The 72,089-nt window shown below is 41.4% G+C and overlaps 2 protein-coding genes across 3 annotated transcripts; both read left to right on the top strand.

Moving 5' to 3' along the window:
* The first annotated feature begins 23,303 nt into the window (after positions 1-23,303).
* On the top strand, positions 23,304-25,750 carry LOC132892126 (E3 SUMO-protein ligase ZBED1-like). Its single transcript, XM_060930523.1, has 3 exons — positions 23,304-23,485; positions 23,566-23,848; positions 24,335-25,750. Exons 1-3 carry the CDS (start codon positions 23,304-23,306, stop codon positions 25,748-25,750), a joined length of 1,881 nt encoding a protein of 626 aa, XP_060786506.1.
* A 3,989-nt stretch (positions 25,751-29,739) lies between these two features.
* On the top strand, positions 29,740-60,646 carry mmadhcb (metabolism of cobalamin associated Db). Of its 2 annotated transcripts, XM_060929216.1 has the most exons (9): positions 29,740-29,824; positions 39,265-39,394; positions 40,143-40,181; positions 40,536-40,659; positions 46,574-46,791; positions 46,929-47,037; positions 50,523-50,653; positions 53,288-53,374; positions 59,856-60,646. In XM_060929216.1, exons 2-9 carry the CDS (start codon positions 39,284-39,286, stop codon positions 60,048-60,050), a joined length of 1,014 nt encoding a protein of 337 aa, XP_060785199.1. In that variant the 5' UTR covers positions 29,740-29,824; positions 39,265-39,283; the 3' UTR covers positions 60,051-60,646. The 2 variants fall into 2 exon arrangements, with proteins under 2 accessions (XP_060785199.1, XP_060785200.1); XM_060929217.1 differs by lacking the exon at positions 39,265-39,394.
* Positions 60,647-72,089: the final 11,443 nt, after the last annotated feature.

The raw sequence follows: 72,089 nt of genomic DNA, 5'->3' as shown, positions 1-72,089 counted from the left end.
GACTGTGGGGGAAACCGGAGCACCCAGAGGAAACCCACACAGACACGGGGAGAACATGCAAACTCCGCACAGAAAGGCCCTCACCGGCCACGGGGCTTGAACCCGGACCTTCTTGCTGTGAGGCGACAGCGCTAACCACTACACCACCGTGCTGCCCGATGATAAATTTTACTTGTGATATTTAATAGTCAAATGGCACATGTCTCAGTTTCCTGAGACATTATGGGTGTTAATAAAAACTTAGTAATAAGGAGACAGAAACTGAAGTGAACTATATAAATTTAAAAAGAGCAGTGCAAAAATCAGTGATAAAGAGCTCATAACTTTGAATGTGTGTGGGTGATAATATTTCTTGGAAAGTTAGATATGACTTCACCAACCTATCTATAGCAATCTCCCTTAAAAAATACAAGCCCCAGGAAAACTTGACTGAGCCCCTGGTCTTTTCAATAGCTAGAAATGCCCTTGGAAGAGGATGATAGTGCAGATAAAGAGAATGGCAAGGAATATAATACATGTACAGTGTGATGGTTATAGGAGCTTATAATATTTTTATGTTTAATTTGTTTAACTCATTTGGTTTATGTCAATATATTTGTACTCTATTGATGAGGTAATTAGTGGGAAATAAATAAAGGTGTGTGGGTCCCAGGCCACAGGGGTGCTGGGGGCAGCAGGATCACACACTAATATTCAGTGCAACAGCACAACCTGGAGTGTGATAGTGGTTTTATACAACACTTCTATAAACAAAAAAATGAATATTGAGGAAGTGACACACTTTGGTCACAATACGGTTTCTTTTTACTCCACGAGTGGAAATAGATCCCGAAGAAGCCACACTCGCTTTATAGCCCATTGGTTAGCGGGTTAGCTCGCTCACATTGATCTGTTCATTCCTGTTAAGGGTGATTCCAGTAAAATTGGCATCTCTTCTTCCTTTTCATCTTCATGTGATGAGCTTTCATATTTGAAGTTAAAAGTTATATTCCTGAAAATGATAATTTGTCATGTACAGTGATGATGTCACGAACACTACTGGAGTGACCGTGCTGAATTAGGATGTGGAATTTTACCTGGCGAACACAGAAGAGTGGCATGATACACACAGTGAAATGTCCCAGTGCAGTTCTGTGAAATATCGACGATCTTGGAACGCCACTTAACCAATCAAGTCAAAGGACCAGAATTAACTGTTGTATAAAATGGCGGAACATATTTCTGGGGAGTCTGTGAGTCATGACTGGGGTTCATGACAACCCAAATTTATCAAAGTTATTAAAAACTTTAGGTTTTAAATATTTATATATACATTTATATGTATGGCCTTTGCAGTGTTTGTGTTTCAATCTTTGGAATTGTTTATTTAAAAAAAAAAAGTTTCAAAGCTCACGAGCTCGGGATCACGTGCGCTACTTTTACACTGCGATACACTCCATCACTACTAAGAGTTTATTCCAACACTGGATCTGGGAATTTCTTCCTGCACTGGATCTGGGAATTTCTTCCTGTAGTGCCTCTGGGAATTTCTTCCTGAACCAGATCTGGGAATTTCTTCCTGTAGTGCCTCTGGGAATTTCTTCCTGCACCAGTTCTGGGAATTTCTTCCTGCACTGGATCTGGGAATTTCTTCCTGCAGCAGATCTGGGAATTGGTTCCTGCACTGCCTCTGGGAATTTTTCCTGCAGCGGATCTGGGAATTTCTTCCTGCACCATCTAAGCTTCCAGAGAGAAGCCCCACTGCAGGCACAGGAAGAAGAGCCTCAGCCCAGATGGAGTGGACTGTCCAACCACTGGAATGGTGAGTTATCGAGTTTTCTCCTCTTCAGTTCAGCAAAAGTGCTTTAAACTCTGCAGCACAGTGAATGGACCCTCAGAAGAATAATACCCAAATTAAAACAGATAAAATGCTGACAATAACATGAAATGTGTCCGAGTTTATTAACGAGTTGCTCATCTGTCCCTTACAGAAAAACCACATGAACTTCACATGTATTTCACATGTGATCACATGTTACCACATGTGGAATACATGGTATCAGATTTTGTAACATGTGTTACCATGTAGAGCACATGTGGAAAACGTTACCACATGTGTAAAACATTCCCACATGTGATTCACATAAAATTGGGCCAAAACCACATGTTTCCCATGTGCAAATAACATGTTTCCAATGTGCAAAACCACATGTGGAATACATGGTATCAGATTTTGTAACATGTGTTACCATTTAGAGCACATGTGGAAAACGTTACCACATGTGATTCACATAAAATTGGGCCAGAACCACATGTTTCCCATGTGCAAATAACATGTTTCCCATGTGCAAAACACATTTTCCACATATTTCACGTGAGAAATCACATGTGAAGTTCATGTGGTTTTTCTGTAAGGGGTGGGCTTCAGCAAACTGCTGTACAGTGAATAGGAAAGAAAAATGTATTAAAATGGGCAGAAATGAAATGATAAACAGTGTTAGAAAAGGCCAACAGGGTCAAACATTTAGTGAAACATGTTTATAAATTTCCAGTGTGATAACAAGGTCTAAAAAGAATTGTCTTTGCATATCTTTATGTCTGTCTTACTAAAGGAAACAAAACCAGATGAAATTCTCTCATTACCTCACCTGGGATGGAGTCCACCAGGGGGCTAGGTATTGTTTTCAATCAGGTTTCTTTGTTTTTTTTGTTAATGATATTACGGGAAAATGGCTGGATCAATCTTCAAGAAACTTTCAGGATAGATGAGTATTGGTCTCAAATAGAACCTCCAACATTTTGAGGGTCATCCGGTCAAGGTCACCAAAAAGGTCAAAATCATTTTTGTTGTGGCTACTGGCTCATATAGAGGCGCTGGCCACTATGTCATCATGCTGTAAGAATGTAACAGTCGCACACTGCGCATGCGCATACACAAATTCTGATTAAAATGGCCAGTGAGTGTATACAATTTGGTTCACCATTCAAAATAAATAGACTAAACTAAAGAAATCACTTTCAGACATATTTATGCTTATTACAGAGGGAAAGCCTGTTCCACTGAGCTCTAGCGCCGGGCCATTTCCAGGAAATAAGAGTTTGGGTCATGGCGACAGCGTGTGTATGTCAGCCTCGGTTCGGAGGTTTCAGTTTTGAAAACTGTAAGAGGTAAGAGTAGAATAACATAAAGTACAAACACTTGGTATATTTTACTTCTGTGATTTTTTTAATTCTTTATTTTTGGATTATGCTTCATTTTTGTGGCTACTGCCTCATAGAGTAAATACATATGCTATATTTACTGTATGGACATGGTATCAGAAAACTATTTTATTTATAAGCAGTAGCCACATGTACCCATAAGGTAACTATTATTTTTTGCGATATCTTCCTTCATATTTATCATAATTGCTACCAGGTGAGGTTTGTTTTGCCTGGCAACACTTGTTGTTCATGATTCTTCTCTCAGGTATTTGTGAGGAGGATTTTTCAGTGCAGGTCCAGCTTGCCTGCAACCCTGTGGAACAGGATAAACGGCTACAGATAATGGATGGATGGATTTTTTAGTGCCTGTGTTTGTCAAGTTGTTGCTATAAGCTGAAAGACAGAGCGGCTGTGAGGAAAGGCAGCTGACTGAGCAAAAAATAAGGAAATAAAAAATGAATGTGAGTTGTGTGGCAGTGCGCAGCACCACTTCACCAAAAAGATCAAGTAGTTTGGTTTAGTTCTATTCAGTGATGATTTGTTCTTCATCGCCATCATGTGTAATAAAGTTAGGAGTCTGTGATTTAGGAGAAACAGGGTGTGGAAATTTTTTTGGGAGGCACAGATGGACATGGAAGGGATGACAACCTGATCGATCAAACAAACAAACAAATGAATAAAAACTTGACAGAATGTGTATTTTGGGAAAATGTCAGCAGTGAGGTAAGAGTGTAATTCTACACGATGACAAACTGCACAGCTGTGGCACTGTAACACCCCAATCTCACACCTCATCACGGAGCTGTAAATACGGAGAATGAAAGCACCGTTACAGGAAGATTACAGGAATATTACTTGTGTAAATATGTTTAGTGCAGGGCTTTTCAAAGTGTGGGGCGCGCCTCCCCTGGGGGGCGCCAGAGTTCTTCGGGGGGGCGCAACGTGAGGAAAAATAAACCAGAATAAGTTACTATTGCGGACATTTAGCAAACTTCAGCTAGCCTTTGCCAGAGACAAAATGGATCGATTTTTAGTACCTAAAGCTACAGTGAGTGAGGAGACAGAGTCTGGGCCAAGCAAAAAAAACAGACCCTCCAGGATGTTGCGATTTGCAACTTCAGCGCAAATTCAACCAATCCCCGCGAATTCAGGGCGGTGTTGCTATTATATCCAATCACCGCAACTTTCCCGCAAATTTGACCAATCGTTGGCGTCGTCTTGAGGTGACGTCGACAAACTACCTTCCGCCTTACTTCCGTGTATACGTTCAAGAGAAGCAGCATGCGCGCAGTGTTGCCAGATTGGGCGGTTTTAAGTGCATTTTGGCGGGTTTTGAACATATTTTGGACTGGAAAACGTCAGCAGTATCTGGCAACATTGCATGATGTGCGAGTCAGTGTTTATATAGGCTTAAATTATGTTACTGAAAGTGTGTTATGTTTACAGTGAAGGACTGTGTGCACTTTTTTTTTTTACTTAATACAAGAAATTAATGGATGCCAACATTTTTGCCAAAATGGTATTTTATTTTCCATTGTTTAGGCAGCTTCAGCATCATACTGTGAGATTCTATTCAAATTGTTTTTTTTCTTCTATGAAGCCTGAGCCATTTATTTTATTAGTTTATAATTATTGTTTAATTTAGTCTTCAGGAGAGACTGCCTGCACACAGTACTAGTATTAATAGTTTTTTTCTTACATGAAAGCTGAGGCATTTATATTATATTTTAAGGTAACTTCATGTTGTGCTGTGAGGTTCTGTGCACTTTAACTTTTGAACCAACAGGTGCATTTGGATAAGTAAAGCCTATTTTTCTGCATTTTTGTAGTCCTGGTAATCTTTTATATTGGTAAAGTTGTTTATAGGACCATTTCTCAGTGTCTTTGTTTTTTTAATCAATAGTTTTTCAGTAATAACTTAATATTTAACATGTCACTCAATTTTAATCACAAAAAGAGAAAATCGCAACAATTTCTCGCAACTTTCACTTCCTCCCGCAATGTAATCGCAACAGAAACCTAAAAAACACTGCAACTTTCATCACAATTTTTTTGGAAACCCCCGCAACATCAGACATTTTAGCCCGCAACAATCACAAAAAAGGCCCGCGGAATCCTGGGGGGACTGAAAAAAGAAGGAAGTATGACCACGATTATTTAAAGTTTGGATTTTCATAGACTGGATCTGAAGATGCTCCACTGCCACAGTGTGTTGTCTGCCAAGAGGTGCTAGCTAACAATGCTATGAGATGTTTAAAATGTGTAAAACAAGATGTTTTAAAAAGCACAGATGTTTAAAATGTGAAAAATAAAAAAATAAAAATGTGTACAACAACCATTTTTTAAAAATACGAATGGAACATTAAGTATAGCAACAACAAAAATTGTAAGGGGGGCGCTGTTGTTTATTTGCTCTCCGAGGGGGGGCTGACTCTCCCACACTTTGAAAACCCCTGGTTTAGTGTAAAGGATGTTTAGAGTATTCCTGCTAGACAAAACAGATGCTCTCTTAAAAAATGAAAGGTTTCTGATTCCTTTTACAAGATGTGTCTCACTGTCTGTTCATCTCTTGAGACACAGAAAGACAGAGGGAGGAAACACCATTGGACCTGTTTCCTGCCAGTGAGGTGACTTCAAGGAGTCCGTCCCCTTTGAGGAGCCCGTCCCCTTTATGGTGCCCATCCCCTTTGAGATCCCCATCCCTTTTTAGTTTCTTGGCTCCTTCTAGTTTCCCATCCCCATCTAGTTTCCCATCCCTTTCGAGGGCCCCATCTCCTTTTTCAAGCTCGTCCCCTTCAGAGATGATGTCGCTTTGGGGTTTCCCGTCCCCTTTGAGGAGCCCACCCCCTTCAGAGACAGTGTCCCTTTGGGATTTCTTGTCCCCTTCAAGGAGCCCGTCTCCTTCAGGGACCCTGTTCCTTTGGAGTTTCTCATCCCCTTCAGGAGCCCATCCCACTTGAGGAGCCCATCCCCTTTGATTATTCCTGTGTCACCTCCTCTCATAGAAGTCAATCTCAGTCACATTGACTTTGATCAGCCTTTTGTTACCATCTTTATGCTGATTCCTGTCCAGCACCAGGAGACAAGGAGGAGGAGGAGGGATGAAGAGGACACCAGTGAAGAAGCCCCTCCTCGCAGAAGGCAGTGTGTGGATCCCGATGAAGAAACTGAGGAGGAGTTTATCAGGAGGCCCATCCAAATCCCCACTGATATTATTCCCTTAGTTATGCCAGAGCAGTAACCTTTAAACCCTCATAGATATCACCTCAAATTCATCACCTCACATTCATTATAAAATGTGTGGTAAGGATCTGTGGGAAGTATTTCAGCTCTCTAATCCAGCATTGGTCCTTTATCTTTCTTTTTTTAATTTCTGGAAAGTATTTCACCCTTTTTAACCCTCAGGGCTGCTGATACTACAGCAATCCACTTATACTACAGCAATTTGCCAACGAGAACAATGTCTAATTTGTTAATGAATGACACATCACGTTTTAATTATTTATAGTTGGATTTCTGAAAGTATAACAGAGACTGAGAGCATTTATAACCGAGACTTCTTCCATAAATATTCAGTTTATGTTTGTTAAAAAAGTCACATCAGCATTTATAAGAATTACTTGTGACACAAAAATCTGTTTTTAAATTTGTTTATTTTTTGTCTCAGATTATGTCCTCAGTACAAGTCCGCGTGTATCAGCTGTTACTATGGAAACAATAGCATATTAGAGCAAGTACATTAATATGAACCTGTGGTTACAGCCGGAACTCATTGTGCTGTTCTTCTAAAATAACGCAAAATTTTTACGAACAGATTCGAGCTTTGGCTGTCGTATAAAATGTACTAATATCTTTAAAAGGTGTGTAGGTCATGATCAGTTTGGTTTATGATCGATTTATTGCAGGGTTTTGTTTTGCTTTTCAATAATCAATAAATTCTCCTTATTTTGTTCAATACTCATGTCTCAAGTATCTTTCTTATCACACACTCTGAGCATTTCTCATTGGTTTCACACAGAATTACAGTGTAGAAATACACCTTCAGGTGAAACCTTGGCGTTCAGAAGGAATTACACTGTTTTCCTCTCACAAGCAAATAGATTTCAGCCAACAGTGTGAACTGCTGAATGAGTCTCATTAATGATCTGGTGTTGTGATGCCAAATAAACTGAGAACAGGTGCAGTTTTACTATGAAGAGTTCATTCTCACAAGTGACTGCAGCATGTTGGACCATTTATTAGTTTACAAGTGAAACTTACAAATGCAGTGTGAGGAAGAAACTAACTCAGTTTAGCAGATGCTCTTATCCAGAGCAACATACAACATACCCAGAGTAGCCTGGGAAGCAGTTGGGAATTAGGTGTCTTGCTCAAGGCACTTCAGCCATTCCTGCTGGTCTAGCAACCTTTTGGTCCCAAAGCTACTTCTCTTACCATTAGGCCATGGCATCCCCTTCAGGAGGGTTTGGAGGTCAGGAGGGTTTGGGTCACCAGTTTACAGTTCCTTTCGACAATACTTCCTAATTTACCCAAACATTTTGCACATTTTAAGACTTTCTGAATGAATGTTGTAGATTATGTGCTGTAAAAAAATAAATAAAAAATAAAACCACTTCAATTTATGGTTACAAAAAGCCAGGCACCTGAAGCAAGACAAAACTCACATAAATGTAATGTAATGAAAGAAAGATGTGGATATAGATAGAGAGGATGGATGGATTAAAGTGCTTAAAGGTCGTCTCCCAAAGCAGGTAGATCATCTCCTGTCACCTGGAATTGGTCAGTGATGGATCACAGTGATGGAGAACAACAAGAAACAAAACAACAGAGAACCTAAAAAGAAAAACAATGAGTGAATAGAGACAAAGGAACAAAAAAGTGCAACAGGAAACGTGTACTTAACAAAAACAACACACTGATCTTATCCACTGTTTATTTGCTCTAAAGAGTTCTTCATTAGTATCAGTTTGTAGTGTTAAAAACTACAATGATTAATTTCAGAATTTTTTTTCATCGTAACTCCTATAAAGCAAATAGAAAGCCTGTTTAAACCACATTCAATCTGAACTGGGTTCAGTGATGACACTGAACATTTTCTCATTGCATTTGAATGGATTGCTGTAGCCTGCTGATGGCAAAAGTCAGATTGGGTTTTTCACTTGATGTCTTTACTAACTGGCAAAGCTAGAAGTGCTTATGGACATTGATGATTCCCTTGAATGTGACAAAGTTAAATGTGCCATCATCTCCAAATATGACATTAAGACCTACAGGCAAAGATTCCATTCCCTAGAAGTGAACCCTGATGAGAGATGAGAGACGAGTTGTATGCAAGGCTTAAAGAGCTCTATGGAAAGTGGATATAGCCTAAAGCAAAAACAATTCATGAAATTGGTGAAATTATCATATTTGGAGCAGTATTTGAGAATGGTGTCCCCTGAGCTTCAGGTCTGGATCCAAGAGCATGACCCAGGTTCTGCAATACAGGCTGCTAAGCTTGCTGATGTCTTTGTGGCGGTGCAGAAGAAAGGACAGCCATGGAGTTACAACCAATGGAAGACAAGAGACAGCTGTAAAACCACCCAGCAGCACTATCAGAAGCCAGAAGCTGATTGGGAGTAAGCCTCCCATATGGGAGAATCAGTCTGCTAGGAGGCCATCAAAACCCTCAGGTAGAAAGCCGATCTGCTATCTTTGTGGAGTAGAAGGCCATACAAAGCCCATATGCCCTAAAAATACAGCCAAGTTAACCCACATGTGTGCTGTGCCACGCCCTTGTGCAGAATCTGTTTGAAAGAATGACCAGGCTGTTAAGATGATTGATGTTGAAGGTAATAGAACTGCTCTCAAAGCCTTGTTTAATACTGGGAGTGATCAGACACTTGTGCACAGGAAGTTTGTACCATCCAATGTTATCAGCACCAGAAACACCATCCCTATCTGTTGTGTACATGGAGAGGAGAGGAGCTATTCAACAGCTGACATGTATATCAAAGTTAAAGATCAAACCTATCTCTTAAATATTGTGGTTGCTGATACATTGCCTTATCCTGTTGTGCTAGGATGAGCCCTCCCAGTACTCTTTGATTTGCTGGAACTCATTCTCATCCCATCTCATTATCTCTAGCCGCTTTATCCTTCTACAGGGTCGCAGGCAAGCTGGAGCCTATCCCAGCTGACTACGGGCGAAAGGCGGGGTACACCCTGGACAAGTCGCCAGGTCATCACAGGGCTGACACATAGACACAGACAACCATTCACACTCACATTCACACCTACGGTCAATTTAGAGTCACCAGTTAACCTAACCTGCATGTCTTTGGACTGTGGGGGAAACCGGAGCACCTGGAGGAAACCCACACGGACACGGGGAGAACATGCAAACTCCGCACAGAAAGGCCCTCGCCGGCCCCGGGGCTCGAACCCAGGACCTTCTTGCTGTGAGGCAACAGCGCTAACCACTACACCACCGTGCCGCCTTGCTGGAACTAGATAAAAGCTAAAAATGTTACGCTGCTGTCACTAGGGGGCAGGCTAATAAGACTAATGAGCACCTGGAGATTCTCAGTACTCTGCCATTCTACAATAAGTTGGAGGCAACACCCAGGAAGTCTCAGAAAACTCATAGGCAGAGAAGGCAGGAGAAATTCCTTCACACAGTCGGGAAACCGGGCGGTATGGTGGTGTAGTGGTTAGCGCTGTCGCCTCACAGCAAGAAGGTCCAGGTTCAAGCCCCGTGGCCGGCGAGGGCCTTTCTGTGCAGAATTTGCATGTTCTCCCTGTGTCTGCGTGGGTTTTCTCCGGGTGCTCTGGTTTCCCCCACAGTCCAAAGGCATGCAGGTTAGGCTAACTGGTGACTCTAAATTGACCGTAGGTGTGAGTGTGAATGGTTGTCTGTGTCTCTGTGTCAGCCCTGCGATGACCTGGTGACTTGTCCGGGTGTATCCCGCCTTTTGCCCGTAGTCAGCTGGGATAGGCTCCAGCTTGCCTGTGACCCTGTAGAACAGGATAAAGTGGCTAGAGATAATGAGATGAGATGAGTTGGGAAACCACCTACTAACACTGAGCCAGAGTTGCCTTTAGGATTCCAGATGCCAGCCAATATTCTTGACGTGCAGAAAACTGATCCATCTTTTGCATCTTTCTTTCAAAAAGCCAAGGAGAATGAACCAGGAGCTGAGCTGGATGGTAACAGAAAGGAGTACATACGGCACAATGACATTCTCTACTGTCAGCAGGGAACAGTGTTTCAGCTAGTGGTCCCCCAAGCAGCTAGAGACACCATACTTGTGTTGGGGCATTCTGTTCCCTGGGCTGGTCACCTAGGTAAGCACAAAACCACAGCTCTCATTAGACACCACTTTCACTGGCCTGGACTGTGCAGATATGTTGCACAATTCTGCAGAAGTTGTCCTCCATGTCAAATGACATCTGCTAGCCTTCCCTCCAGAGCTCCACTCCAACCACTCCCCATTATTGGCACTCCATTTGAATGCTTTAGAATGGACATTGTTGGTCCTGTGGAGAAGAGTAAGGCTGGGAACAGTTACATGCTGGTCATAACAAATTACACAACCAAGTATCCAGAGGTTTTTCTATTGAAGTCTATAAAGACAAAATCAGTGTTTTTCTATTGAAGTCTATAAAGACAAAATCAGTTGCTTTTTGTCTGGTGCAGTTCTTTTCTAGAGTGGGTTTCCTTCATGAAATACTGACTGATCGTGGAACTAACTTTATGGCAACTCTGTTGAAGCAGGTCTACCAGTTGCTTGGCATTAGGAGTCTGAGAACCATGCCTTACCATGCCCAAACTGGCGGGCTGACAGAATGCTTCAATAAGATGCTGAAGCAGATGCTGCAGTAGTTTGTGAACAACAGTGGTACAGACTGGGATCTCTGGCTGCCATATCTCCTGTTTGCATATAAAGACGTACCCAAAGCCTCCACAGGTTTCTTTCCCTTTCAACTCTGTTGAAGCAGGCCTACCAGTTGGGTAGACATAAAGTTCGAGGGCCTCTTTCTTTGCTGATGGAGATTTGGGAGGGAGACCAGGGGAGAGGTGATTCTGTTAATTTTGTATCCTGTGATACAAAAGACAGGTTTTGAACTTCTCCAATTTCACTATTGACATTGATGGTGTGTCTATAAGCCCTTCCCAAGTTATAAAAAACCTTGGAGTTTTCTTTGACTCTACCCTTATGTCTGAACCCCATTTTAAACTCATTACTAAGAATGCATTCTTTCACCTCCACAATATTGCATGTCTCCACCCTCTTCTCTTTGAAACTGATGCCAAAATGTTGGTCAATGCATTTATCTTTTCTCGTCTTGACTATTTCAATTCTCTCTTTTATGGCCTCCCTGCCACATTGCTCAATCGCCTGCAGTACATCCAAAACTCACCAGCTAGAGTCCTCACACTCATTAAGTGCACTGCTCACATCACTCCTGTTCTACAGCAACTGCATTGGTTGCCAGTTATCTGTCGGATTAAATACAAAATCTTGCTTCTAACTTATAAAGCTCTTCATGGTCTTGCCCTTTCCTATCTCTGTGAGCTAATTCATTTGTACTGTCCCTCCTGCTCCATCAGATCTTCTGTCTCTAGACTTTTGACTGTCCCACGTTTTAAACTGGCATCTATGGGTGGCAGATCATTCAGTGCTGCTGCTCCTAAACTTTGGGATTCATTATCACAAATGCTTCGTGACTGTTCCACTCTCTCTTCCTTCAAAGCTAACCTAAAAACTTTCCTCTTTACCTCACACTACTCTTCCTAGTGTGGGGATTTTTTTTGTTTTGTTTTGGGGTTTTTTGTGTGTGTGTAACTCCTGTGTAAAGCATCCTTGGGTTTGTGAAAGGCGCTATATAAATTGAACTTATTATTATTATTATTATTCATTCTCATCTCTCATTATCTCTAGCCGCTTTATCCTGTTCTACAGGGTCACAGGCAAGCTGGAGCCTATCCCAGCTGACTACGGGCGAAAGGCGGGGTACACCCTGGACAAGTCGCCAGGTCATCACAGGGCTGACACATAGACACAGACAACCATTCACACTCACACCTACGGTCAATTTAGAGTCACCAGTTAACCTAACCTGCATGTTTTTGGACTGTGGGGGAAACCAGAGCACCCGGAGGAAACCCACGCGGACACGGGGAGAACATGCAAACTCCACACAGAAAGGCCCTCACCGGCCATGGGGCTTGAACCCGGACCTTCTTGCTGTGAGGCGACAGCGCTAACCACTACACCACCGTGCCGCCCCATTATTATTATTATTATTATTATTATTATTAGATACAGATGAGAGATGAGGTGAGATATGAGAGACCGGTTGGAAAGAATGAGCAAGCTTGCCCAGTCACGCATGGCAGAGGCCCAGCAACAGCAGAACTCCTGGTGTGATCAGTCAGCCCGCCAAAGATCCTTCAGCCCAGGACAGAAGGTGTTGGTGCTTCTCCCCAGTAATGACAACAAGTTGTTGGTAAAGTGGTAAAGACCATTTAAGGTTCAGAAGAAACTTGGGTCTACTACATACCGGATATCAACCCCAGGTCAGTCACGCTTTGCTAGGGTACTGCATGTAAACCTCCTGAAGGAATGGGTGTAGCAACCTGAAAGGAAAACAGAAGTGATGTTTGCCATAAGTGTATTGGAAGAGAAGGAAGTGGATGAGCAATATTTATCCCCTGCTGGTGTTCCAGTGGACTTTGACCTTTGCCACCTTTTCGAAGACAGACAGGTCCAGGTGAAGTCAATCTGTAGTCTTGAAGTATTCCAGAAGAATCCTGGGAGGACTGAACTTGTTGAACATGATATTGTCCTTAACCCTCTGGGATCTGAGGGTATTTTCTGGCACTCTAATGATTTTGGCATGCTCTAATTTTGTTGTCAATTTCAACAAATCTAAGCAGTATTTTCAAAGGCATATGACTGTTTTGTATTCAGCACAAGTTCAGCTACAATAATATCCATGCAGTATGTATGTCATGATTGTACTTTTTAAAAAATAACAGATAAATGAACATGTTGTGAAAAGCAGTTTTAGAAGTGTGTTGGAATGTGTGAAAAAAAAACCAAGACCTTATCCATTCTGTTGAACTGTTTTGGTCACTAGAGGTGATTTAGCTCAAGTCTTAGGAATATTATCAAGCACAAAAACTTAAATCTGCTCCATTGATTTGGACAATTAACTGGCCATCAAAAAAATATGTCCTATTGTTTTGGGATAAATGGTTGGCAGTGGGAGGGGTATTCAATGAGAAGTTTAAAAAATTTCCATTAATTCAATGAGAAGAGTGAAAGCCCCTCCCACTGCCAACTCTTCATCCCATCAAATTAACTCTTAATCCCATCAGGTCAAGTCATAATGGGTAAGATAATGGGGTTTTTTTTTCACACATTCCAAAACAGTTCTGGAACTGCTTTTTATAACAGCTTCATTTATCTGGTATTTGACTTTATTTTGGTATTTGACTCTTTTCAGTGTGTCTTGAAATTAACTATTGTACTATTTTACTCAGTCCAGAGCCACGACCAACTCTGTTACTCTGTTACACAATTACTCTGTAATTTTGCTCTCACTCCAACTCCAAATTTTACTCTCTAAACTCAAAATAGAACAAAATTAGCTATTTTGAGGAAAAGACTTAGAACTCTGGAAAAAATTGCTCAGTTATTTTTTTCTGTGTATGCACTACAGCACATGCATATCAATTGATCTATGTATCAGAAATAGAAGAAATATTTACACTTACTTGAGTTGATCTTTGGCTGGATCAAGTCGAAGTTAAAAAAAAGGCACCATTCATCATCAGTGTCACAGTTATCAAGATTAAACCGAATTGCTGTCCTGAATCATGAACTGAATCATGAATTGATTCACTGTCCTGAAATTGAATCGCTGTCCTGAATCGTGAAATGAATAATGAATTGAATCGCTGTACTGAATCATCCGAAGCAGATAAAATCTGCATGCAATCTCACAACAAGTTTTACCTCCAAATAACCTGAACTATGGCTGACAGATTTTGTCCTGTTTATGATGGGCATTCTCACCACAAAAAAGAAACAAATTGAAACTGAAAGAGTGAAAATTATTATCATGCCATTACCATGTGAATAGTCTTTTATGAATGCACTCCGACTCTGGTGTGACTGAGGAAGGTGACAAGTTTTATGTTTCATCTAATTTAGGTAATTTAAAAACTATAATATTATTTGGCAGTGGGCACATAGGAAAGTGTAAAGTATAAAGTTTCTGTCAATATGTGATAAATGAAATGCTTGTATGGAGATGCTTGTACGATTTTTAAAAAAAAATTCATGAAGATATTTATCTCAATACATGACATACTCATTCTAAACCTGCCGAACTTCGCCGGCGAAGCTCTCGACCCCAAAGGGTTAAAGAAGGTGTTTCTGTGAGACAACTGAGTTCCAGGATCCCAGAGTGCCTGCTGACTGCACTGAAGGAGGAGGTGGATCTGATGCTGTCCCAGGGTATCATAAAGCCTTCAAAAAATGAGTGGTGTAACCCAGTAGTCCTTGTGCCGAAAAAGGATGGCAGCATAAGATCCTATATTGATGTCAGGTACCTGAATTCAGTGCCTCAGTTTGACTCCTACTGTATCCAACACCAAGGATTGATGACTTGCTTGAACAACTGGGAAAGGCAAAATTCTGATCACAACTGATCTCTGTAAAGGTTACTGGCAGGTCCCATTGACTGAGTGATCCAGAGAGCTGACGGCCTTTTGGACTCCATAGGGCCCATTCCATTTTACTGTGTTTCATGGAAGAGTCATGAAAAGCCTTGAAATTTAAAATTCTTTAAAGTGTATGAAGCCAATTAAAATGAAATGCCATATTTCGTCTTTCGGTATGAGGCTCTCGATTTGATGTGTGTTGAACAATGCATTCACTATAACTGACTTATGTGCAGAGATTTTTTTTCTGAATTTTCTGAATAGTTTGATGACATTATGGATTGTTGATGGTGAAATCCATAAATTCCTTGCAATTGAACGTTGAGAAATGTTGTTCTTAAACTGTTGGACTATTTGCCCTTACAGGTTTTTTTTCCAAAGTTGTGAACCTGACCCTGTCCTTAATTGTGAATGACTAAGCCTTTCTAATTATCAATTCGCCTGTTTACCTGTAGAATGTTCCAAATAGGTATTTTCTGAGCATTCCGCAACTTTCCCAGTCTTTTGTTGCCCCGTCCCAACGTTTTTTTGGAAGCTGCTGCAGGCATCACATTCAGAATATTCATCAATGAAGTTTGTCAGTTTGAACATTAAATATTTTGCCTTTATATTGTATTAAATTCAGTAGAGGTAGAAAAGATTTGCAGACATTGCATTCTGCTTTTATTTATGTTTTACACAGCATCCCAACTTTTTTTGGAATCAGAATTTATGATATTTGTCATAAAATACTTGTGCTTATACAGTATTACATCCGCTTGAGTCAGAAATACAGGGTTGCTTGGGGTTTTACAACAAAATGGGCGAATTCTGAAACCACAACCCAGAAATCATTGTATATCACGGCAAATCTGTTCTCCACACAAACAAGAAAAATGTGTTTCCAATTTTGTGTGTGTGTGTGTGTGTGTGTGTGTGTGTGTGTGTGTGTGTTCCACCCTTACACATCTGTTTAATGCATATTCTTCAAAAAAGGAATGGAATCCTAAAAACAGCAGGTGTCCAAAACAATGCTTTCAGTCAACAGAAAACAGGAGAAATGACTCTGGGAGTCAAAATTGAAGGCAAGCTGGAGAAAGTAAAGAAATGATAGCCAAATATCGTACATAAATAAATCAAATGTATGAATTATTACTTAAAAAACAACAGAACCCAGGATGAGCAAAAAATAGGGAGAAGAGAACAGAACTTAAAATGGAGCCTTTGGGGACAACACACCTAATGGGAGCAAAGGACAGAAAAGAATTACCAATATTGATGAAAACTATTCTATCTCTGAGACATGATGTGAGCCTGTTCATCATTGTTCCCCCAGTACCAGCCTCCAGTGAGCAGTCAGCTATTAAACACCTTTTAAAGATTGATTTCAGTGCCATCATGGGCTCCAAATCCAGACTGATACAAATACAAGGTTTTCACTCAGGAAAGACAGCAGGTGTGGTCATCTTTTCAAGAATTAAAATAAAATACATTTTGGAGATGCATTGTATACTGAGAATTGCTTTTTCGGCTTTTTGAGAATGTGTCACTATGACTGTTGGTTACTGGATAAACACACACCAGGTAATTTAATGGAGACACTTTTCTGTTCACCATGTACAAAACCCTGAAGAAGAAGACGTCACCTGTAAAGCGCTGATCTCTACGTAAAATATCTGGAGAGCTCATAGCCCATTCCTCACTGTAAAGACAAGTGAAGCCATCTGGCTGCCACATTACCACACCCATCACGTGTATTTGGTTTATGTGTTAAACCAAGGGTCTCAAACTCAACTTACCTGGGGGCCGCTGGAGGTAGAGTCAAGTCAAGTCAAGTTGATTTGTATAGCGCTTTTAACAATAAACATTGTCACAACGCAGTTTTACACAAGGCGGCACAGTGGTGTAGTGGTTAGCGCTGTCGCCTCACAGCAAGAAGGTCCTGGGTTCGAGCCCCGGGGCCGGCGAGGGCCTTTCTGTGTGGAGTTTGCATGTTCTCCCCGTTTCCTCCGGGTGCTCCGGTTTCCCCCACAGTCCAAAGACATGCAGGTTAGGTTAACTGGTGACTCTAAATTGACCGTAGGTGTGAATGGGAGTGTGAATGGTTGTCTGTGTCTATGTGTCAGCCCTGTGATGACCTGGCGACTTGTCCAGGGTGTACCCCGCCTTTCGCCCGTAGTCAGCTGGGATAGGCTCCAGCTCGCCTGCGACCCTGTAGAAGGATAAAGCGGCTAGAGATAATGAGATGAGATGAGTTTTACACAAATTGAATGACTTAAAACATGAGCTATTTTTATCCCCAATGAGCAAGCCTGTGGTGACGGTGGCAAGGAAAAACTCCCTCAGACGACATAAGGAAGAAACTTCGAGTGGAACCAGACTCAAAAGGGAACCCATCCTCATTTGGGCAACAACAGACAGCATGACTATAATATTAACAGTTTTAACAAGAAGTCAGTTTCGATGATGTTATAAACTCTTCATTGATGGAAACTTGAGTGCAAAACTGTTCATGACAACTGCAGTCCTAAAGTTAGCAAGTCAACTGTAGTCCTCAGCCATAAAAACATTACTGTAAGAGTCCAGAGCATCTTCCAGGTGTGACTTTCAACTGTCCTCATGGGGCCGTCCTTGACAGGAAGGAGCGATGCAATGAGACTCCAACCAGACACAGGGCACCAGGATGGATCAAGCAGGTCCGAGGAGCAGAAGAGGTCAACATCTCGATCCCAGGACTGACATGTAACTCAGAGGGACAGATTTGGGGGGAGGGGGGAGGGGAGAGAGAGAAAGAGAGGGAGAGAAAACACAGGTTGTTAGGTATGCCCAATGTCACCTGAATAAGTAGGAACAGTATACATATTGCACTGAGTACAAGCAGGGACTCCGGCAACTAACTATGACAGCATAACTAAAAGGGGAGAGCCAGAAGGTAACACAGGCATGAGGGAGCCCCGGGACATAAAGCAGCAGCCACTACACCGTCAACAAACTCGAGTGAGCAAGCGAGTGGGGGACTGACAGCATCCATACATCCCAGTTTACCAAAACACTCTATGTCTGAGGACCTTCCAGATCTACTCCTTTACCTCATAAACACCATTAACAAAAGGCTTGACTAAACAGATATGTTTTCAGCCTAGACTTAAATGCTGAGACTGTATCTGATTCCCGAACATTACTTGGAAGGCTGTTCCATAACTGTGGGGCTTTGTAAGAAAAGGCTCTGCCCCCTGATGTAGCCTTCACTATACGAGGTACCAGCAGATAGCCTGCACCTTTTGATCTAAGTAGGCGTGGTGGGTCATAGAGGAGCAGAAGTTCACTCAGGTACTGTGGTGCAAGACCATTCAGTGCTTTAAAGGTCAATAGTAGTACTTTATAATCAATACGAAATTTGATTGGGAGCCAATGCAGTGTGGATAAGACAGGGGTGATGTGGTCATATTTTCTAGTTCTAGTAAGGACTCTTGCTGCTGCATTTTGAACTAACTGGAGCTTGTTTATGCACTTATTGGAACATCCAGACAGTAAGGCATTACAATAATCCAACCTGAAGGTAATGAAAGCATGAACTAGTTTTTCTGCGTCATGCAGTGACATTAAATTTCTTATCTTAGCAATATTTCTGAGATGAAAGAAAGCTATCCGGGTGATGTTATCAATGTGAGTTTCGAATGAAAGACTGGGGTCAATAATCACCCTGAGGTCTTTTACTGCTGCATGTGAAGAAACAGAAAGGCCATCCAGAGTTACTGTGTAATCAGAAAACTTACTTCTAGCTGCATGTGGTCCTAGTACAAGTACTTCAGTCTTGTCAGAGTTAAGCAGAAGGAAATTAATAAGCATCCAGTGTCTAATGTCCTTCACACATTCCTCAATTCTATTAAGCTGGTGTCTCTCATCAGGTTTTGCAGAAACATACAACTGTGTGTCATCAGCATAACAGTGGAAACTAATACAATGTTTATGAATAATATCACCCAGAGGTAACATATATAAAGAAAAAAGCAGTGAACCCAAGACAGAACCTTGTGGAACACCAAACTTTACCTCAGTACATCTAGAAATATCACCATTTATATCAACATACTGATAGTGATCAGTTAAATAAGAGCTGAGCCAGGAGATGGCTGTTCCGTTAACTCACACAACATTTTCTAGTCTATCCAGAAGAATGGAATGATCAATGGTATCAAATGCTGCACTAAGGTCAAGCAACACAAGTAGCGAGACACAGCCCTGATCAGATGCCAACAGTAGGTCGTTTACTACTTTAAAGCTGTAGTGAATATTAAAATCTCCAACAACTAAAGCTTTGTCTAAGGAAATAACCAGATCTGAGAGAAAATCTGCAAATTCAGAAAGAAACTCAGAATATGGCCCCGGGGGCCTGTAAATAATAAGTAACGGAATTAACTGGGTAGACTTATTTTTCAAGGCTACATACATTATATGAGTATGAAGAACTTCAAATGTATTAAATTTATAACCAGTTTTTTTTGTTACACCTAGATAATCATTATAAATAACCGCGATGCCTCCTCCTCTGCCAGTTAGACAAGGCTGGTGTATATAACTGTATCCAGGAGGACTCGCTTCATTTAATGCTATATATTCATTTGGCTTAATCCATGTTTCAGTTAAACAAAGTACATTAAACTCCTAATCAGTAATGAGTTCATTAAACATTAGCGCTTTAGATGTAAGAGATCTAATATTTAATAGCCCCACCTTTAGATCAAAGGTGCTGGCAGCAGCTGTACTGTCAGTATGATCTAATTTTATATTGATTAGGTTACTGGAACAAACTCTCTGAATATTTCTACCTTTTTGTTGAGCTCGGGGAACAGACACAGTCTCAATGTAGTGGACCCTGAGTGACGACTCTGTGCAGCTAGCAGACAGTCGGTTTAGCCTGTTCTTCTGCTCCCTGGCCTTGGCTCTGGATTGTCAGAAATTAACTAGGCCTGTTCTGAGACTATGGCCTATGCTGCAGGAAATGAGAGCAGCACCTTCCCGAGTGGGATGGATACCGTCCCGTCCTAACAGGCCAGCAGTGCCCTCAAAATTAGCCCAATTATCTATAAAGCCCACACTGTTCTCAGAGCACCACCTGGACAGCCAGCAGTTCAGCGACCATAACCTGCTGTAAGCTATATCGCTACGCCGCATTGGGATGGGGCCAGAGCATACTACAGCATCGGACATTGTCTTCGCTAATTTAAACACCTCTACAAAGTTACTCTTAGTAACCTCAGACTGACAAAGGCATATATCATTAGCTCCTGCATAGATAACTATCTTTGAGAACCTGTGCTTGCCTAGGACCCTAAGATTACCTGCTATGTCCGGCACCTTGGCTCCCGGTATACACCTGACTAAAGCTGCTGGTGCCCCTAAAGGCTGAGTTAATTTCACATGCCGTATGATAGAGTCCCCTATAACCAGAGCTCTTTCAGGTTTCTCAGTGGGTGCATCAATAAGGAGAGCAAACCTGTTCGACACGTGACGCAGAGAGGAGTGAGGCTCCCGTGGGCAAGCCTCAGCAGTAGCTTTGGCGCTACGCTTATGCCGCCGAGCCATCACCCATTTGCCCCACTGTAAGGGCTCTAATGCCGGAGTTGGGGGATTGCTAACTCCACCTAGGGCATCCAGACTTTCCTCTACAGAAACTACACTGTTCTCATGCTCACTGACTTTCTCTAAAGCCTGGACACGCGCTTCTAGCACTATAATCTTCTCCGTCAGAGAGCTAACTAATCTGCACTTATCACAAATAAAGCTATCGCTAGCGACGGAGGAAGAATGACTAAACATCCTGCACTCAGCACACTGAACCGGCTCAAGGTTTGCCATGATGAAAAGATTCACATACCTTAATCAAAGATCTGTTGATATTAAAGCAGATCCAGTGTGGATGGCCTCTGCTTGCGGTCTTTACGTAGGAGGAGAAAAAAAAATCTTCCGGTCTCGGCGTTCTTCCAAAAAAAGAAAAAAAAATGGAAAAAGGAAAGCGAAAGTGGAAAGTACAAAAAGGAAAGCGACAGTACAATAAAAATGAAGATGATACTGGAAAATTATTTGGAGAAAAAAAATTTAAAAAGATGAGTAATTAACGCCAACACTCACGGGAAAAAAGGACTCATCTCAAACAACTCAGGGACCAGGAACTGCATAGCACAGAATGCGCATGCGCAACCCAATGATCAAGCAGTATGCTGTGCATGCAGAAAGGCTGCTACCTTTCTGCATGGAGGTAGAGTCTGGGTGAGGCTGGGCCGCATCAAATATTCCACAAAAAAAAGGGTTTCAAGTATTCCAAAAAAAGTGCAACTGATCCAATCTTCTCAATCTTTATTATTAAGAGTTCTTCAACATAAATGTTTCTTCTGAACATGAATGGGTTCTTCAGAACATGAACGGTTCTTCAGAACATAGGCTTCTCTTGCCTACTCCTTCTTGCCAGAGACCTGGCAGCGCTTCCTCTCACACAGCTGAGCCACATTTGGCTTGAGGGAGGAAGCAGTTGAGACCCTCAGTATGGCTTGAAGATGCTCATCAGTAAGTTTGGACCTGTACTTTGACTTATTGAAGTTCATGGTAGAGAAGAGCTTTTCACACAGATATGTGCTCCCAAAAAGGCACATGGTCCGCTTGAACATCCTGGAAAGCTCAGGGAAGGTGGGGGGTAATTCTCTCAAAAATTGTCCAAGCTTGTCTGTTTTTCCACTCACCTCCCTGAACTTGGCTTTGAGTTCAGAATTGCACTGCAGGTCAATGAGCTCCATTTGAAGCACAGGAGGGGCATCTTGCACATCGAAGGAGAAGGGGTCAGCAAAAATTTGAAAAGTGGCTCGTCTTGAAGTCTGCAAACCTGTGATCAAAATCCTCCTGTAGCTTCACAATGGCATCAGCATACTTCTCACCACTGAATGGTGTGCCCGCATCCATGAGTGCCTTGCATGCTGGGAAATGGCAAAGGTTTGTCTGAGAGAGCTGGGCTGGACAATTTTTAAATTTAATTGTATTATTATAAAAAGATGATTGATTATACATAATTTGTAACTATAGCAATGGATTGGTCTCAATCTGTTTGTAAATAGTTAATTTGTAATATCTACATGCAAGTCTCTGTTCCATCCATTATTTGCTTGATTAGTTTCATTTCATTTTTAATTATTTGTAATAGAATGTATTTGGGTATTTTTTTTTAATTCTGGAACAGCATGTGAGGGTTCATGTGCCTCCGGGCAACAGAAAATGACATGACTTTTGTGGACCCTGACCCACATGCTGTCTCCATCTCTGTGTAAACCAGAATTGTTCTGTAATGTTGCAATGTGCACTTTGTTTTCTTCTCTGTTATGCATGTATTGTCTATGTATTTTCTATTTGGTCGAATAAAAAAAATCCAGCCATCCGTTATCTGTAGCCGCTTATCCTGTGCAGGGTTGCAGCCAAGCTGGATCCTATCCCAGCTGACTATGGGTGAGAGGCGGGATACACCCTGGACAAGTCACCAGGTTATCACAGGGCTGACACATAGAGACAAACAACCAAGGTCATAAGATGAAGGTCATGCTGTTTTACACAGCTACTGTGCTGTCAAAAAATCTCCCCATTTTAACTTGCCAGGGTGCAGCCATTGAGCTGGTCTCGTCCTATAAGTTTTAACTTGCCAGGGTACAGCCATTGAGCTGGTCTCGTCCTATGTACCTGGGTTTCCATGTTGATGAACGTTTAACTTTCAAGTACCGTATTTCAAGTTAAGTTTCTAAATTTAGGGTAAAATTGGGCTTTTACTTTAGGAATAGCTCTTGCTTCTCTCTTGGAGCCAGGAAACGCCTTGTGTCAGCAACCTTTCTTCCACTGCTTGATTATGGTGATGTACTGTACATGCATGCACCAGTTACATGTTTACGTTCTCTGGATACTGTGTATCATTGTACTTTGAGGTTTGTCACTGGATGCAAGAATCTGACCCATCATTGCACTTTGTACAAAAAAGCTGAATGGTCATGCCTGTCTGTTAGAAGATTCACTCATTGGTTGACTTTTATTTATAAGGCTCTACTTGGTATGGTCCCATCCTATCTCGGAAATGACCTTGTTAGAAATCATGGACATTATAGCCTACAATCCACTGGCTTTTTTATTCTGACTGTAGGGCTGCCACGATTAGTCGATTAGTCACGATTATGTCAACGAACAAAATCGTCGACAACTAATTTAGTAGTGGACGCGTCGGGTTTTTTTTTTCTTTACTTTGCTTTTCTTTCGAAACTGCCGCGTCTGCCTTTCTGTCACATACACACACACATACAGTCAATGTGCGCGCGCGCACACACACACACACACACACATATGCGCAGTAGTGGTAATCGGCATCAGTCCTGACTTGAAATGATACCATAACAATAGCATGGCTTCCCGGCAACGAAGTTCCAAAGTGTGGGAGCAGTTTAAGAAAAGTGGTGAGAAAAGTGTGCAGTGCAACGTTTGCAAAGCTGAACTTGCCTTTCATGGTAGCACAACGGCTATGCATGAGCATCTGAAGAGAAAGCATGTCATTGTGGATGGTTCTGATGAGGGTCCGTCATCTAGGTAAGCAAACCAGCTAGTTAGCTGCCAATATTAGGGTAAACGGTGAGCTTTCTTGCTACTTACTTATCGTTACGTTTCAGTGCTAAAAAAGCCCGGTCTTCTTCTCTGGACGGCTTTGTGACCAAGCCGACAAGGTGCACACCACACCAAGCCAATGTCCTGACCGAGTCAATACTAAACATGCTGGTCACGGACATGAGACCAATGTCCATGGTGGACGATGAAGGATTTAGAGAGATGATAAAGCAGTTCAACCCGGAATATCACGACAACTACCTACCAGGCAGATCCCATTTCACCACATTGATGGAAAAGAAATACGATGCAACCTTTGAGAAGATAAGTCTCTCTTTCTCTCAATTGGTTTTATTGGCATTGATGTATTAAAACGATATTGCCAAAGCAACAATAACACATAGTAAAATGAATAAATGATTTAAGAAACAAGCAACATTCAAAGACAAATAAGAATTAAAAGATCACTCACTCAGTCACACACACAAAATTACGGTAATAATTTTACACATTTCATGATGAAATAATAAAGAGCTTGCTGACTGAGCAACCATTAAATTAATCTTGGTTAAAGCATGCAATGTAAAGTTTTTTTTATTATTATTTATGTTGAATGTTTATTATTTAACCTATTTAACATGCATAACTGAACTATTAAACTGGTAAATTAATTTAAAACTTTATGCATAAACTGACCAATAATGTTAATAATGGAAAAACACAAGCACACACATACATCTCTATATATAGAGATAGATAGATATGTGCTTTGTGTTGTGTATATAATTTTCTTCTTATTGCTTACTATTCTTTCAAATTTCTCATGTCTTTAAGGTAAAGGAGACCCTCAGAGGTGTAAAAAGTTCCTTAACTCTTACTGCTGATGTGTGGATGAGTCGTGCGACAGAGTCTTACCTTGGTGTGTCTTGCCATTTCCTGAGTGAGGATTGGAAGATGAAGACCTTCAACCTTGCCACCATGCCTCTTGAGGAGAGGCATACTGGTGCAAATATAATGACATGGATGGAAGAGGTTCTGACGAAGTTTGACATCTTGCCCACCAAAATAAAAGCAGTAGTTCATGACAGTGGTTCCAATATGGTGGCAGCAATGCGACTGCTTGAAGAAAAACATGGATGGGCCTCTATCCGCTGTGCTGGACACACACTCCAGCTCATAGTTAACACTGCTCTCAAAGAAACAACCATTAGCAGAGCACTAGGTGCTGCTAGGCAGCTAGTGGAGCACTTTAAGAGAAGCGAGCTGGCTAGTACAAAGCTAAAGACAAAACAGGAGCAAATGAATGTCAAGAAAAATGCGCTGATCCAGGATGTCAGTACAAGATGGAATAGTACATTCCACATGATAGAGAGACTCCTCGAACAGCGCTGGCCTCTCACTGCCACTCTCTCAGATCCTGAGGTAACTCCAAGGGGGAAACAATACTTCGACTTGAGGCCAGAGCAGTGGGAGCTTCTTGAGGAACTGAAGAAAGGGTTGGCACCTATTGAGAGTGCTACTGTTTACCTAAGTGGAGAGCAGTACACAACCATTTCTGGTCTTCCACAGGTTGTCAAAGGGCTGACACGGGCTGTACACCAAAGCCAATTTGAGACAAGCTCAGGAAAATCTTTCCTTGCCAGTGCAGAAGAAGGGATAACACAGAGATGGGGGAGTATTTACAGTGTCTCAGGAGAGAAAGAAAATCCAGTTATGTTTGCAGCTGCCCTGGACCCCAGATATAAAAAGCTGAAGTTTTTGACTCCTGAAGATGGCATTAGAGTGCAGGGGACAGTTGAAGTGCTTGCTGTCAAAGAAGCCAAAAAGGCTGGGACACAGGATGCAAATGTGACGAGGGCCAGTGTTTCAGGTAGAACTGAAAGGAGTGCTATGGAAACCCTGCTTCAGTCTGACACAGACAGTCCAAGTGAGAATGAGGATGGAGAATCTGAGGAGGACCAAAAGATCCAGGTTGCAATAAATGAAGTTCGGCTGTACTTTGGAGAGACCACCACACTCTCTAAAATGGATGATCCTCTCAAATGGTGGAGTGAAAATGAGGGGCGTTTCCCCACACTGTCAAAGATCGCTAAAAATTTTCTTTGCATCCCTGCAACCTCTACCCCATCGGAGCGGATTTTCTCTGCAGCAGGGAACATCTGCTCTCAAAAGAGAGCAAGCCTTTCTCCAAGCCATGTAGAAATGCTAACCTTCCTGGCCATGAACAAGAGTCTTGTGGGATTGGGTTAAATAGTGTCAGAGTGTAGCAAAATACATTTGTGATTGAGCACTGAGCACAAAATGCACTTTTTTTTTTTTTTGAGTGAGACCAAATTTTATTTTTGTGAATAATTCCTAGGTAACCGGAAGTATTTATTTTTGTGTTGTTTAGGCCAGTCTTTATTGTGCCTTGTCTTTATTTTACTCAGCTGTTTGCACTTCATGCTGCTCTGTTTGTTGATACAAGCTTCACATCTCATTAAAGGGTTAATGAGCTATCATCTTAACTGTTTTTATTTTCACTTAGCACATACCTTAAACACTTCAAGCAGAAAGCTAATGATCTGAACAGCTGCATGCTGGTGCGATAAGATATATGTTTTATAGTCAATTTACGTATGATCCGATTAGTCGACTAATCGAAAAAATAATCGGTGATTAGTCGACTATCAAAATAATCGTTTGTGGCAGCCCTATCTGACTGTCCCTCGTGTCTTCACAGAACTGGGGAAAAAGGCATTTCGCTTTGCTGCTCCCTCAGCATGGAACTTTCTGCAAGATGAATTAAAATTGTCGTATTTGATTCCTCTTGATAGCTTTGTTAGAATTCTTAAAACTAAGGAACTCGAAAGCATTGGGCTTTGTCACTGTTTTTAATTCAGATGTTAAAATGTGTTACAGATGTTAATCTATCTCTGATATTTTTATTTATTGTATGATTGTTATTTGTATTATTGTTTGTCCTATAAAATATGATGCCTCTTGGCGGGGTCGCTTTTGAAAAAGAGAGTTTATACCTCAATAAGCTTTACCTGGTTAAATAAAATAAAAACATTCACACCTATGGTCAATTTAGAACCACCAATTAGCCTAACCTGCATGTTTTTGGACTGTGGGGGAAACTGGAGCACCCAGAGGAAACCCACGCAGACACGGGGAGAACATGCAAGATCCACACACAAAGGCCCTTGGCGGCTGCTGGGCTCGAACCCAGGACCTTTTTGCTGTGAGGTGACAGTGCTAACCACTGTTGGTTATCTAGATAGATAGATAACTTTATTTAATTTTGATATGTACAGTGAGCCGAAGGCTCGTAATGAATACATTCAAACCGTTATATCAAATCTAATTAAAAGAACTAATTAAAAATTTGTAAAATAGAAACCTAAAACTGTTATACAACCCCGATTCCAAAAAAGTTGGGACAAAGTACAGATTGTAAATAAAAACAGAATGCAATGATGTGAAAGTTTCAAAATTCCATATTTTATTCAGAATAGAACATAGATGACATATCAAATGTTTAAACTGAGAAAATGTATCATTTAAAGAGAAAAATTAGGTGATTTTAAATTTCATGACAACAACATCTCAAAAAAGTTGGGACAAGGCCATGTTTACCACTGTGAGACATCCCCTTTTCTCTTTACAACAGTCTGTAAACGTCTGGGGACTGAGGAGACAAGTTGCTCAAGTTTAGGGATAGGAATGTTAACCCATTCTTGTCTAATGTAGGATTCTAGTTGCTCAACTGTCTTAGGTCTTTTTTGTCGTATCTTCCGTTTTATGATGCGCCAAATGTTTTCTATGGGTGAAAGATCTGGACTGCAGGCTGGCCAGTTCAGTACCCAGACCCTTCTTCTACGCAGCCATGATGCTGTAATTGATGCAGTATGTGGTTTGGCATTGTCTCATCTCATCTCATCTCATCTCATCTTATTATCTCTAGCTGCTTTATCCTGTTCTACAGGGTCACAGGCAAGCTGGAGCCTATCCCAGCTAACTACGGGCAAAAGGCGGGGTACACCCTGGACAAGTCGCCAGGTCATCACAGGGCTGACACAGACAACCATTCACACTCACATTCACACCTACGGTCAATTTTGAGTCACCAGTTAACCTAACCTGCATGTCTTTGGACTGTGGGGGAAACCAGAGCACCCGGAGGAAACCCACGCGGACACGGGGAGAACATGCAAACTCCGCACAGAAAGGTCCTCGCCGGCCACGGGGCTCGAACCCAGACCTTCTTGCTGTGAGGCAACAGCACTAACCACAACACCACTGTCCCGCCCCAGTTTGGCATTGTCATGTTGGAAAATGCAAGGTCTTCCCTGAAAGAGACGTCATCTGGATGGGAGCATATGTTGCTCTCGAACCAGGATATACCTTTCAGCATTGATGGTGTCTTTCCAGATGTGTAAGCTGCCCATGCCACACGTACTAATGCAACCCCATACCATCAGAGATGCAGGCTCCTGAACTGAGCGCTGATAACAACTTGGGTCGTCCTTCTCCTCTTTAGTCCGAATGACATGGCGTCCCTGATTTCCATAAAGAACTTCAAATTTTGATTCGTCTGACCACAGAACAGTTTTCCACTTTGCCACAGTCCATTTTAAATGAGCCTTGGCCCAGAGAAGACGTCTGCGCTTCTGGATCATGTTTAGATACGGCTTCTTCTTTGAACTATAGAGTTTTAGCTGGCAACGGCGGATGGCACGGTGAATTGTGTTCACAGATAATGTTCTCTGGAAATATTCCTGAGCCCATTTTGTGATTTCCAATACAGAAGCATGCCTGTATGTGATGCAGTGCCGTCTAAGGGCCCGAAGATCACGGGCACCCAGTATGGTTTTCCGGCCTTGACCCTTACGCACAGAGATTCTTCCAGATTCTCTGAATCTTTTGATGATATTATGCACTGTAGATTATGATATGTTCAAACTCTTTGCAATTTTACACTGTCGAACTCCTTTCTGATATTGCTCCACTATTTGTCGGCGCAGAATTAGGGGGATTGGTGATCCTCTTCCCATCTTTATTTCTGAGAGCCGCTGCCACTCCAGGATGCTCTTTTTATACCCAGTCATGTTAATGACCTATTGCCAATTGACCTAATGAGTTGCAATTTGGTCCTCCAGCTGTTCCTTTTTTGTACCTTTAACTTTTCCAGCCTCTTATTGCCCCTGCCCCAACTTTTTTGAGATGTGTTGCTGTCATGAAATTTCAAATGAGCCAATATTTGGCATGAAATTTCAAAATGTCTCACTTTTGACATTTGATATGTTGTCTGTGTTCTATTGTGAATACAATATCAGTTTTTGAGATTGGTAAATTATTGCATTCCGTTTTTATTTACAATTTGTTCTTTGTCCCAACTTTTTTGGAATCGGGGTTGTATAAATTGTGAAAAATAGGAAATTGTAATAAAAAAAATCATAATAAAAATCCTTATCAACAGAGAAAACAACATACATTAGGGTTAATAAAAATATTCATTGAAAGAAAAATTAAAAATAAATAAATAAGTATACATATGAATATCTCACACGTTCACTACTAGTGCAATAACCCCCGCACAACTAGCGGGAGTATTGCTAAACAAATAAATAAATAAATTTACATAATTGTTTAATAAATAAAACAATTAAATGAATAAATATTCAGTTTGGGGCGGCACGGTGGTGTAGTGGTTAGCGCTGTCGCCTCACAGCAAGAAGGTCCGGGTTCGAGCCCCGGGTCCGGCGAGGGCCTTTCTGTGTGGAGTTTGCATGTTCTCCCTGTGTCCGCGTGGGTTTCCTCCGGGTGCTCCGGTTTCCCCCACAGTCCAAAGACATGCAGGTTAGGTTAACTGGTGACTCTAAATTGAGCGTAGGTGTGAATGTGAGTGTGAATGGTTGTCTGTGTCTATGTGTCAGCCCTGTGATGACCTGGCGACTTGTCCAGGGTGTACCCCGCCTTTCGCCCGTAGTCAGCTGGGATAGGCTCCAGCTTGCCTGCTACCCTGTAGAACAGGATAAAGCGGCTATACAGAAATATAACCGGACTCAACTGATGTGCGTGGTAATATGGCGGACAGAAAAATACACGGACTGATCTGATATGCGTGGTAATATGGCGGACAGATGGCTTCACTCTGATTGGCCAATGAGCTCTGCTGATATTTGACGTAGAGCTCAGTGAGAGGTCTCCTGTGAAGGCGGAGCTTCTCTGTCGTTCCCTTGCCCGCCGCCGTGGTGACGTCATCAAAAGGTGACACAAGAACCTTGAGGCGCTTCGAGTTATCTTTATAAACTGTTTCACTTACACGGGAAAATACAGGTGAGAACCAGAACACTACAGGGCAGATATTACAGTTTATTATATTATATTATACTAGTGAGGAATCTTGTAATGTAAGATATTGGTGTGTAACTGTGCTCACTGTTTAATTAGCAGCAGGTGTCGAGTGTCAGTGATAAACAAGTTCATGTGAGCTGAGTGAGCTGGGCTGGGATTATGAGGTGAAGCACGAAAATAAATGCAATCCTGCTTCCAAAAAAAGTTGGGACGCTGTGTAAACTGTAAATAAATACAATGTGAGGATTTGCAAATCATGGAAAGCCTATATTTCACTGAAAAATAGTACAAAGGCAACATACCACATGGTGAAAGTGAGAAGTTTTACTGGTTTTTGAAAATATATATATAATATAATTGTCTTTTGTAAGGAGGGGAAGCCCTTCTTCACTCTCAAAACATTTTTATTTATCGCACCATCGGTTTAAAACATATTTGATCAACTTATGGCCTACTTATTTATATCTCACATCAATGCACATGCTGGTAACTTATTAAGCCTACAGTGGTGCTCGAAAGTTTGTGAACCCTTTAGAATTTTCTATATTTCTATGACCTAAAACATCATCAGATTTTCACACAAGTCCTAAAAGTAGATAAAGAGAACCCAGTTAAACAAATGAGACAAAAATAGTATACTTGGTCATTTATTTATTGAGGAAAATGATCCAATGTTACATATCTGTGAGTGGCAAAAGTATGTGAACCTCTAGGATTAGCAGTTAATTTGAAGGTGAAATTAGAGTCACGTGTTTTCAATCAATGGGATGACAATCAGGTGTGAGTGGGCACCCTGTTTTATTTAAAGAACAGGGATCTATCAAAGTCTGATCTTCACAACACGTGTTTGTGGAAGTGTATCATGGCATGAACAAAGGAGATTTCTGAGGACCTCAGAAAAAGTGTTGTTGATGCTCATCAGGCTGGAAAAGGTTACAAGACCATCTCTAAAGAGTTTGGACTCCACCAATCCACAGTCAGGCAGATTGTGTACAAATGGAGGAAATTCAAGACCATTGTTACCCTCTCCAGGAGTGGTCGACCAACAAAGATCAGTCCAAGAGCAAGGCGTGTAATAGTCGGCGAGGTCACAAAGGACCCCAGGGTAACTTCTAAGCAACTGAAGGCCTCTCTCACATTAACATTATCCAATGTTCATGAGTCCACCATCAGGAGAACACTGAACAACAATGGTGTGCATGGCAGGGTTGCAAGGAGAAAGCCACTGTTCTCCAAAAAGAACATTGCTGCTCGTCTGCAGTTTGCTAAAGATCACATGGTCAAGCCAGAAGGCTATTGGAAAAATGTTTTGTGGATGGATGAGATGAAAATAGAACATTTTGGTTTAAATGAGAAGTGTTATGTTTGGAGAAAGGAAAACACTGCATTCCAGCATAAGAACCTTCTCCCATCTGTGAAACATGGTGGTGGTAGTATCATGGTTTGGGCCTGTTTTGCTGCATCTGGGCCAGGACGGCTTGCCATCATTGATGGAACAATGAATTCTGAATTATACCAGCGAATTCTAAAGGAAAATGTCAGGACATCTGTCCATGAACTGAATCTCAAGAAAAGGTGGGTCATGCAGCAAGACAATGACCCTAAGCACACAAGTCGTTCTACCAAAGAATGGTTAAAGAAGAATAAAGTTAATGTTTTGGAATGGCCAAGTCAAAGTCCTGACCTTAATCCAATTGAAATGTTGTGGAAGGACCTGAAGCGAGCAGTTCATGTGAGGAAACCCACCAACATCCCAGAGTTGAAGCTGTTCTTGTCTCATTTGTTTAACTGGGTTCTCTTTATCTACTTTTAGGATCAGTCACACCTCTGGAAAAAATTTCAGAGCAATCCGTTCATAACTTTTTCCATAATGTTGCTCACAGACAAACCAACAAACAAACCAATGCTACCGAAAACATAACCTCCTTGGCGGAGGTAACAAAAGAACCATGACTTACCTCTGTCTGCTTTGCTAAGGCATCATGTTTAGCAGATAGTTACAACTTCGTACGACATAAATCCTCATAAAATATAAAGTATGATGGACTGATAGAAAACAGTAGCGCCAATTTCTTGAGCTGAAGTCCATTAATGTTAACATTAAGCATATGATGATGCTGTGTGATGTCACGCATTCTCGCAGCGCATGTGCGTTCAATAACTCCAATGAAAATTTTTGTTAAAATTGTTGGGTGTAATTCACTTTAGCTTATTTTATTGTTGTCTCAATCATTATTGACGAACTCTCATATTGATGGTGTTTTTAGAATAGATGAAAATGAATAAAAGTATTATATTATTATAAACACTGAAGTAGAGGGAGCTCAGCTCCTGCTGGCTGTACTGCCGAGGCGAGGAGGCGGAGCTGAGCTCCGGAGGGCTCCGGCCCAATTTAATCTCCGTATATGCTCATTGTGAATTTGATGTCAGCAACATATTTCAGAAAAGTTGGGACAGAGGCAACAAAAGACTGGAAAAGTTGTCATGCTTTAAAAAAAAAAAATCCAATCAGGTTAATTGGCAACAGGTCAGTAAGATGATTTTGGGCATAAAAAAAGCATCCCAGAGAGGCGGAGTCTCTCAGATGTAAAGATGAGGAGGGGTTCATAACTCTCTGAAAGACTGTCTGGGCAAATAATACAACAGTTTTAGAATAACGCATCACTTTCCTCAATGTAAAATTGCAAAGGATTTGAGGATCACATCATCTACAGTCCATGATATCATTCAAAGATTCAGAGAATATGGAGAAATCTCTGTATGCAAGAGACAAGGCTGAAAAGTGACCCTGGATAACTGTGACCTTCAGGCCCTCAGGAGACACTGCATTAAAAGAGATGCTTAATTTTCAAAAAGAAAAAGTAAAGTTTCTCAGTTTTTGTAAAATTTATATATATATATATATATATATATATAATTTTATTTATTTAATGTGATCATTATCACATTGGTTTTGTTTTACACAGTGTCCCAAATTTTTTTTACAATTGGGTTGTAAAAACAATAGAGCAGTGGCTTCAGTTATCAACACCTTAACGATTTTAAGGTCTTAACGAAGATTTTCATGATGTAAATTGTGCATGATGAATTACTCAAACTTCCGCTGGAAAAAAAAATGAGTCGATTCCCGATTACTTGGCGTATCAGATCACGTGATACCGTTCCACAATTATCAACACCTTTGTCCACGATTATCAACACCCAGATGATTTATTAAATTTTTTTTAAAAAATCAGTATGTGGTATTAACAAAGCATAGTTTTTATTTAATTTGTTTTACACAGACTTATATTTAGTACAAAATATCTTTTATATAAATATATCGATGTCGGTGTTTCCGTAAGTGAGGAAGTAATTTTAATGTTTGTAAACAAATTCGTTGATCACATTTTGTTAATCATTTGTTGTTGTTTGTATTAATTTCTAGTTTTGTAATTTACCAATAAATCTCAACAGGGAATTGAGATTGTAACCGCATGTCCAGGTCAAAGGTTGCATGTCATTCCTCGAACCAAAATATAAAATGTCGACTGATATTGTAATATGTGGTAGATATTTACAACAAACTGCAAGAAAAAAAATTCTGAATGAACAGAAAAATCTGAATATTTCAAGCATGTACTTGTTTATATGCTCGGAATTTAATTCCGGTCTAATTCTATTTATTGCAATAGGATTCCAAACACTCTGTAAACATTCCATTCTGTTATGAATCAGAAAAAAAATTATAAATCACAGCACTTTTATTGTTTTAAAGTACTTCATCTACTTCAACAATGTCACACAAAGATCGATCCATAACAGTTGTAAACATCCCTTAATTCCACAGGGTGTCGATAATGGTGGACACCGGTGAAAGTGATCAGTATTATCGACACCTCACACACGTGACTTCTCAAACGCACGTTTAGATACAAAATGGCGACTGTCAAACGAAAGAGCAGGCCTAGACATTAAGCATTTACCACTGGTGGCCCATTGGGCCAGTGGAATCGAAAAGTTACTGGCCCAAATGGAAAATATGGTGGCCCGAATGCGCGCGGTACCCAAGCACCACAGGTGCTTGCACAAAGAGGGGGGTCTGGGGGCCCTCCCCTGGAAAATTTTGATTTTTCAATTCACATTCGTGCATTCTGGTGCATTTTAAGGTGAAATTAATGAAAATAAGATTATTCATATTTTGCTAACATTATTATATCTTTATTGTTTGTTCACATTTATATTTTGTTTGCATTTCTTGTTCTATCAATTTCTTAGTTACATTTAAAAATTTCCTTTGTTCTTGTTCTCTGTTCGTTTAACACATGCTGTTGATTACTGTTTTACATTAACAATTGTTTGTATAAGTTTTAGAATAAGCTAAGTTTTGCCTCACCATTAGGGTGGTCCCAAAATTTTTTTTTTTTAGGATTTTGTTACGACTACCTTACCTTTTTTTTTACATTGCCTAAAAGAAGTTATTGTGCGAAATTTGGTTAAGATTGAACAATGTTTAGAGGTGCCACAAAGCCATTAAAGTTTTCACTCAAGACAATATAAAATAATGTGGCTTATTAACTGTTTCTTATGCCGCTTTTCCACTACAAACGCGACTGAGTCGGGCTGAGCCGTGCCGTGCTGAGTTGGGCTGAGTCGAGCTGAGTGGGGCTGTTGGAGTTGCATTTCGACTACAACCGCGCTGAACCGTGCTGGCTGGAAGTGGGTGGACACATTGGGTGGAGTTAGCGAAAGTGGGTGGACGTCACGTGATGTCGTTAAGCAGCGCAAACAGTGACATCAGTGAGCTTTTAAGCGGTAGTCTCATGACCCGAATAGTAAACAATAAACATGGAGGACATGGAGTCGTTAGTGTTGCTGGTCTTGGTTCTGTGGCTTGTTGTCACCGACAACGCCAACAGATACTGGCAAGAGCGTATAGATGAGGCGAGGCGCATAAGGCTTCATAATTCTCGTAATTCGTAATTCTCCTTCTTCCGGGTTTGCGGTGTTTACAGATCCCAGCGTGCTCGCGGGGCGTGTGTGGGCATGTGAGGACACTCCTCCTCACCAATCAGTGCACAGGGGAGTGTCTGCTCACGCCCCCCAGCCTCACTCGGCTCGGTTTGGCTCGCTTCAGCCCCACTCCAAAACGGTGCGAGTTTTAGGGGCTAAGCAGGGCTGAAGCGAGCTGAGTCGTGCTGGTTTTTGGTAGTCGAAACGCGAGCCGTGTTGGGCTGAAGTGAGCTGAAGCGAGCTGAAAAAGGGTAGTGGAAAAGGGCCAATATTAATACAAACAATACAGTAATATAACTTCCTGTGTTCAAAGTAACAATAGCTATTACTTGTCTGTGATTTTCTAAACCCTTCGGTATTATGGTATCTTGTGGAGATAAAAGAACACACTAAGGACTTCCCTAGCAGAAGGAAGCTTTCTCCCATACCCCTTTTCCACCAAATCAGTTCCAGGGCTGGTTCGGAGCCAGTGCTGGTGCTGGTTCACAACTTGTTCAACTCGCGAGCCAGCTGAGAACCAGTTTGCTTTTCCACAGCTCGCGGTGCTAAGCGGAGGCACGTCATTACGTCGCTGTATAGACCCTTTTCAGTCACATGACCTTCGTAAACGCGACCGCCATTTTGGACATGTAGTGGACTTCGGCTCAAATCGGTTTGAATGCGAGGAAGGCGACAAACATAAAAGAAAAAGGAGCGAGATGCAGAAAACTGTATTTACTAGTTTACTGTAATTATGATCTGGCAGCTATTTACACCGGATCCAGTGTAAATAGCTGCCGGAGCCAACGTCCGAGGTTCCGGAGCGTGCTGGCTCCGGCCGGGCCGCGAGCGAGCACGCTCCGGAACCTCGGACGTTGGCTCCGGCAGCTATTTACACTGGATCCGGTGTAAATAGCTGCCAGATCATAATTACAGTAAACTAGAATGGAATGTTAACAGCAATGTAATGCCTTTTCTGGCTAATTTTATTCGTCTTACCTCCAACAAAGTGGTCACTACACAAGTGTTGGTATGCCGCTACCCATCTTCTCCGTCGGTCAGCATCTACCGGGATCCGATAAAATGATAACCCTTGCCTTGTTTGTTGATGGTTACTACATCCAGGTGCACAACAACATAGTGGCATGATGGAAGTCTTGCTGAAAATAAAAACTTTCTTTGCTGCCGTTCTTCAATGCTGGCTGTGGTAAACTACTGGTAGTACATGTCCAAAATGGCGGCTGCGTTTGTCGTGACGTCACGTGAAAAGGGTCCATACGTCAGTTACGTCGCTACGTTTGCATAAACCTTGGCGTGAATATCGAAGCAAAAACAACATGGAAGAAGCAGCAACAACAACAATAATAATAATGGATGACTTCGCGTTTGTACAGCTGCTGCTTCTCGTCGCTTAAAAATGGCGATCTTTCGCGGTCTTGTTATTGTTGTTGGTCTTAACAACTCCGCCCCCCCGCTGACGTAAGCGGTTCTTTCCTCTGGCCCAGCAGAGAGTTGGTGCTAGCCTGGAACCGGTTTTCTGGCCCCAGAGCCAGTTCTTTGTCAGTGGAAACAGAAAACCCAGTTCCAAACTAAGCACTGGCTCCGAACCAGCCCTGGAACTGCTTTGGTGGAAAAGGGGCACCAGACAGTTCCTTGGAAGTGGGACCAATTAACCAAACATAATTGTCCTTTCTGGTTTTGTGCTTTGCACCACCGGTACTACTTGTATTACTGTTGCTCGCCATCTGAAAAACATAGAAAGAAAAACATTCACAACTTCATCAGCATATTACGACCAGTGCTCATTGTTTAAGAACCCCTTAGTGCATGAAAGTTAACCTTCTATCAGTCTATAAACTCTTCCTGCCTCTTCTTTTTCATAGAAGTGGCATATTCCCTCTAGAACTGTGACTTTTTGGGGGTTTGAGATGTTCTCTGCAACAGTCTACGCACCAACTAATGTTAATGGCTCGTGTGGCACCTCTAAATATTAACCAATTTTTCTGAAATTTTGCTTGTTGCCTTCTTTTAGCTTATGTAAAAAAATGGTAGGGTGGTCGGAATGTTTTTGGTAAAAAAAATTTTCCCATACATTTCGGGACCACCCTACTCACCATGCAACTAACTTGTTTATAGAATAAGCTTTGCCTGTAACCCACCCTGTGTGATGGAGACGTATTTCCCTTTTTTGTCATGGTTTCAACTTTGGCTCATATATTCTCAACATTGTAGATATTGAATTCTCACCACTGTAGATATTCTAATAGAAATAGAAGTACAATGAACTTTTTAAATACACCTTTATATTCTAGCCACAAGACACACACAGGCCAGTCCCGAGTGTGGATGAAAGGTGAGGGTGGCATACTAACCCTCATCATGCTGGATTTAAATGGGCATTTTTATTGCCCATGAAGAAGTTTTATTTCTTAATTAATAAAATATCATGAGAATCACTGACAAACCATACATTTCCTGAAAGGGTGGACTTTGGGGAATAATCTAGTGAGATTTTTGCAAAGCCTTACCTGCTCGGGGGTGATTTATAACCCTAATTACCTGTTAATTAGCTCATTAACAGGTATGCTCAGGTGAGCCAAAAAGGGGTGAAATGTTGTATTTTTTTAATAAGACACCATTGTATAAACACTAAATTTTCAGGATATGCCCTTGGGGGAACTAGTAGTAAATTTTTGCAAATTCAGCTCATTTGCATAAACCGTTGCCATGGCAACAGCAGATACCCGAGCAGGGGCTTCAAAGTTTGGGAGAATAGCAGGGTACAAATAATTTACAGCAGGCTGCAAAATGGTAAAATGTCTGCCAGCGGCAGACATAATGCACGCAAAGCGTGCAGGGATATATATAATAGAGAGAGAGAGATATGCAAGTACGAATTTTTCATGGGGCGGGATGATTTGGAACAGGCCATCTAAAATTGGGATAACGTTTACCCGGGACGGGTATTTGAGGCGGGTCGTCTAGCTTAAGCTTGATTAGCGTTGTTACGCACACCAGTGTTTCCCACAGAAATTTTGGAGACTATGGGGCAGGTGCGGGGGTTGTTTAAAATTGAGTGATATGTTAAAAATTAAGTTATTACTGAAAAACTATTGATTAAAAAAAAACAGACACTGAGAAATGGTCCTATAAACAACTTTACCAATATAAAAGATTACCAGGACTACAAAAATGCAGAAAAATAGGCTTTACTTATCCAAATGCACCTGTTGGTTCAAAAGTTAAAGTGCAGAGAACCTCACAGCACAACATGAAGTTACCTTAAAATATAATATAAATGCCTCAGCTTTCATGTAAGAAAAAAAAAACACTATTAATACTAGTACTGTGTGCAGGCAGTCTCTCCTGAAGACTAAATTAAACAATAATTATAAACTAATAAAATAAATGGCTCAGGCTTCATAAAAGAGAAAAACAATTTGAACAGACTCTCACAGTATGATGCTGAAGCTGCCTAAACAATGGAAAATAAAATACCATTTTGGCAAAAATGTTGGCATCCATTAATTTCTTGTATTAAGTAAAAAAAATATGTTGCCAGATACTGCTGACGTTTTACAGCCCAAAATATGTTCAAAACCCGCCAAAATGCACTTAAAACCACCCAAATTGGGCGGGAAAACACGCAATCTGGCAACACAGGCGGCAGTAATGGCTGCACTCGTGTCGAGGATGTAAACACAGTTGACGCGGCAGCGGACATGCATGACATAGTGGATGTAATTTACGTTCACAACTTTTTTTGCTGTCAGAAATATTTAATATTAAATTTTGTGACTCGACTGACAATAGCCGGCAGCATAACAAGCCATAGCCGGCGATTTGTCGCCGGTGACCGGCTACTTTTGAGACCGCTGCCCTAGCAACTGGGGGTATACTGGGTTTAGCATGGTCTGGTTGTACCAGAGAGGGTCAGAATAGTTATTTTTGTTGTAATGAACTAATGTAGACCTAGTTTGGCTATTTTGATAGATTTCATCATCTTTGGATATTTGAATAATATAATATATGGGAGCTACCACGTTATTTTATCTGTTCTTCTATTTCAGTTATAGCAACCAACATTTATACTTCATTCTTTAATCACTAAAAGTTGATACATGTGTAGCCATATTTCTTGGCAGTGTATCCTGAAATTTTGATATTAATATACAAAGTCTGAATGATTTCACACCATCTGAAGCGCGCGTGTTGAAATGCTGTTTTACGATTTGGCGAGTTGTAAACCGAGCGTGACGTTGCGCGCTCTGATTGGCTGCCGAGTTCAAAATGAAGCCGTTCGTTAACACCTGATAGTTAATTTATGCACGATCGTATTTAAGCTGTTTACCTGGCCTTGGCCAGGTTGGGGAGCGTGGAGTTTGAACATATTTCTCTTTGAATTTCACCGTTCTGATGGTCTCCTTGCCGCAACCGTCATCGTCTACAAGATGCTATTTTCCCGCCAAAATGACGCTTCCGAACAGCGCCGAACATCTCCGAAGATGCACGAAGACGACACACTCCTGCCACGGAGTGGAGCGTGACGAAAACAAAGATGACGGACCTCGTATCGAAAAGGTGCATTTTACGAACAATTTCTTCACAATTCTGGGTAAAATATGAGTAATAAAAGGTGTTAATTTGTATCGAAAATGTACTGGCCCGCCCGAGCTACTGTTTGGCCAAATTTAGTGGCCCGAAAGACGTAAAAAAACACCGCCGGGCCATCGGGCAAGTGCTAATGTCGAGCCCTGTAGAGTAAGAAACAAAGTAGGTTTCGACAAGGAGATCATGAAATATCAGTGAATTTGAGAAGTAAAAACATGTCCATGATCTTTCCACCATGCTTACCTGCGATGATGATGGCCGGGTTTTCCTCAAATTGCTGATCATGCTAAAAAAAAATTCCATCTCAGGTAATGAACTGTGTCATCAGACGACAAGATCAAAGGGTGAGGCGGGTCTTCCGGTTGATTAATTAACCAATAATAACTGTTGTAACTGAAAGTCACCTTTGCAAAATTGTTGTTTATTGGTAAATCTGAAAAGGTGTCGATAATCATAGCCGCCGCTCTAGTATTAACCACTACCAGCTGCAGCAGTCCATTTCTTTCATGTTTATAACCTGAACCTCACGTGTACAGCCTGATAGTAAACCAGAGACTAGAAATCTGTCAGATGGGCAACAATCAGTTGGAAGTGATTTATTTATTGCAACATCTCGAATTCTGCAGAGGAATATCACATGGTAGACATCTGTTTAAAAAGAGTGCACATGTTCTAATCGTTCGTTGTTAATAATGGAGTCTTTTTTTTTTATCCACAGGGGGTTTATAAAAAGGAGAAGCCCAACAGGATGACCAGCGTAAGTTCAATTAAATCCAGCATCATGTTTCGACTTTGTGTGTTAGCCGTCTGCTTCAGAATGAGTGCCGTTCTGAAAGGAGATTTTTAAACAAGTGCAGTCGGGTCATTCAGGGTAATTTAGTGCAGTCTGCCCATGCGTACGTTTTGGGGAAGTGGGACAAAACCGAATAACTTGAAGGAAACCTACAATCACTTGGAGAACATGAAAAATGCCACTGATGGTAACCAGGGGCTCTGGAGCTCTGAGAAGGCAACCGTGCCACCCTGAATGCTGTAAATCAGACTTCCTATAGCTTTGGATGTAATGGATGGAAGTTCAGAACAATATTTGCAGATCTTTTCTGTTCACCAGGTGCTCTGTAGCAGAGCCAGGGTGGTTACATACCTGCCAGGGCTTCACGTTCTTGTGCGACGCATAGCAGGAACCAGATGTTTCTCAGATGAGCGTCATGCTAACGTCACACCACCAGATCTGGGTAAGTGTCCAGAATATTCCTTCGTTCTGAAGCGTGCACGATGATGATGATGATTAATGCTATTGGAAAGTACTGTGAAGTATTCTGAAGCCAGATTTCAGTCCTGTGTCATGTTTTGTAAACGATATCAAACCATAAGAGACTCACATGGAGCCGTGACCTGAAACTTACCGTCACTGAGCTCATGTGCTCATTTCTAATTGAGCATCTGGAATCCAGATGTTCCAGATGCATGTATGAAATGTTGTACAGAAGGGGTACAACGTGGCAGTGGGATTGTGAGGCGATGCAGAAACATTCCTAAACCGGTAACTGGAATTATTTACAACTTTCTCCAAATACCAGTTTGTCCAAATTAGGGATGGCGAAAACTAAAAAAAAAAAAATCTTGACCGACCACCGAGCCTCATTAGCCGGTTAAAGTCGGTTAACCTATGAGTTTAAAATTCTAGAATTGGAATTATTAGAATCTATTCTAAATCTAACCGCGAGCATCCGCACATTCAGTCCCAGTCGCTGCCCTCCACTCGCATTATCTTTTCTACAGCGCGAAACATTTAGTCAAACGCGGCACTGGTGTCGAGGGGTTTGTATCGGAGCGGAGGACAAATGGCTCCAGCTTAGAGACAGTTTCAGTTGGCCATGATGGCGTTGAAAATAAAGTCAAGTGCTAGAAGAAGTACATAACATTCAGTGATGGGAATAACGGCGTTAAAATAAAGGCTGTTATAACGCCGGGTAATCTAATTAATTAGCTACAATCGTTATAACGCCGTTACCAATATCAACACGCCATTACTGCGTGGTATTAAGTTGCTCTGAAGCCGTCACCGACTTGGCTCACAGACATAAAAGCTGCGTTTGTCACTCCCCCTCCAGACACCGCTGTCATTTCATTCTCTCCCCTTCCCTCCATCTGCGCCTTTAGTTTGTGTGGAGAGATCTCATCTCATCTCATTATCTCTAGCCGCTTTATCCCGTTCTACAGGGTCGCAGGCAAGCTGGAGCCTATCCCAGCTGACTACGGGCGAAAGGCGGGGTACACCCTGGACAAGTCGCCAGGTCATCACAGGGCTGACACATAGACACAGACAACCATTCACACTCACATTCACACCTACGGTCAATTTAGAGTCACCAGTTAACCTAACCTGCATGTCTTTGGACTGTGGGGGAAACCGGAGCACCCGGAGGAAACCCACGCGGACACGGGGAGAACATGCAAACTCCGCACAGAAAGGCCCTCGCCGGCCACGGGGCTCGAACCCGGACCTTCTTGCTGTGAGGCGACAGCGCTAACCACTACACCACCGTGCCGCCGTGTGGAGAGATCTGATCTGCAATAACATGCATTGTTGGCTACAGACCGAAACATACTTTCAGAATGCACTGGCCAAGGCAGGACTAAACTCGATGTGCCTTCTAATAATAATAATAAAAAAAAAAAAACAGAATAGTAATTTGTAAGCTAAAAAGTCTAGCCTGATACTTTTTTATTTTTCACAAATACAGTCAACTTCTGTCAAGGGTCACACAAAAAACAGTTGTTCTTGGAAATACATAGGCTAACAAGTTAACAGGTTTAAACAAGTTGAAATAGAAAACACTGTGGTCTACAAAATACCCCACTCCGAAAATCACTTTTCTTTCGCCGAGTGGCAGCTGTCTTCAACTGGGGCGGGAGGGCGGGACATGACTGAATGGGTGTTTCTGATTTGTCAGCTGTCGTCCTTACACCGCATGGCACGCCCCAAGCGTTTACAACACAGAATTCCAGGTTCTCCGCTCCAAAACGATTGATTTTTTTTTTTTTAACCGACAACCAAAAAAAAAAAAACCGGTTGACATTGATTCGGTCAAACGGTCATCGGTTAACATCCCTAGTCCAAATGGGATTAAAGCCAAAATCCGTGTTCGTGAAAGAGTTAATGCAGAGTTTAATCCATGTTCAATGTAAGCAAAGAACAAAATGCAATACAGTTTGTACTGTTGGAAAATAATCAATCAAGGGAGTTGCTGTTGGCACATGAATTGATGATTTTCCTGTAAAATCACGTCCTCGGATTGTTTTATTCATCAAAACAGCATTTTGCCAACAGTTATTTATTAAAGAACAAAATACGTTGTGCCTTTTGTTTAAAGATCTGCAAAACAAGGTAGTTCCTTTTATTACTTCCTTAACTCACCGGACACCTGTTCTTGGCTGGAGGACTGGAACTCAATGTGGTCTTCTGCTGTCGTGTGCTGAGATGCTTTTCTGCTCACCACGGTTGTAAAGAGTGATTATACGAGGTGCTGTTAGTCCGGCTGTTACGCAACAAAAAAAGCACGGAATCGTTCGTTTTGTGATAGAAGCATGAAATTTTGCACGCTAGCTCAAGTTGATGTGTGTGTGTGTGTGTGTATATAATAATTCTAGATACAGGGGCATTTGATTCATTGTGGTTGCAAGAAAGGGTGTTCGGGTCGATGTAAACGTATGGACATTTCAGTGTACAGCATTATGCTTCTCTGGTGGGGATTGTAATCAGGAATGATGAGAGGGGTCCCCCCCCCCCAATGTTTTGATATCAAATGTTCATATGAATCCATAATAATAAGTTCAATTTATATAGCGCCTTTCTCAAAACCCAAGGTCGCTTTACAGTTATGGGGTGGAACAAAAAGTCCACCAAATAAAGGTCAGGATGTCATTCCAATAGTGTACCAGCCACAGTCCCACCAAAAGGCGCACGAAAACAAGTCCCACACAGCTGCCGTGACGGCACCGAGCAACATCGTTCGGAACATCACGCCAAGCACTAAAGCACCGCCGCACAGAGCGCTGGACAACTACGATGTTAAAATGAGCAACGAGCTCATTAATATTAATTAATAGCTAAAACTTTGAACTGCAGAACTGCTCTTCTAGCAGCCTTTTTAATTACTTAATACTGTATCCTTATGTCATGTGACTAATCAACAAGAAATTCTCTATTTGGGAGGTAGACCTTCAATCAACGGGTCTTTTTTTTTTTTTTTGCAAGCACTCTTATACCTTGAAAACAAATAAATTCGTTGAGCCTCGTTTTCACGTTAGGTCGATTTTGCACATGCATATTCCAGGGTTGAGAAGCCAAATCTGAAATGCCCGCATATCTAGAATTATTACATACACTACCGTTCAAAAGTTTGGGGTCACCCAGACAATTTTGTGTTTTCCATGAAAAGTTACACTTTTATTTACCACCATAAGTTGTAAAATGAATAGAAAATATAGTCAAGACATTTTTCTGGCCATTTTGAGCATTTAATCGACCCCACAAATGTGATGCTCCAGAAACTCAATCTGCTCAAAGGAAGGTCAGTTTTATAGCTTCTCTAAAGAGCTCAACTGTTTTCAGCTGTGCTAACATGATTGTACAAGGGTTTTCTAATCATCCATTAGCCTTCTGAGGCAATGAGCAAACACATTGTACCATTAGAACACTGGAGTGAGAGTTGCTGGAAATGGGCCTCTATACACCTATGGAGATATTGCACCAAAAACCAGACATTTGCAGCTAGAATAGTCATTTACCACATTAGCAATGTATAGAGTGGATTTCTGATTAGTTTAAAGTGATCTTCATTGAAAAGAACAGTGCTTTTCTTTCAAAAATAAGGACATTTCAAAGTGACCCCAAACTTTTGAACGGTAGTGTATCAGAAAGTGAACAATTTCTCTAGCCTGGCAAGCCAGACTAAATGTGAATATTTAGTCTGGTCTCGGTCATAGGTATTTCCGACGGGTGTGGGAGGAACAACCCGTTGTCTTTCAAACTGTCTCTGTGCGTATAGGCCAACGCTCTGACCAATCAGCGCAACAGTGACTGTGACGTAGTCAGAGCGACAGAAAGCAGCTAAACTAGCTTCTAAGTGCTATTTCCAAATCACCCGGACAATACATTCAATATCACAAAGCAATTGCGTTAATGTAAACTTGCATCTTTCGCCCATAGGCTTCAGATAGTTAACATTAAAAGGCCGTAAACTGAGAAGGATAAATAAGGGAGCGGTCCCGACATTCGGCCTGTTGTACTGGCAATAGCTAAGGGCCAAGCGTAACTGTTACCAAGCATCGCCGTCATCTTTTAGGAATATACTTTACACACACTTTACTATTGCGTAGTTAAGAGTATGCCTCTTACCATTTGTAAATGAGGTGAACCTCATCCACCACGACTCCAAGAACGTTGTCTTGAAACACTTTGGTCCCCAACATGTTGCGCCAATTCTTTTGTAAAAGCCATGCCTCCGGACTGCCGAACACCAACTGGCACTGGCCCCTTCGGATCTTCGCTGGTTCATCGACGCCCAATCGCATGGCCGTGAGTCCGAAATTGTTTGCCTCCTTCACGTGGTCCTCCATTAGGGCTACCAAGGGCGAGACAATTACCACCATAGGGTTTTCACTTAGCCCCATCCTTTTGGCTACCAGCGGAGCCAGCTGGTAGATCAGACTTTTGCCATAGCCGGTTGGCAAAACAGCGAAACGTCCTTCTTGAAAAGGAATGAGCGGAGAGCCTCTTCCTGCTCATGTTTCAACGAAAACTCCAAGTCTAATTCTTCTAAAACTGATTCCAAAGCGGAGTCAAACGAGCGCTGTTCAATAGCTGTAGCCATCTTTCCTGTTATGCTTTCTCCAGCGTCGCGCAGCCTTGTCGTCACTCCTGCAAAAGCCCGCCCAAAGAATCCAAACAAAAACCTTGCGTTGTGATTGGCGGGCACGATTTGATGCCCGGGGTGTGTTGTTGATATGGTGCGAGGCTAGACCCACTCGTAGGCAAAAATATTTTTGGCCGCTAGGCGGGTGGGTCTAGTTTACTAGGCTACAATTTCTCATCTTAACAGCCCGACTTGATTTCCTTCCTGGCAGCTCGAACCAATCTGGCCATTTTCCTCTGACCTCTCTAAGGCGTTTGTTTCCACCCACAGAACTGTCGCTCACTCAAATCAGTGTTTTTTTTGTTTTGCACACCATTCTGTATAAACTCTAGAGACTGTTGTGTGTGAAAACAAACCCCAGGAGATCAGCAGTTTCTGAAATACTCAAACCAGTCCATCTGGCTCAAACCAACACCCATGCCCCAGTGAAAGAAAGTCACACTTTGAGATCCCAATTTTTCCCATTTTGATGTGTGAACATTAACTGAAGCTCTTGATTTGTATCTGCATGAGTCGATGCATTGTGCTGCTGTCAAGGGATCGGCTGATTAGAGAACTGCAGTAAACAGCAGGTGGATGGGTGTACCTCATAAAGTGGCTGGTGAGTGTATATTACAGCAGCTGTAAACAGTCACAAAGGCCATAAATGCAGATTGTCATGTTGGTCAGAAACCGGTGTGTGTGGGGGGGGACCCTCTACCTTGATGAAAGCCCATTGGGGGAAAACTTCGTTTACAGCGTTTCCTCCAACTGTTACTGACACCGGAGACACCTTCTGGAAATGCTAATGTACATGTAGTAAATTTTACAATTATAATCAGTTCACGTGGCGCATCATTCCTACAAGTCGCTGCGTATGTTACGAAAGAAATGACGTATTCGAAAGCGCGTTAATACGAGCCATCCGAGCTCCTGCTGTAGAAGCCTTCTGATCAGAACTGAGAATAATAGTGCTGTGGGACGAATATGAAGTGCACGGTGTTGCCTGCGGGTCTGTACATGGTCTTCCAGCTGCTTGGTAATGCAGCGGGTCCAGTGGGAACTCTCCAGTTTAAGTTGTGTGGTCGTGTCCAGAAGGTTGTGAGTTTAAATCCCTGAACCATCAGAAAGAACAGGGCGATTTATTTGTTTTAAGATGGTCATTGGTAACACAAGCGCAGTGAGTGGCATGGAGTGAAATCATCATTTTAAATGATATTGTTGAATAAGTGAATGTTTGTTTTTCCAGGACCGAGAACGGTGTGGCCAGATGAGACCATGGGTCCGTTTGGTCCTCAGGATAAACGCTTCCAGCTGCCCGGTAACGTCGGATTTGCCAAGCAGCTCGAAGATACAGCAGAGCAGAAGCCTGACCCTGTGCGTGCAATACTCCCGGATGTGCTGACGGCTCCATCGAACACCGAGAGGCACGAGTTCATCCTGGCGCAATTCGTCAACCAGTTCCACGTAAAGAATCACGATATTCACTCACACCAGTCCTGTATACTGGAAATCCATGAGAGTGTCAACCACAGCTTTTATATTATCCCAGTCCGACATCACTGTGCAGGCAGTTAAACGCGGCTCTCCTCTTTTATCCGCAGGAGAACGCCGAGGCTTCATCGGCACATGGGGTCGACAGCGCAGAGCACTATTTCAGCCATTCCAGAGTGGAGTGTGCCATCCAGTCCTGCCCAGAACTGCTGAAAAAGGGTTCGTTTCATGCTGCTGAGGAGACAGTTTTGGCCACTAGATGGCAGCATACACTAGTATAGTATCGACACTAATCCTTACAGTGGTGTGCCAGGACAAAATAAATATATGTTGTTTACCAGCTGGGAGGTCCGTATCGTGAAATACCGTGACCGAGGTCTTGAAAGTACTGGCCGAGGCCAAGGTCACGGTATTTCACCATACTGACCGACCTTAAGCTGATAAATAATATTTTTTTTTTTCTTTACCAAATTCTAACAGAAAACGAGAGCGCCCGAAAGGGAAAACCGAGCCGAGCCGCCATTTTGAATCCTCATTCACGGCTGTAATGCAAATGGCTTCCTCCTCGGTATACAAGTGCACTTCCATGGCAGGAAAAAAACTACATTTTGCCACCTATGTAGTCCCCTATTTATACAAAATTGAGTCATTCAGGATTCAGCCATGTTTTTGCTCGGCGTTAGCAACAGTTAGAGGTTTTTAGCTTTCTCCTGAAATGTTTTCTTTTATTTCTTCTTCCTCAGGGTAGTAAAACTCGCTTTCGCTGTGAACACTGTCATTACCGCTATCCATGCTGTAAAATTAATGCTATTCTCCTGAGAAATGCTGGCAAAAATTTATAAGATTTTTGATAATCTTATAAATAAATCTTATTTAAAAAAGATAAATGTTGACAAAAATTGCTACTATGTTTGTTGTTGTGAACGAGCGAGTCACCAGAGGTCCGTGACCGGGGTCCGTATCGTAGGATACCGACCCACTCGCCAGCCAATCAGAGTGCAGGATTTGATGGAAACCGCACCGCGAAAAAAATAATTAATTACGTAGAATACTTGTTTTATTCTCTTCACATTCACTGGATTTTGAGAAACTGAGGGGTTTTTTTTTTTTTTTTTTTCCTTTTCTTCAAAATCAATAAATTAAAAAAAACTTTCTACAAAACACCTGACAAAATAATTTCCACTTGGGTGGACTTCTTAAAAACCTATCACTGCCTGAATTGACTTTAATGGTTTTTTTTTTTTTTTGTATAAAGTGCCGTCTTGCTGTCGTGCCGAGGTATAGAATAGCTTTAGACAGCTATTTCGTTCTTCCTTGGACATTTCAGTGATGCAATTTTCAGACTTATTTGAGCTTTTGAACCATTTGAAAAAATTTCAACAAATTTTAATGCTTAAAGATGAAGAATGTAAACAATCCAGCAAAATGACCGTAGCAGTTTGTGAAAAATGCTATAATTCTTGAGGAAAAAAAAAATTCTTACCTTCAGATACTTTCATTCCATATTTTGTTGCACTTTTGTATTTTGGGGGGGATTTTGTTTTCGAATAGTGTTTTTTATTTCGTCCTCTGTTGGTTCAGCAGCACACTCTGCCATTTTGTTTTTCTCTACTCACGGTACATGAACTGATAGCCTAGTAGTAGAGTAGCCAATCAGAGCGTGTGCTTGCTCATATCCAGTGAGTGTGGATAGAATAATGCCAAATATGTCATCGTTGAGTGTGTTTGAAATGTAGGTTTCGGTTTCACAGGTGATCCTTCCTTCCTTATTCCAAGTAACAAGATGAAGATATCAGGGATGTAAATCTGACTTTTGTTATTGTTAAAAGTGCTACAGTGGTGCTTGAAAGTTTGTGAACCCATTAGAATTTTCTATATTTCTGCATAAATATGACCTAAAACATTATCAGATTTTCACACAAGTCCTAAAAGTAGATAAAGAGAACCCAGTTAAACAAATGAGACAAAAATATTATACTTGGTCATTTTATTTATTGAGGAAAATGATCCAATATTACATATCTGTGAGTGGCAAAAGTATGTGAACCTCTAGGATTAGCAGTTAATTTGAAGGTGAAATTAGAGTCAGGTGTTTTCAATCAGTGGGATGACAATCAGGTGTGAGTGGGCCCCCTGTTTTATTTAAAGAACAGGGATCTAGCAAAGTCTGATCTTCACAACACATGTTTGTGGAAATGTATCATGGCACGAACAAAGGAGATTTCTGAGGACCTCAGAAAAAGCATTGTTGATGCTCATCAGGCTGGAAAAGGTTACAGAATCATCTCTAAAGAGTTTGGACTCCACCAATCCACAGTCAGACAGATTGTGTACAAATGGAAGAAATTCAAGACCATTGTTACCCTCCCCAGGAGTGGTCAACCAACAAAGATCACTCCAAGAGCAAGGTGTGTAATAGTCGGCAAGGTCACAAAGGACCCCAGGGTAACTTCTAAGCAACTGAAGGCCTCTCTCACATTGGCTAATGTTAATGTTCATGAGTCCACCATCAGGAGAACACTGAACAACAATGGTGTGCATGGCAGGGTTGCAAGGAGAAAGCCACTGCTCTCCAAAAAGAACATTGCTGCTTGTCTGCAGTTTGCTAAAGATCACATGAACAAGACAGAAGGCTATTGGAAAAATGTTTTGTGGACGGATGAGACCAAAATAGAACATTTTGGTTTAAATGAGAAGCGTTATGTTTGGAGAAAGGAAAACACTGCATTCCAGCTTAAGAACCTTATCCCATCTGTGAAGCATGGTGGTGGTAGTATTATGGTTTGGGCCTGTTTTGCTGCATCTGGGCCAGGACGGCTTGCCATCATTGATGGAACAATGAATTCTGAATTTTACCAGCGAATTCTAAAGGAAAATGTTAGGACATCTGTCCATGAACTGAATCTCAAGAGAAGGTAGGTCATGCAGCAAGACAACGACCCTAAGCACACAAGTCGTTCTACCAAAGAATGGTTAAAGAAGAATAAAGTTAATGTTTTGGAATGGCCAAGTCAAAGTCCTGACCTTAATCCAATGGAAATGTTGTGGAAGGACCTGAAGCGAGCAGTTCATGTGAGGAAACCCACCAACATCCCAGAGTTGAAGCTGTTCTGTATGGAGGAATGGGCTAAAATTCCTCCAAGCCGGTGTGCAGGACTGATCAACAGTTACCAGAAATGTTTAGTTGCAGTTATTGCTGCACAAGGGGGTCACACCAGATACTGAGGTTCACATACTTTTACCACTCACAGATATGTAATATTGGATTATTTTCCTCAATAAATAAATGACCAAGTATAATATTTTTGTCTCATTTGTTTAACTGGGTTCTCTTTATCTACTTTTAGGACTTGTGTGAAAATCTGGCCAAAAGATTGCATCTTGCTGTATAATCTTTGGAAACCCTTTTTCAATGCTGATCTTGTCTATTATTTATTATAGTTGTATATAATTTCCAAAATAGGAGGAAGCTATGCAAAATGCACATTTTGTGCTGTTCTAGATTTACCTACTCTCTTGACTTTGTTGTTGTTATTTCCTTACAAATGGCTGATGAATATTATTTTCTTTGTCGTTCCTTCAGAGTTAGTGACTGGGTTAATGCTGAGGATGAAGTGGGGAGAAAGATTAAGCATGTTGTGTAAGTTATAGATGTGTGGTATTATGTCTTTTTATATCTGAATATTCATCATTCAATCATGCAGACTTTACGATGATGTTTCCTGAAGCCCCCTCGAGCAACATGATGGTGCTGACTGTAACACAGAGAACCGAGAACGACATGACTGCCTGGTCTGAGGAGGTGGACCAGGAGAGGGAGCAACTGCTGGCTAAAGTGAGTCACGCACAAAGAATGTTGTAACAAAGCTTGCTTAAAGTAAAACCGTACATTTTTCCAAACTTAAAACCACACACACTTTTGGTGGGGCTCACTCTTAAATGCCGTGCTTCTTTTCTGATTTATGAGCTGCAGATGAAGGCCGTGACCTCCGATCGAGTCCGGAGTGCAGAGCCAGTATTTGGTCTTTACCGTTCTAACACAGTGTCCATTCTTTACATTCCTTCATCACTGTATTTTAAACGAAGGCGTGTCCAGGAAGTAAAACGCGAAGACGACAGTAACGTTGATCCTGCATTATTGTGTTGGATTACTTCTGATTTTGACCCCCCCCCAGCAGTTTCTCAAACTCAAGTTTGCACACCCTCAAGACAAAATAATGCCAAATACTTTGACATTTAGTGTGACTTTTGAATTTAGGTTTTGGTTTCACATATGGTCCTTTCTTTATAATTCCAAGTAACAAGACAAAGGCCACATCGTGTGTTTTAAGATATTCGGATCGAAACCTACTTTCTGCTCTTGTTCAAAGTGCTGTAGAACTTAAAGGTGCTGACTGCTCGTCTGGCTAACGCGACTTCAAAGCTCTGCGAGCATTTGGTCTGGCAAAGATATTAAGCCCAACCGTTTCCCAAAGTGCGTGGTTGACCCACCTCCCTGAAATGCCTCAGTTTGCTACTGGTCGAAGCCAGAAAAGGCTGTGACGAAGCTTAAACCAATCACATTGCTCTTTCCTCTGACGTATGTGACGCGACGGGGCTAACTGGTAGATTAAACTCTTACCGAAGCCGGTCGGGAGCAAGGCGAAAACGTCCTTCCTTTCAATAAATACCTCCAGGGCTGCTCTTTGCTCCGTTTTCAATGAGAACTTGCTCCATGTTTGTAATGTTTCTAGTGAATGAAGCACTTCCGGCATAGATTCTGTAAACAACCTATGGCTTCCGGTCGCAGTTCTACTACGTCACTGCCTTGAACACGCCTCTACCCAGGGCCGTTGGAGATGCTCAAAGTTGATTGGCTCCCGATTTTTCGGGAGCTTGGAAGAGCTGGAGATAGCTTGCCTGGCCAGACTAAGGTCGCAGCAGGCCCTCGTTTTGCGTCACGCTTAGGATGGGCGGGCCCAGGCAGCCCTAGTGTGTGTATATGTGTGTGTGTGTATATATATATATATATATATATATATATATATATATATATACACACACAGTGCGCTTTAGTGTTAACATCTTCCCATAAATGTATGGTCCAAGAAATAAATATACATCAAAATTATGATTCATGACACAAAAGGTACAGTTTCCATTTAACCATAAATATGATCCCGGATTCCTCATCCGTTTCCTCCATACACTCGGTGTGGTAAAAGGTAGAGTCTGACCTTTTTACACGTCAATACGTGATGCTCATGAAGCCTGAGCATCATCTTTAATTTAAGGTTGTACTTTCAAAAAGTCGACATTTATCCAAGAATGACTTCTTGTATATCGGATGCTTTCACCGCAAAGGTAGCAAAGGAAACAGAAGAACAGCTGATTTAAAAAAAAAGGCTTCATTTGCAGGAAGTCCAGGAGATCCGGCCACAGTCGTGCCCCTCAGTTATTGCTCGAGTTAATGTATAAACCACTGTTTATATCGCTCACCTAATAAGGCAATATTTTGATCAGGGGCTGACACAGGGAGAGATTGCATTAAGTCTTTTAATAAGGGATAATTTCAAAATTAGTCCGCAGCACCTCCGCAGAAGACTGGCCCGGCTTCATCTCTACCGATTGAGATACAGTGATCCAGCTGAGATCATGAAATAATTGTTTTGTTTTCTCGAGATCTTGAAATAACGGATGCCATATATTCTCGGAAGGAAGTTACTCGGTAACCATGGAAACATTTCGCGCATGTGCATTTCAACTACCGTGAAAGAAAACCACAAACATTTCTCGCTAGTGTGGACAGATGCACTAAACTGTACCGGTATACTTTGTATCGATACAGTTATACCACTGTCGTACCGGTATAAGTGTGAACACAGCAAAAATCTTCTTTATCTTATAGATTACACAAAACTACCATACACACGTCAAAAAATTACCTGAAATCTGTTCTTTAACTTGTCCTTCACTTAAAAACTGGTACAAGAACCAGTTTGAATCAATTTGAATTTTGGACCCCTGTGACACAAACTTTGTACCCTGATTGTAAAGCAACCCTTATGATTGATTTTGTTGAGCAGTTTCTAGAGCTCATGAGGATTTGTTTATTTGACTTTCAAACTTTTCGTGGCTGGAGAAAACCTTAAACCTTACACGGAGCTTTATATGAAGGACAGACTTTGAGTTGAAGCTTTCCTCTTATTCAGAACACGCAAACTGAGACGGTGCTCCAGAATGGGAGCGTGTGTGTGTGTGTGTGTGTGTGTGTGTGTGTTCAGCTTTGATCGAATTGGTATGATCCCAATCCTTATGAGGCGAATTGTTCTTTTGTTTATTTTCTGGTATTTTCCACCCACGTAGTGCACTTCTAATATGACACACATTCAAATGCTTTTGCTGAATTTATCAGGACTTTGTTAAGCTTCTAATGTTGTGTGTGTGTGTGTGTGTGTGTGTGTGTGTGTGTGTGTGTGTGTGTGTGCAGTTCATCGAAGGGGCAAAGGAGATCTGCCACGCACTGCACACCGAGGGCTTCTGGGCTGACTTTATCGACCCTTCATCTGGACTAGCAGTAAGATTGCAATGGATTTAATGATGGCTAAAACATGATTATGGTTATTTTGCTCACTGGTGAAATCAGTAGTTGTTTTTTTTTTTTTTTTGTTTGTTTGTTTGTTTGTTTTTTTTATGTTGCATTCAAGACCTCAATCACTGGTTCACACTGCACTCCTAAACTAACCAGTTCTGATTTGAAGAGTTCTCATCTCATTATCTGTAGCCGCTTTATCCTGTTCTACAGGGTCGCAGGCAAGCTGGAGCCTATCCCAGCTGACTACGGGCGAAAGGCGGGGTACACCCTGGACAAGTCGCCAGGTCATCACAGGGCTGACACATAGACACAGACAACCATTCACACTCACATTCACACCTACGGTCAATTTAGAGTCACCAGTTAACCTAACCTGCATGTCTTTGGACTGTGGGGGAAACCGGAGCACCCGGAGGAAACCCACGCGGACACGGGGAGAACATGCAAACTCCACACAGAAAGGCCCTGGCCGGCCACGGGGCTTGAACCCGGACCTTCTTGCTGTGAGGCGACAGCGCTAACCACTACACCACGGTGCCACCCGATTTGAAGAGTTATGCGTTTGAATTTTGACAGAATGAGCGATCTTTGTATTCTTAAAACAAAATGGTGAACTTATAAATGTACGCACACACAATGGTGTATTAGGGCTATTGTAGGTAAAAATAAATACAGCAGTGAGGGAGGCGCTAATATTCCGGCGGGGATCTTCCGAGATTAAAGTCGGAAATTTGAGAAATAACTTGGATAATCTCTAAGATTATAAAGTCATAAATTTGTGAGGGGGAGTGGAAATGTAGTGGGTTTTGGGTCCGATCGCGTCACTTTGTAAGGTTGGATCAACGTCATCACACCACAGATGCCACGGCTGAGCCGAGAATAAAGCGCCAAGAGATTTTCTCCAACATTTCCCAGAATACACTGCAGCCAGGAAGTATGGGGCTCTTTGTTTGTGGGGGGGTTTCCTCATAAATTTGACTTTTTTTTTTTTTTTTCCCTTGCAAATTTATGACTTTGTAATCTCGGATAATAAGCAAGTGTGGGTTTTAATCCCCAGCTGGCCGAAAAACCCGAAGGGGGATTATGTCGTGGCAGTGTCTGTCTGTCTGTCCGTCCCGGAAAGGGTACTCATCATCTGAAATCAACTCCTCTCACAATTTCTGGAGGAATCTCACAAAACTTGACAGGATTCTTTGATATATGTCGGTAATAGGCATATTGCAATTTCGTTCAATTCGGTCGCATTTTACCAGAGTTACACTACCGTTCAAAAGTTTGGGGTCACTTTGAAATGTCCTTATTTTTGAAAGAAAAGCACTGTTCTTTTCAATGAAGATCGCTTTAAACTAATCAGAAATCCACTCTATACATTGCTAATGTGGTAAATGACTATTCTAGCTGCAAATGTCTGGTTTTTGGTGCAATATCTCCATAGGTGTATAGAGGCCCATTTCCAGCAACTCTCACTCCAGTGTTCTAATGGTACAATGTGTTTGCTCATTGCCTCAGAAGGCTAATGGATGATTAGAAAACCCTTGTACAATCATGTTAGCACAGCTGAAAACAGTTGAGCTCTTTAGAGAAGCTATAAAACTGACCTTCCTTTGAGCAGATTGAGTTTCTGGAGCATCACATTTGTGGGGTCGATTAAATGCTCAAAATGGCCAGAAAAATGTCTTGACTATATTTTCTATTCATTTTACAACTTATGGTGGTAAATAAAAGTGTGACTTTTCATGGAAAACACAAAATTGTCTGGGTGACCCCAAACTTTTGAACGGTAGTGTATGGTTTTTTATATTGTTAGTTTTTTCTTTTTTATCAGACATCTAATTTTTTAGGTTTGTTTACCTGACATGTTTCGACGTACGACTGTCGTCTTCCTCAGAGTGTCACCGGATGTTATTGGTGACGCATCTTTTATCAGCTGATGTTTCCGAAGGCGTGGCCTTCCTGTCTGGATTGACAGGTCGGTCACGCCTTCTACTGTCAGTTCGTCCCCTGCAAGATGGCACTCCAGGAAGGCCACGCCTTCGGAAACATCAGCTGATAAAAGATGCGTCACCAATAACATCTGGTGACACTCTGAGGAAGACGACAGTCGTACGTCGAAACATGTCAGGTAAACAAACCTAAAAAATTAGATGTCTGATAAAAAAGAAAAAACTAACAATATTCAATATAAGACATAATGAACATAATCGAAAGAAAAAAAAAGGTAGTGTATGGTATTATAATAATAATAATAATAATAATAATAATAATAATAACTTTATTTGCCACGTATGTGAACATACACGAGGAATTTGACTCCGGTTTCACTTAGCTCTCTTAGTACAAACAGATAAAAAGCGTAGACAAAAACAAAAAGCTATGTACATGTAGAAGGGTAAATATATGTATAGACAGCATAGTGCAAGGACGAATTAGTAAATATAAATATACAGTGTGCACAGAATGACGGTATGAGTGTGCAGATATTTCACAGTTGATGTTACTGATATTTGAGACAGCCTGAGGGGAAAAACTGTTCTTGTGTCTGGTTGTTTTTGCGTACAGTGATCTGTAGCGTCTCCCAGAGGGGAGAAGTTTAAACAGTTTGTGACCAGGGTGTGATGGGTCTGCAGAGATGTTACCTGCCCGTTTCCTGACTCTGGACAGGTACAGGTCTTGGATGGAGGGCAGGCTGACACCAATAATTTTCTCTGCAGACCTTATTGTCTGTTGCAGTCTGTGCTTGTCCTGCTTGGTGACCGATCCAAACCAAACATACCCCTTTTCCACCAAATCAGTTCCAGGGCTGGTTCGGGGCCAGTGCTGGTTCACAACTCGTTCAACTTGCGAGCCAGCTGAGAACCAGTTTGCTTTTCCATAGCTTGGGGTGCTAAGGGAAGCCACGTCATTACATCGCTGTATACGTCACTTGCGTCGTTGTATACGTCAGTTACGTCGCTACGTTTGCATAAACCTTGGCGCGAATATCGAAGCAAAAACAACACGGAAGAAGCAGCAGCAACAACAATAATAATAATGGATGACTTCGCGTTTGTACAGCTGCTGCTTCTCGTCACTTAAAAATGGCGATCTTTCGCGGTCTTATTGTTGTTGGTCTTAACCACTCCACCCCCCTGCTGACGTAAGCGGTTCTTTCCTCTGGCCCAGCAGAGAGTTGGTGCTAGCCTGGAACCGGTTTTTCTGGCCCCAGAGCCAGTTCTTTGTCAGTGGAAACAGAAAACCCAGTTCCAAACTAAGCACTGGCCCCGAACCAGCCCTGGAACTGCTTTGGTGGAAAAGGGGCACCAGTGATGGAAGAGCAGAGAACAGACTGAATGATGGCAGAGTAGAATTGTGTCAGCAGCTCCTTAGACAGATTGAGCTTCCTGAGCTGGCGCACAAAGTACAACCTCTGCTGGGCCTTTCTGATGATGGTGACTGTGTTGGTCTCCCATTTCAGGTCCTGGGAGATTGTGGAACCCAGAAACCTGAAGGTTTCAACAGCAGTCACAATGTTGTTGGTGATGGGCGGCAGGGTGGGGGGTCTCCTCCTAAAGTCCACTGTCATCTCCACAGTTTTGAGCGTGTTCAGCTCCAGATTGTTCTGACCGCACCAACAGACCAGCCATTCAACCTCCCATCTGTATGCAGACTCGTCACCGTGCCACCATTTTTGTTTTTTTTTCTACTCACAGTATGTGAGCTGATAGCCTAATAGTAGAGTAGCCAATCAGAGTGCACGATTGCTCATATCCAGTGAATAATAATAATAATGAGTCTCGTAACGAGACGGTTTAGTTGCCAGCGGGGGGATATTGTGCTCTCAGAGCACTCGTGTGTTTTTTTTTTATTTCCTTGTAAATGTATGAATTTGAGTTTTCTTAGAATATTATGCCATAATATCCAGAATAAATTAATTTGGAGAGGGGCTACAAGGACCATTATACACCCTACAGTATGGCAAACAAATAAGTGAATGGTGAGTTTGAGATTTTATTTCGGCACATTCAGTAAACACTGATGTGTAATATTAGTAAAGCTAGCTTTAGGGAAGGTCTTGAATGAGGATATTTGTTTATTATGTCTGAACTCCTCAGTTAGCCTGCATGTTCTCTTTCATTTGCAAGTCACTTTGAATAAAGTGCCTGCAGAATAAATACATGTAAAATAATATTCAAAAATATACACTGTACATTGAGTATCATCTCGTACCATGTGTTAATTTCTAGAGCAGTCCCTTATGTAATATTTAAATATTATGGAATGGTGTTAATGAGGAAATGAAAGCAAAGCTGTGTTCTTTACAGTGATGCTTGAAAGTTTGTGAACCCTTTAGAATTTTCTATATTTCTGCATAAGTATGACCTAAAACATCCATCAGATTTTCACACAAGTCCTAAAAGTAGATAAAGAGAACCCAGTTAAACAAATGAGACAAAAATATTATACTTGGTCATTTATTTATTGAGGAAAATGATCCAATATTACATATCTGTGAGTGGCAAAAGGATGTGAACCTTTGCTTTCAGTATCTGGTGTGACCCCCTTGTGCAGCAATAACTGCAACTAAATGTTTCTGGTAACTGTTGATCAGTTCTGCACACCGGCTCAGAGGAATTTTAGCCCATTCTTCCGTACAGAACAGCTTCAACTCTGGAATGTTGGTAGGTTTCCTCACATGAACTGCTCGCTTCAGGTCCTTCCACAACATTTCGATTGGATTAAGGTCAGGACTTTGACTTGGCCATTCCAAAACATTAACTTTATTCTTCTTTAACCATTCTTTGGTAGAACGACTTGTGTGCTTAGGGTCGTTGTCTTGCTGCATGACCCACCTTCTCTTGAGATTCAGTTCATGGACAGATGTCCTGACATTTTCCTTTAGAATTCGCTGGTATAATTCAGAATTCATTGTTCCATCAATGATGGCAAGCCGTCCTGGCCCAGATGCAGCAAAACAGGCCCAAACCATGATACTACCACCACCATGTTTCACAGATCAGATAAGGTTCTTATGCTGGAATGCAGTGTTTTCCTTTCTCCAAACATAACGCTTCTCATTTAAACTAAAAAGTTCTATTTTGGTCTCATCCATCCACAAAACGTTTTTCCAATAGTCTTCTGGCTTGTCCATGTGATCTTTAGCAAACTGCAGGTGAGCAGCAATGTTCTTTTTGGAGAGCAGTGGCTTTCTCCTTGCAACCCTGCCATGCACACCATTGTTGTTCAGTGTTCTCCTGATGGTGAACTCATGAACATCAACATTAGCCAATGTGAGAGAGACCTTCAGTTGCTTAGAAGTTACCCTGGGGTCCTTTGTGACCTCGCCAACTATTACACGCCTTGCTCTTGGAGTGATCTTTGTTGGTTGACCACTCTTGGGGAGGGTAACACTGGTCTTGAATTCCCTCCGTTTGTACACAATCTGTCTGACTGTGAATTGGTGGAGTCCAAACTCTTTAGAGATGGTTTTGTAACCTTTTCCAGCCTGATGAGCATCAACAATGCTTTTTCTGAGGTCCTCAGAAATCTCCTTTGTTCGTGCCATGATACACTTCCACAAACATGTGTTGTGAAGATCAGACTTTGATAGATCCCTGTTCTTTAAATAAAACAGGGTGCCCACTCACACCTGATTGTCATCCCATTGATTGAAAACACCTGACTCTAATTTCACCTTCAAATTAACTGCTAATCCTAGAGGTTCACATACTTTTGCCACTCACAGATATGTAATATTGGATCATTTTCCTCAATAAATAAATGACCAGGCGGCACGGTGGTGTAGTGGTTAGCGCTGTCGCCTCACAGCAAGAAGGTCCGGGTTCGAGCCCCGGGGCCGGCGAGGGCCTTTCTGTGTGGAGTTTGCATGTTCTCCCCGTGTCCGCGTGGGTTTCCTCCGGGTGCTCCGGTTTCCCCCGGGTGCTCCGGTTCCCCCCACAGTCCAAAGGCATGCAGGTTAGGTTAACTGGTGACTCTAAATTGACCGTAGGTGTGAATGGGCGTGTGAATGGTTGTCTGTGTCTATGTGTCAGCCCTGTGATGACCTGGCGACTTGTCCAGGGTGTACCCCGCCTTTCGCCCGTAGTCAGCTGGGATAGGCTCCAGCTTGCCTGCGACCCTGTAGAAGGATAAAGCGGCTAGAGATAATGAGATGAGATAAATGACCAAGTATAATATTTTTGTCTCATTTGTTTAACTGGATTCTCTTTATCTACTTTTAGGACTTGTGTGAAAATCTGATGTTTTAGGTCATATTTATGTAGAAATATAGAAAATTCTAAAGGGTTCACAAACTTTCAAGCACCACTGTATATGCTGTGTATGAGTTAGGAGTGCTGGACAGAAGCCTTGAGCTTCTCGGAGCATTTCATTCTCAAGAGAACACGATTTCCTGATGAAAATATTTTCGTCTCGTATGAATGGTGCTGCATAACGCTTTGTATTTTTTCCTTCCATCCATTTGCAGTTCTTCGGCTCCTACACCAACAACACGCTGTTCGAGACAGACGAGCGATACCGCCACCTGGGTTTCCAGATCGAAGACCTCGGATGCTGTAAAGTGATCCGTCACTCGCTGTGGGGCACACACGTGTTCGTAGGAAGCGTTTTCACCAACGCGCCAGCCGGCAGCCATGTCATGAAGAAGCTGCAAGGAAATTAACGCATCAAGCAATTCATATACTAATATCCAAGAACTCTGTATCGTATTGATCAGGTCTTCTCAAATGCACAAAAGAATCAGTACTCGATTTTATTCTTACTGTTGGATTTGCTGTTATCCATATCGATTTCTTGATTTATTTATTTTTGTCAATGAATATAGCAAAGTGCAGAAAGGGTCAGTTCTGTACTGCTTGATTTCTGTGTTTTGAGAAATGTTTTAAAAAGTATTTTGCTCTCTCAGAAATGAAATAAAAATATATGTTTGGCAGATGTGGATATATACACCGATTAGCCGTAACATTAAAACCACTGAGCGATGTAGTGAATAACATGGATTATCTTATCCTCCTAGGGCTTAGCGGTCACATGCGTGGACAGCACTTTTTAGAAATTCGGAACAAGAATCCACATATGTGGACATACTTTTTCTCTAAAAGTACATCTTATCAAAAGATGATGCTTAGTTTTTATTCTAATCAGGTTCTAATAAGCCCAAATAGCAAAGAGAAATAAAAAAAATGCATGTAAAAAAACAGCTTGGGCCTCAATATAGTGGTGCCTGTCAAGGGGTGGGATATATTAGGTAGCAAGAGAACAGTCAGTTCTTGAAGTTGATGTGTTGGAAGCAGGAAAACTGGGCAAGCGTAAGGATCTGAGTGACTTTGACAAGGGCTAAATTGTGATGGCTAGATGACTGGGTCTGAGCATCTCCAAAATGGCACATCTTGTGGGGTGTTCCCGGTATGCAGTGATCAGTACCTACCCAAAAGTGGTCCAAGGAAGGACAATCGGTGACCAGAGACAAACTGCTGAAAAAGTTAACGCTGGGTAAAACAGAAAGGACTCAGCATTAACTTTTTCAGCAGTTTGTGCTCCAGTAGCTCTTCTGTGGGATTGGACAATATGGGCTAGTCTTTGACACCCATCACCCTGTCGCCGGTTCACAATTTGGCCCTTGTCCAAGGGGCTCAGGGGTGGATTTCCCAAAAGCCTCTTAACGTGAAGAGCATCTTAACTAGGGAAGAGAGAGAGAGCATATGAGTGTATGTTCATTGTCCTGCTCTCTCTACCATTCTCCAATAATCTTTGTGCTGCAATGCTTTTGGGAAACTCAGGCCAGATCCTTACACTTTCCCATTTTTCCTGCTTCCAACACATCAACTTCAAGAACCGACTGTTCTCTTACTGCCGAATATATCCCACCCCTTGACAGGTGCCACTGTAATGAGAGAATCAATGTTATTCACTTCACCTCTTACTGGTTTTAATATTATGGCCGAGCCGTGTGTGTGTATGTTTTGTATTTTAGTTGTTTTGTAGTAATGCACTGACCAGATTTGAGTTAATTATGAATTATTGCTTTTCTTGACTCAAAGTGTATGTGAGGGGTTTGAACAAGTACAAGATTCCGATGTCTTGAAATATGGTGTGTATGGGTGTAACAGCATACAGTGATACGAGATTGAGAAATGATTTTTGGGAGCAAGACACATTTATCATCACTAGTACAAAAGATTGTGTTCTACAACGTTAATTTCTGTCATACAAAATGACAAGAACCTGCAGTTTGTACAACCACAGTCCTCTTAAATGTAAAAAATATTCCAGCAATTTCCTTCTCACTGTATAATCAAATAATTAAAACACTTGGTTATGTCTGTGTGAAGTGGAATTTAATATCCTTTTATTTAAAAAAAAAGGAATAAACGGCTGCTATTTGGTTGCTTGGTGTATTGTTTATTGACAAAATATTACCGTGATGAAGTAAAGGTCAAGTATGCGATTTCATCACAGAGTTGACTTCCCACTACTCAGTGCATTAGTTCAACATCTTCCAAATGTTCTCACTTTTATCCACAGACTTGTTTTGTAAAGCACACTTCATCTCCAAAAAGCTGGGGGTCATCACTGTTGGGGCTTTTGTCAGACAGGAGCAGATGCTCGTGCATTATTAGCATTCATTAAACCAAAATGCTCTCGATCAGCAGATGGACCTCCAAGAGGTCTCCTGTGAGCTCAAACACAATTACTCAGTGAGTAAATTAAGTCTCTTCTACTTAGAAAACAGTAAAATACTATGGATTCTTCTCTGTAAACGTTCTGTCCTGGTGAGACGACCAACTTTGTAAATGATTCACTTAACTTTTGGATTATAAACGTACACTACCGTTCAAAAGATTGGGGTCACTTTGAAATGTCCTTATTTTTGAAAGAAAAGCACTGTTCTTTTCAATGAAGATCACTTTAAACTAATCAGAAATCCACTCTATACATTGCTAATGTGGTAAATGACTATTCTAGCTGCAAATGTCTGGTTTTTGGTGCAATATCTCCATAGGTGTATAGAGGCCCATTTCCAGCAACTCTCACTCCAGTGTTCTAATGGTACAATGTGTTTGCTCATTGCCTCAGAAGGCTAATGGATGATTAGAAAACCCTTGTACAATCATGTTAGCACAGCTGAAAACAGTTGAGCTCTTTAGAGAAGCTATAAAACTGACCTTCCTTTGAGCAGATGGAGTTTCTGGAGCATCACATTTGTGGGGTCGATTAAATGCTCAAAATGGCCAGAAAAATGTCTTGACTATATTTTCTATTCATTTTACAACTTATGGTGGTAAATAAAAGTGTGACTTTTCATGGAAAACACAAAATTGTCTGGGTGACCCCAAACTTTTGAACGGTAGTGTATTTACTCAATAATCAAAGTACCCAACTGTATTACTTAAGTCAAAGTACAGATCCCGCTGGTCAAATGTTACTCCGATACAAGTGAAAGTTGCCCAGTCAAATTTTTACTTCAGTTAAAATACTGACGTATTAAAAGTAAATTTTCTGTCGACGCATTGTTGTGTTATTGCCACAACGCTTACAAAACCTAATGCTGCTACCATGGTGGTTTAACATTAAGCTAGCTAGTTAGTGACGCTCCACCTGACATGCTAGCAAACTCTTTTCAAAATTGAAATCATATTGAGTAGATAAGAAAGATTTCTACATTGTTTATTTGGCAAGATTATGCTAAGACATATTTCTGAAAGGACTTCAGATAAGTGAACATTAGTCATGTGAGCGTAACTCTGCTTTTACATGCTAACTAACAGTGTCCAAGTTAACTAGCTATGTGTTAACGTTAGCCACGAACAAGGCTACGGCAACTTGGCGAGCAAATCCAGAGAAAGTCATTTGACTAACCAGACTGCATAGCTATTGCAACGTTATCGCTAGCTCTAAAAGCACAGGCAACTTCGTTGCAAGCTTTCTCTTGGAATAAAACGTTTACAGCCTCAATATGCTCCTGCAGGCTGGATGGCGAGTTTTTTGTAGGCTGTGATGTGGTACATTTTCAGCAAACATTTTAAAAGAAACGACTCTTTAATCCTTTCAGAAAACTGAAACATGGGTTCGAGGTAAAGCCATAGGTGCGTGCATTCCCCAGAAGAACCGCCTCCTTCCATTCTGCCTTCAACTGATTGTGTTCAAATAATGCTGTTGAGAAATAATAGAATTTGATTTTATACAGTCTATGGATGTGACGTGACCCTAATGATTACTAATGGGCTTTCAGTGTCACCTGGGAAAAAAAACAATCACGTTTTAGAAAAGAAAAGAAAAAACATCCACTTTCAAAGCCGCTTCATAGTAACAAGTAACGAGGACCTTGGTAGAAATGTAGTTGAGTAAAAAGTACGATATTTGTCTTTCAAATGTAGTGAAGTTAAAGTCATAAGTTTCCAAAAAAAAATACTCAAGTAAAGTACAGATACTCAAAAAGTGTACTTAAGTACAGTACTCAAGTAAATGTACTTCGTTACTGTCCACCCCTGCAGCACGGTATACAAGCAAAGTAAAGTAGAAAAGCACTTGATGCATAAGGTGCGCTTTGGTTTGAGAATGTCTCATCTCATTATCTCTAGCCGCTTTATCCTGTTCTACAGGGTCGCAGGCAAGCTGGAGCCTATCCTATCTGACTACGGGCGAAAGGCGGGGTACACCCTGGACAAGTCGCCAGGTCATCACAGGGCTGACACATAGACAACCATTCACACTCACATCTACAGTCAATTTAGAGTCACCAACTAGCCTAACCTGCATGTCTCTGGAGGAAACCCACGTGGACATGGGGAGAACATGCAAACTCCGCACAGAAAGGCCCTCGCCAGCCACGGGGCTCAAACCCAGACCTTCTTGCTGTGAGGCGACGGCGCTAACCACTACACCACCGTGCCACCGGTTTGAGAATGTTTGTGAAGCAAAAGGATATTAAATCGAGAAAGTATTACTGATGGAGAAAATGAAAAATCAACAAAGGGGTCAATAAACATAGCAAATAAAAATTATATGCTTTTTCAGTCCCTTTTTTTTTTTAATGAAAATGTCACTGCTTCACCCGTCGGAGCCATTTCTCAGATCCTATCAGCACTTAATTGTTCCTTCTAAAAGAGAGTGTTGTGCAATAGCTGGATATCAGGAGGGGACGCTGTGTCTGTGACAGTTCTTCAGACTGTTTAATTGCATGCTGAATGTTGACCAACATTAAATTCCATAACCTGTTGCATGTCCATGGCTGCTCCTTGTCTTAATTATCAGTAAAAAAAAAAAAAAAAGCAGTCCTTTTTTTTTTGGAGCATTAGGCCAAACTGTCGTGCCAAGCCAACATCTGAACTATGCACTGATAATTTTGCTATAGAAACCAAGAAGCCTTTATTTATCTCACATACACTCAGCACACAGTGAAATTTAACCTCTGCATTTAACCCATCTGAAGCAGTGAACACATGCAATGAGCACACACACATACCCAGAGCAGTGCCCAGGGAGCGGTTGTGGGTTAGGTGCCTTGTTCAAAGGCACTTCAGCCAAGGCTGCCCAATGTTAACCTAACAGCATGTCTTTGGACTGTGGGGGAAACCAGAGCACCTGAAGGAAACCCACACAGACACGAGGGAGAACATGCAAACTCCACACAGAAAGGCCCCTATCGGCCACTGGGCTCGAATCCAGAACCTTCTTATTGTGAGGCGACAGTGCTAACCACTACACCACTGTGCTGCCTATACACCACTATACAACAAATACCTGTGAGGGACGGACTTGAAAAAGTTACAAGTAGACGCGAGGAGAAATGGACACAAATATTGATTAAAGTAGAGATGAAGTCAAAGTATTTTTTGATTTAAAATAAAAAACAGCCTTATTGTAATCAGTCTTCAGTCATATTTAAGAGGCAAACCAATGAGGAAGCACACACACACACTAATATACTGTGTGTATATATATATATATATATATATATATATATATATATATATATATAAATAAGTCGTTCCACAAAATCGAGTCGTACATGAGCTGATAACTGACGAGACGCGTAGCGCCAAGTCAGCAATAAGCCATGTACGATGAGATTGAGTGGAATAACTGCTTTATTCTATCCATATTCACTCGATTTTGAGAAACAGAGCATTGTTATTTTTTGCAAAGTTAATAAATAAAAACTTCATACAAAACATCCGACAAAATAATTTCCACTTAGAATGTAAACAAACTGGAGAAAAAACAGTAACAATTTGTGGAAAAATGCCATAATTCTTGAAAAATTAAAAAAATTATACATTCTTATGATCACATATTTTTCTTCCATATTTTGTTGCTGGGTGGCATGGTGGTGTAGTGGTTAGCGCTGTTGCCTCACAGCAAGAAGGTCTGGGTTTGTGGCCGGCGAGGGCCTTTCTGTGTGGAGTTTGCATGTTCTCCCCGTGTCCGCGTGGGTTTCCTCCAGGTGCTCCGGTTTCCCCCACAGTCCAAAGACATGCAGGTTAGGTTAACTGGTGACTCTAAATTGACCGTAGGTGTGAATGTGATTGTGAATGGTTGTCTGTGTCTATGTGTCAGCCCTGTGATGACCTGGTGACTTGTCCAGGGTGTACCCCGCCTTTCGCCCGTAGTCAGCTGGGATAGGCTCCAGCTTGCCTGCGACCCTGTAGAACAGGATAAAGCGGCTACAGATAATGAGATGAGATGAGATTTTGTTGCTTTTTTGTTTTTTTTGGGAGTTTTTATTTCGTCCTCAGCTGGTTCAGCAACACGCGCCGCCATTTGGGTTTTTTTTCTACTCACAGTATATGAGCTGATAGCCTAGTAGTAGAGTAGCCAATCAGAGCGCACGATTGCTCATATCCAGTGAATGTGGATAGAATATATACATACATACATACTGTATGTATATATATATATATATATATATATATATATATATATATATATATACTAGTGCATCTCAAAAAATTAGAATACCATGAAAAAGTTCCTTTTTTTTCATAATTTAATTCAAAAAGGTAAACTTTCATATATTCTATATTCATTACATGTAAAGTGAAATATTTAAAGCCTTTTTTTGTTTTAATTTTGATGATTATGGCTTATAGCTCATGAAAATCAGAAATCCAGTATCTCAAATTATTAGAATATTCCCTAAGATCAATCAAAACAAGGATTTACAATACAGAAATGTCCAACTTCTGAAAAGTGTATTCATTTATACACTCAATACTTGGTTGGGGCTCCTTTACCATGAATTACTGTATCAGTGCGGTGTGGCATGGAGGTGATCAGTCTGTGGCACTGCTGAGGTGTTATTGAAGCCCAAGTTGCTTTGATATTGGCCTTCAGCGTATCTGTATTTTTGGGTCGGGTGTTTATCATCTTCCTCTTGACAATACCCCGTAGATTCTCTATGGGGTTCAGGTCAGGCAAGCTGGCTGGCCAATCAAACACAGTAATATCATGGTCAGCAAACCATTTGGTAGTAGTTTTGGCACTGTGGGTAGGTGCTAAGTCCTGCTGGAAAAGGAAATCAGCATCTCCAAAAAGCTCGTCAGCAGATGGAAGCATGGAGTGCTCTAAAATCTCCTGGTAGATGGCTGTATTGACTTTGGACTTGATAAAATACAGTGGACCAACACCAGCAGAGGACATGGCACCCCAAATCATCACAGACTGTGGAAACTTCACACTGGGCTTCAAACACCTTGGATTCTGTGCCTCTCCACTCTTCCTCCAGACTCTAGAACCGTGATTTTCAAATTAAATGCAAAATGTACTTTCTTCTGAAAAGAGGACTTCGGACCACCGAGCAACAGTCCATTTCTTTCTCTCCTTAGCCCAGATAAGACACTTCTGACATTGTCTCTGGCTCAGGAGTAGCTTGATATTAGGAATGCGAAAGTTGTATCCCCTTTCTTGAAGATGTCTGTTCGTGATGGGTCTTGATACACTGACACCAGCCTCAGTCCACTCCTTGTGAAGCTCTCCCAAGTTCTTGAATCGACTTTTCTTGACAGTTCTCTCAAGACTGCGGCCATCCCTGTTGCTTGTGCACCTTTTCCAGCCACCCTTTTCAGCAATGACCTTTTGTGGCTTACCCTCCTTGTGGAGGGCATCAGTGATCATCTTCTGGACAACAGTCAAGTCAGCAGAGGTTGAAATAAAAGATTAAAAGATAATTTAGCCAGCATCAGGAAAAGCAGATAGTATAGTTCTCAGAACAACAAAAAAACAACCAAACATAACGTTGTGTGGAGGTTATAGTGTAACCAAATGATAACGTTTCAGTTGGTTAGTTACCTCAACGTTTTGGGGACGTTTGGCTTCGTTAGGTTTATGCATAACCATGAGGAAACGTTCTCTAAATGTTAGTTGTTGGTTACGTTCTAACAAACCTTTAGAGAACCATAGGCTAACGGTACATTAACGTTCTGTGTTACTAGGGCAGTCTTCCCCATGATTGTGGTTGTGTGTACTGAACTAGACCGAGAGATACACTGTGTTCATACTGTTTTACTCAAACTCGAAATGAAATATTCGAATATTTTGAGATTTTTTTTTTGTACTGTATGCCATACTGATTAAAATTAAAATAGAAAAATGCTTGAAACATTTTAGTTTATGTGTAATGATGCTACAATATATAACATTTTCACTTTCTTAAATAACTGATGGAAAATATTGAACTTTTTCACAATATTCTAATTTTTTGAGATGCACTAGTAGATGAGAGACAGAGAGAGAGAGAGAGAGAGAGAGAGAGAGAGAGAGGTTTGTCACATGGTTATATAAAGGCATCTCTCTCTATGTCTGGGATTCAAATGCAAAGTAGGCATGGTTTAAACAGGAAATAAAATCATAACCGGTATGCTGATTCCACAAAATCAGCATTTTGGGAGAGAAGCTATAAAAGAATCAGGTTTGTCCAACTGTTTAATCACTGAAAAAAATTTTTTTTATCTCATCTCATACAAAACTATCCTCCTTTGATTTACCACCCATACTGAGGAACCATTGTATTGATGCTACACGGAATACTTTACACTATAATGAACAGAAGAGTGGCCACAGAGATTAAGGTTGTCTTTCCATTCTACAGAACGTGGGTTGTGAAAGGCCACCGCTATGAGGCTGAGCTGTAGTTTTGATTGAGATCATTTGCTTAAGGAAATGAGCCAACAATAACAGGAAAGGAGATGACCATTGCCTCCTGGAAAACTGTCTTTAATTCAGGCTTCTCCTGGTGAACTACTTTGCTGCAGAGTTTCCACTTTTAACACTCAGGTCCTTTAAAAAGCTCTGACTAACAGGGATCAGGTGTGTTAAATTAGTGCTGGAGGAGGATCACCAGGATTGCATGCCTGCTCTAATGCATTCATATATCTGCCTGAATTATTTAAGCACACATAAAAAATGGGAGTCATTCATTTTTAATTGAGGTTAGAGATCTAGGTCAGGCCCCCTGCTTATTAGTCTGCATGAGATCTGAATAATTCAGAAGTTCAGCTTCTCAAGAGCTTTTCTTCAGGGAATGCCTCCATAAGAATTGATATTTAATGCAATAAGTGCATGATTTTGGTGTTGAAAATTAGCTAAACACACACACACACACACACACACACACACACACACACACACACAAAATTTAACCTCTTGTAAAGATTAGTAAAAAGGGTTAGAAAAAAATCCACCTTTTGGTGAAGTCGCTTCCCAACTTTTAATTGAAATAAATGTACAACCCCGATTCCAAAAAATTTGGGACAAAGTACAAATTGTAAATTAAAACGGAATGCAATGATGTGGAAGTTTCAAAATTGCATATTTTATTCAGAATAGATGACATATCAAATGTTTAAACTGAGAAAATGTATCATTTAAAGAGAAAAATTAGGTGATCTTAAATTTCATGATGAAAACAAATCTCAAAAAAGTTGGGACAAGGCCATGTTTCCCACTGTGAGACATCCCCTTTTCTCTTTACAACAGTCTGTAAACATCTGGGGACTGAGGAGACAAGTGGCTCAAGTTTAGGGATAGGAATGTTAACCCATTCTTGTCTAATGTAGGATTCTAGTTGCTCAACTGTCTTAGGTCTTTTTTGTCGTATCTTCCGTTTTATGATGCGCCAAATGTTTTCTACGGGTGAAAGATCTGGACTGCAGGCTGGCCAGTTCAGTACCCGGACCCTTCTTCTACGCAGCCATGATGCTGTAATTGATGCAGTATGTGGTTTGGCATTGTCATGTTGGAAAATGCAAGGTCTTCCCTGAAAGAGATGTCGTCTGGATGGGAGCATATGTTGCTCTAGAACCTGGATATACCTTTCAGCATTGATGGTGTCTTTCCAGATGTATAAGCTGCCCATGCCACACACACTAATGCAACCCCATACCATCAGAGATGCAGGCTTCTGAACTGAGCGCTGATAACAACTTGGGTCATCCTTCTCCTCTTTAGTCCGAATGACACGGCGTCCCTGATTTCCATAAAGAACTTCAAATTTTGATTCGTCTGACCACAGAACAGTTTTCCACTTTGCCACAGTCCATTTTAAATGAGCCTTGGCCCAGAGAAGACATCTGCGCTTCTGGATCATGTTTAGATACGGCTTCTTCTTTGAACTATAGAGTTTTAGCTGGCAACGGCGGATGGCACGGTGAATTGTGTTCACAGTTAATGTTCTCTGGAAATATTCCTGAGCCCATTTTGTGATTTCCAATACAGAAGCATGCCTGTATGTGATGCAGTGCCGTCTAAGGGCCCGAAGATCACGGACACCCAGTATGGTTTTCCGGCCTTGACCCTTATGCACAGAGATGCTTCCAGATTCTCTGAATCTTTTGATGATATTATGCACTGTAGATGATGATATGTTCAAACTCTTTGCAATTTTACACTGTCGAACTCCTTTCTGATATTGCTCCACTATTTGTCAGTGCAGAATTAGGGGGACTGGTGATCCTCTTCCCATCTTTACTTCTGAGAGCCGCTGCCACTCCAAGATGCTCTTTTTATACCCAGTCATGTTAATGACCTATTGCCAATTGACCTAATGAGTTGCAATTTGGTCCTCCAGCTGTTCCTTTTTTGTACCTTTAACTTTTCCAGCCTCTTATTGCCCCTGCCCCAACTTTTTTGAGATGTGTTGCTGTCATGAAATTTCAAATGAGCCAATATTTGGCATGAAATTTCAAAATGTCTCACTTTTGACATTTGATATGTTGTCTGTGTTCTATTGTGAATACAATATCAGTTTTTGAGATTTGTAAATTATTGCATTCCGTTTTTATTTACAATTTGTACTTTGTCCCAACTTTTTTGGAATCGGGGTTGTATTTAGAGAAAAATAAATCCTTCATCAAGAAATAATTATTTCCAAGAAATAAACTTTATACATGTGACACTATTATTGACATCCCTGGGAATGATAATGAACATGATGTAACTGAAGCATGTTTCCCATTTAAATTGTACATTTTTGAGTTGATCGGTGTGTGTAGGAACTTTCACGCTGTAATCCATGACTTCCTGATTAACCGGGGAACAAATATGAGGTGACACAGAGGCCAGATTCCCTCAACATCGACATGGGAGAGTACACACAAACCAAACGAGGGAGAAGTGTTGACCTTCATAAGTCAGGGAGTGGTTATTTAAATAAATAAATAAATAAATCTACTGACCTGAAAATGTCCATTTCTACTGTTAGGGCAATAAAAAGTAAACACAAATTGGAACTGTTACAAACTTGCCTGGAAGAGGACCCAAGTTTATTTTGCCCCCATACAGTGAGGGGGATGGTAAGAGGGGCAAAAAATCCCCAAGGATCACTGTTGGTGAATTACAAGAAAAAGTAAAATCTTGGGGTTTCCAAGTCTCCAAAACCACCATCAGACTCCACCTCCATACCACCAGATTATTTGGAAGGTGCCAGGAAAAAAAAAAGCCTTATCTGTCGTTAACCACAAACATAAGTGCCTGAAGTTTGCGAAATGCTACTACAACTTTGACTGGAACCGTGTTCTCTGGTCTGATGGAACAAAAATGGAGCGTTTTGGCAATAAACACTCAAAGTGGGTTTGGTGTAAAAAGAAGGATGGCTATCATGAAAAGAACCCAATCCCAACTGTAAAATATGGTGGAAGTTCTGTGATGTTTTGGGACTGTTTTTCCTCCAAAGACCCTGGAAAGCTTGTTAGGGTACATGTCATCATGGACTCCATGAAACGCCAGGACATTTTAAATCAGAATCTGGCTGCCTCTGCCAGGAAACTAAAACCGGGTCATCATTGGATCTTCCAGCAGGACAATGATCTGAAGCATATGTCCAAATCAACACAAAAATGGTTCACTGAGCACAGAATCAAGCTTCTGCCATGGCCATCTCAGTCCCCTGACCTGAACCTCATTGTAAACCTGTGGGTGAGCTGAAGAGGAGAGAGCACAAGAGAGGGCCGAGGACCCTGGATGATCTGGAGAGATTGTGTAAAGAATGGTCTCAGATGCCCTGCTCTGTATCTCCAACCAAAAGCATAGCAGAGGATGTACTTCCTGCAGCAGTTAAAGAAGTTCAACCTGTCAAAGACAATGGTGGTACACTTCTACACAGTCATTATTGAGTCCATCCTCACCATCACCACCACCACCATCATCATCATCATCATCATCATCATCTGGTACACTGCTGCCTCTGCCAGGGACAAGGGTAGAC

This window comes from Neoarius graeffei, chromosome 9, assembly GCF_027579695.1.
Source record: "Neoarius graeffei isolate fNeoGra1 chromosome 9, fNeoGra1.pri, whole genome shotgun sequence".
Taxonomy (NCBI): Eukaryota; Metazoa; Chordata; class Actinopteri; order Siluriformes; family Ariidae; genus Neoarius; species Neoarius graeffei.
This window is presented reverse-complemented; position numbering and strand designations above follow the sequence as displayed.

Excerpts from the sequence above, each read along its gene's own strand:
- LOC132892126 (XM_060930523.1), top strand. The coding sequence starts at position 23,304 with ATGGCTTCCCGGCAACGAAGTTCCAAAGTGTGGGAGCAGTTTAAGAAA. Across the intron at positions 23,486-23,565 it reads GATGAGGGTCCGTCATCTAG|TGCTAAAAAAGCCCGGTCTT; the intron begins GTAAGCAAACCA and ends GTTACGTTTCAG. Across the intron at positions 23,849-24,334 it reads GTCTCTCTTTCTCTCAATTG|GTAAAGGAGACCCTCAGAGG; the intron begins GTTTTATTGGCA and ends CATGTCTTTAAG.
- mmadhcb (XM_060929216.1), top strand. The coding sequence starts at position 39,284 with ATGACGCTTCCGAACAGCGCCGAACATCTCCGAAGATGCACGAAGACG. Across the intron at positions 39,395-40,142 it reads ACGGACCTCGTATCGAAAAG|GGGGTTTATAAAAAGGAGAA; the intron begins GTGCATTTTACG and ends TTTTATCCACAG. Across the intron at positions 46,792-46,928 it reads AATTCGTCAACCAGTTCCAC|GAGAACGCCGAGGCTTCATC; the intron begins GTAAAGAATCAC and ends TTTTATCCGCAG.